This window comes from Beta vulgaris, chromosome 4 (genome assembly GCF_026745355.1).
Source record: "Beta vulgaris subsp. vulgaris cultivar EL10 chromosome 4, EL10.2, whole genome shotgun sequence".
NCBI lineage: Eukaryota > Viridiplantae > Streptophyta > Magnoliopsida > Caryophyllales > Amaranthaceae > Beta > Beta vulgaris.
In genome coordinates this window covers 60,045,962-60,116,412 of record NC_079205.1, presented here as the reverse complement: position 1 = coordinate 60,116,412, position 70,451 = coordinate 60,045,962, and the positions used below count along the sequence as shown (strand labels likewise).

At 35.5% G+C, this 70,451-nt stretch overlaps 7 protein-coding genes across 13 annotated transcripts; 4 read left to right on the top strand and 3 right to left on the bottom strand.

Moving 5' to 3' along the window:
* Positions 1-9,255: 9,255 nt before the first annotated feature.
* LOC104890319 (hypothetical protein) lies at positions 9,256-22,211 on the top strand. 2 transcript variants are annotated; one of them, XM_010675756.4, is made up of 6 exons: positions 9,256-9,773; positions 14,615-14,781; positions 18,969-19,021; positions 19,742-19,767; positions 19,847-20,234; positions 21,272-22,211. In XM_010675756.4, the coding sequence occupies exons 1-6, from the start codon at positions 9,617-9,619 to the stop codon at positions 21,723-21,725; spliced, it is 1,245 nt and encodes a 414-aa protein (XP_010674058.2). In that variant the 5' UTR covers positions 9,256-9,616; the 3' UTR covers positions 21,726-22,211. The 2 variants fall into 2 exon arrangements, with proteins under 2 accessions (XP_010674058.2, XP_048499506.1); XM_048643549.2 differs by lacking the exon at positions 9,256-9,773 and adding an exon at positions 12,547-13,137.
* Positions 22,212-23,524: 1,313 nt separating this feature from the next.
* LOC104890321 (serine/arginine-rich splicing factor SR30) lies at positions 23,525-32,185 on the bottom strand. Of its 4 annotated transcripts, none has more exons than XM_048643547.1 (14): positions 31,976-32,177; positions 31,318-31,379; positions 31,103-31,232; positions 27,590-27,655; positions 27,382-27,456; positions 27,143-27,248; positions 27,020-27,066; positions 26,832-26,895; positions 26,105-26,154; positions 25,961-26,017; positions 25,784-25,878; positions 25,620-25,700; positions 24,098-24,182; positions 23,525-24,006 (listed from the first exon to the last, which is right to left on the bottom strand). In XM_048643547.1, the coding sequence occupies exons 3-14, from the start codon at positions 31,187-31,189 to the stop codon at positions 23,959-23,961; spliced, it is 861 nt and encodes a 286-aa protein (XP_048499504.1). In that variant the 5' UTR covers positions 31,190-31,232; positions 31,318-31,379; positions 31,976-32,177; the 3' UTR covers positions 23,525-23,958. The 4 variants fall into 4 exon arrangements, 3 of the variants coding, with proteins under 3 accessions (XP_048499504.1, XP_010674060.2, XP_010674059.2); XR_007273680.2 differs by lacking the exon at positions 31,318-31,379 and adding an exon at positions 24,408-24,857 and having other exon boundaries at positions 23,951-24,006; XM_010675758.4 differs by lacking the exon at positions 31,318-31,379 and having other exon boundaries at positions 32,092-32,185.
* A 1,979-nt stretch (positions 32,186-34,164) lies between these two features.
* Positions 34,165-38,999, top strand: LOC104890322 (hypothetical protein). The gene is made up of 3 exons (XM_010675760.4): positions 34,165-34,440; positions 34,573-34,663; positions 38,600-38,999. The coding sequence occupies exons 1-3, from the start codon at positions 34,371-34,373 to the stop codon at positions 38,733-38,735; spliced, it is 297 nt and encodes a 98-aa protein (XP_010674062.1). The 5' UTR covers positions 34,165-34,370; the 3' UTR covers positions 38,736-38,999.
* Positions 39,000-39,146: 147 nt separating this feature from the next.
* On the top strand, positions 39,147-42,315 carry LOC104890324 (acetylajmalan esterase). Of its 2 annotated transcripts, XM_048643545.1 has the most exons (6): positions 39,147-39,925; positions 40,723-40,935; positions 41,274-41,422; positions 41,533-41,797; positions 41,905-42,093; positions 42,232-42,315. In XM_048643545.1, exons 1-6 carry the CDS (start codon positions 39,637-39,639, stop codon positions 42,240-42,242), a joined length of 1,116 nt encoding a protein of 371 aa, XP_048499502.1. In that variant the 5' UTR covers positions 39,147-39,636; the 3' UTR covers positions 42,243-42,315. The 2 variants fall into 2 exon arrangements, with proteins under 2 accessions (XP_048499502.1, XP_010674065.3); XM_010675763.4 differs by lacking the exon at positions 42,232-42,315 and having other exon boundaries at positions 41,905-42,221.
* LOC130591308 (3-ketoacyl-CoA synthase 7-like) lies at positions 42,316-44,287 on the top strand. The gene is made up of 2 exons (XM_057394491.1): positions 42,316-43,299; positions 43,675-44,287. The coding sequence occupies exons 1-2, from the start codon at positions 42,473-42,475 to the stop codon at positions 44,237-44,239; spliced, it is 1,392 nt and encodes a 463-aa protein (XP_057250474.1). The 5' UTR covers positions 42,316-42,472; the 3' UTR covers positions 44,240-44,287.
* Positions 44,288-45,846: 1,559 nt separating this feature from the next.
* Positions 45,847-47,492, bottom strand: LOC104890325 (UDP-glycosyltransferase 79B6). The gene has a single exon (XM_010675765.3). The coding sequence runs from the start codon at positions 47,413-47,415 to the stop codon at positions 46,039-46,041; it is 1,377 nt and encodes a 458-aa protein (XP_010674067.1). The 5' UTR covers positions 47,416-47,492; the 3' UTR covers positions 45,847-46,038.
* A 16,799-nt stretch (positions 47,493-64,291) lies between these two features.
* Positions 64,292-67,792, bottom strand: LOC104890326 (hypothetical protein). Of its 2 annotated transcripts, none has more exons than XM_010675766.4 (3): positions 67,554-67,792; positions 66,787-66,969; positions 64,292-64,768 (listed from the first exon to the last, which is right to left on the bottom strand). In XM_010675766.4, the coding sequence occupies exons 1-3, from the start codon at positions 67,666-67,668 to the stop codon at positions 64,659-64,661; spliced, it is 408 nt and encodes a 135-aa protein (XP_010674068.1). In that variant the 5' UTR covers positions 67,669-67,792; the 3' UTR covers positions 64,292-64,658. The 2 variants fall into 2 exon arrangements, with proteins under 2 accessions (XP_010674068.1, XP_010674069.1); XM_010675767.4 differs by having other exon boundaries at positions 64,292-64,775; positions 67,554-67,790.
* Between the last annotated feature and the right edge of the window lie 2,659 nt (positions 67,793-70,451).

The following is a 70,451-nucleotide window of genomic DNA, read 5'->3' as shown; positions in this document are numbered from 1 at the left end:
AATATTGATACATATGGCATCATCTCATTCGTTGTTATACACACCATCCAAGGCATAGTTGGTATAGCATTCGAGACCAACCAACTCCAAGGGCCAATTGCTCCAATAGTAAAACTAAGTAAAGATAGCTTTACTTTTTGCTAGACCAACCAAAACCAACCCCATTGCTCATGCTCTAAGAGGCCACATAGTACTCTTTCTTAAGCACATATTAATTTTCAAATGGTCTCATATTCCCTAATATGCATCCCATGTAGACTATTTTGGGATATTCCAAGGCGTTTTGCCAACTGGATAAAAATATTTTTTGTTTGAGACCTTCTCAAGAAAATCAAAAGGCGTTTAGATGACTCTAAGATGGTTGAGACCCTTTTACATTGCCTTAAAACAACATAAAACCGTATACAACTTGTTTTTATATATATAGTTACTCTAAAATAATTTCATAGCCACCATGTGCTCATTTGCAAACATATAATAGCTTTGACATGACTTCCAATGAATCGAAGATGCATCCATGATATGCCTTCGAAAAGTTACAACGAGTGAGTTATGGCCTTCAGATATTGCTATTTTGGAGCTATTTTTGGAGTGTTTTCGACCCAATTGACGTTTTTTAGTTGAGGGCCTTCTCGAGGATCCTCAGAGGCCTTGAGATAATTTTAGAGTTGTTGAAATTCTCTACATTGCCTTGAGATGGCTTCTTATAATTGGTTTTTATATTCTTTGTTCGGACCCGAAACAACTCTGCAGATCACCATATATATATTCCCGTTTTTAGGTATGGCTATGATTACAATTAGTGTTGTATGACCTTAAGATACGTCCCATGAGATATGTTGTTCGGGACCCAACGGTTCTCGAAAGGTGAATTATAACCTTCAAACTTGATTGTTTTTTAGGACTTTTCTGAAGTTGACGATCTTATTTTTTCGGGATCTCCATGAAACCTTGAGAGAACTCTCAAATGGTAGAAAACCTCTACATTGCCTTAAAATACATTCCACAACTTGTTTTGCATCTCATTCAATATAGAAATAACTCTCACGACAACCATATGACATTTCTAAAACTTAGATATAATAATTAGGCTTAGGATGATTATTGGATGCATGACAGAAGTCAGAACCCTCTACATTGCGATCAAAATGCATCCTCACAACTTGTGTTGTATATCTTCCTCTCCTATGACTCAAAAGATGCATCCATGAGATTTGTGACCCGTGCCTTCAAAAAGGTGAATGCGTGAGTTATGACCTTCAATTTTTTTTCTTTTCTGGAGCAATTTATGAAGTATTTTTTGACCCGTTTTGTTTTTAGACGAGGACCTTCTAGGGGGTCTTGGGAGGCCTTTGGAGATTTTTGAGGTGATTGGGATCATCTTCATTGCCTTAAAATAGCTTCTTTTTTTTATTCGGTAATTAGTTGGTTCAAGCAGGGTCAGACCTCATGAGTTGGGGGGTAAGAAGGGGGATCCCAATCCATAAGAAAACTTCTAGAGACTGGAAACTGAAGATTTATATTTAGAAGCAAGTATTTTCACAAACTACCCAAATCGGGGCTAATGAGATTCGAACACCCGACCAACAAGTTGGCAGGTGGGAGCTCCAACCATTGGGCTCCCACATGATTCTCTTAAAATAGCTTCTTATAGTTGTTTTTATATATTTTCTATTAGAACCCGAAACAACATTGAAGATCACCATATACCCCTTTTTAGGTATGGACACAATTACAAACGGTGTTAAATGACCTTAATATACACCCAATGAGATATGTTTTTTCGGGATCTGGGATTTTCAAAAGTGTGAATTATGATCTTCAAATTTGGCTATTTGAGGACTTTTCACGACTTGACATTTTTCTTTTTGTAGGACTCAATAAGGCATTGAGAGAACTCTAAAATGGTAAGAAACCTCTATATTGCCTTAAGATACATTTTACAACTTGTTTTATATCTCATTCAAACTTAAAATAACTTTGAAGTCAACCATATGCCATTTCTAAAACTTGGAGGTTAAGGTGGTGGAGTAGTGGTATCGCTTCCCACATCATATTGATGAGGTCTAGGGATCAAACCTCATGAGACTCATTTGAGGTTTTCTCTTATCTCCTTAAGTGAGTCCCCTTCATTTTAGCTTAAAAAAAATCTTAAACTTGTATATAATCTTAGATGGTCTCCTATGATCGTAATTCATATGATGCATCTCATGCAATCTGTTGCCAAGAACTCGCGAGCTCTTGAAAGTGCAAATAACAACTAAGGTAAAATGAAGTATTCAAAAGGTAGTCGTACTGTCATAGGACTCACTGGAACAATTTTATGGAGTATCAATTTCGATATCATGAAAATGGCTAGTTATTTTGGATGATAAGTTGGATTTAACACGACCCACATAAGCATATTTTCCATTATGTCCTTTTAATAGTTTTTTTATTGACATCGAAAAATCATACATTAATTAAAAGAGGAAGTACATCCTAATGCTAATACAACCCAAACTAAAACAACCAAATAAATCTAAAGGAGCCTTAGGAGCTCGTACATTCGACCTAATACATAAATAAATAAAAACGTACAAAATCGTGTAGAAAAGGGCACGTCGCTGGTCAGTGCCGATGATGGTTGATGGAAGTGGTAGAAGAAGCGGTTGACGATCACGATCCAGACAACGAACAACCAACGACGAGCATCACATCTCGCCGTGTGAGCAATTCCAATGATCTGTCATCACTTGGGATTCCGAGCTCATAACCATGTGAGGAGTCACGTTCTATTGTGACTCACTACTCTCGATCGAGAGTATTGCAAGGTTCTCCATGATGTAGGAGAAACGTTGATGAGTGGGTGTGCTATAAACCCCCAAATGCAACTGGGGTGCCGCTTGCAGATTTGAAAATTTCAAGGCAAAGCCTATTAAGATCAATGCCAAGCTAAAAGGAGAGCCAAATAAGTTAGCCATCGAACATACCTCCGAATTTTACAACCGAAAAATATACGTCCCAACCATGAAAGTCGATCACCACCTCGTCCTTGCTCACGTTCTGTGTGAGTCATCTTGTCCCTCATCACATATTCCGAAAAACCGACATACTCAACTATTACTGCTTTGAACCACCAATCTTGACCCAACTGATTACCATATGTCGATGGCCACAACTAACCGCCGATAACCACTTTAACAACTCGAAAATAACCCTCTCCTTTTATTTGAAGATTAAACGCGCATTTTAATTAATAAAAAAGGGACATACTGACCTCCAACAAAACTAGTTGGAGAACCCAGAGGGGAGGGGAAAGAGAAGCCTGACACTAACACTAACAAGGGGAAGGGAAAAGGGGAGCCCCACACTAACAGGGGGGAGGGGAAAGAGAAGCTCGAAACAACTACAGGGGAGGGGAAGCCCAAAAAAATATTACACTAACCAGGGGATTTGTCGACCAGACGCGAGGACGAGGAAGGGGACGTGAACCATGGCCGATAACACAAAAAGGCAGCGATGGGAGGGGGGATATTGACTCACGTGACAACTGACGCACAGGGGATGGGGTATGAGGAGACTTGTTGAACAGGGAAGGGGGTGGGCGAACACAGTGGAGGGCGAAGCATAAGGGTGGGGGAGGGGGAAGGAGCGACGCTCCACCGCATAAGGGAGGGGGATAGTTCCGCCGCATAAGGGAGGTGGATATGGACAACTAATTGGCGAACCGCCAATGACGAAAGCAGGGGCAGTGAGAACAGGGTGGGGGAAACGCGGGGAATGGGGACTATATGATCCTAAGACGAAAGCAGCACCGAAACGACGACGGGGGGTTGACTCGCCGGCGATTAGGCTGAAGTATTAGCTGCCGGCGAGCCTAGGGGCCGGGGGAAGCGGCTGAGGCTTAGTTTTTAGGGTTTGAGGGAGAGAGTTATCTAGAGAGAGGATAGAGCTCAACTTTCTTTCAATAGTTAATACTTAGTTCAGTTTTTAAATTTAAGTCATGGCTTTTTAACCATCAAAAAGTTATACTCTATAAATATAAATTTAGATTAAGTTTAATAAGTTAAGTTATGTTTCACTACGTGCTAAGATGTTCAATATACAACATCAGTAGATTTTCATGACTTTCGGTGATTATTCAAGCTCAAAATCATTCTTATAAATCGCAAAAATTAGAAGATAATAAGTTCATTAAGTCGATTTAAGGTGAATATAAGACACATTGTTCCTCTTACAGAAGCAATAATATATAGGGTATATTATTGGTGTCATAAATTAAATCTTGGATGTATTCCTATATTAGTCTCAAATTAAACTTTGTTTTAAACTATTTCGTGTTTGGTGGTGTCCTTTACATATTGGTCCCAACAACTAAGATTAAGCTAGCTAACCTTTAACTTATAAACCCGAGTATGTTAAGGAAAACATCAAACCTAGGGAGTGTTCTTAAACACTTATACACATATCTTTTAGATGCTTGACCAAATCGAAACTCTAATACAAGCGTAATGTGGCATTTCATAAAAGAGTTATAAGGTCCCTTTTAGTAGTTGATGCACCATTTTTGAAAGAAGTTAAAAAAATATCATTGAGGATTGCTTATGGATTAAATTTGGAAAGTAGAGCATGTTTCATTTTTTCGTTCTATTAATTGAACACTTATTATTTCAAAAAAATACTTAGCTTGAAAGCTAACATTTAACAACTAATAGTAGAGGTGGGCATGGGCTAGGTAGCACCCGACCCGACACGAGTCCGCTCGAAGCCCGACCCGACACGAGCCCGACCCTGGTTGTTGTCCGTGAGACTGTCACGGTCAAGAAATTTTATTTGAGACCCGCACCGGCACGATCCCGTCTAGATGGCCCATGGGCTTAACTCTCTTTTCCTTTGTTTTTTAGCCTAAAACTATCAAAAGTCCAAAAAAATTACATAAAACACGGGCCACCCCGCAGGAGGCACGAGCCCCACCCGCGGGCCTGGGCCGGGCCGTGAACAAAATTTGGAAAATTCATGACCGGTCCGCCATTCACGGGCTCGGCCCGTCATTTCCCCAAGACAGCGGACCGAGCACGTGAACAGGCCCGACCCATGCCCAGATCTAACTAATAGTTAGCAACTATATTATCCTTTTTAATTTAATTAATTTACTCACATCATTTTGAGGGAGAAAAGGAAACTGAAAAGATGGAGAGAAAAACTTAAAAATGAGAGAGAGAGAGAGATAACTAAAAAAGTGTAGAGAGAAATCTAAGGTGAATTATTATATTAAAAAGTGGACTGCATGGTGGAAAAGAGGAGAAAATAGATGGGGATGTTGCCAAAATAGAAAATGTAACAATGTGTAGATAAAATAGAAACGGTGTGTAGATTATTGCTAACAACTACTATTACTCTAATCCTACTTACTTGAACAATTTGACCATATACTTGCCATTGCACAAGCTTGGCCATTGATTCTGTAGTTGTTTATTGATAAAAAATGTGAAATGTTAATATGGTGAAAATATACATTAAGTAAAATCTTTGTACATATTATTTACTAGCATTTGTTTTTTATACTAATTAAAAATCACGGAATAATTGAAACATGTGAATAATGCAAAAGTCAAATGGTTGCAACTAATATTAGTAGAAGGTAATAATACTACAACAATTATTTTGCCATTTTAAAATGTCATCTTTATTAAAAAAAAACCTAATGTCTTCTATTGTTTGAGAAAACGGCAAAGTAATTCAAATAATAGCCAATTGCGATGAACTACTTGAGATTCATTAGGCATTGTTACAAAACTAGTAAAATAAAATAATATAAAGTACAAAAAATTGTTCCAATTGATATCTATGCTAGTACAACATTTAAAACTTTCATGATTTTAATAGTACCAAAAAATATAAGTACCAATTTACCTTACAATTTAGAACTCATTAAGGTCGATTCGACCTATTTTTTAAAAAACGTTCGAGTTTCTGCAGAATTTTTAGGCTCGTTTTTTTTTTTCGAGATGGGTTATGGACACCTCAAAACTTAATATCAAGTTTAAAATTTATTCTGACCCGATTAAAACTTGACAAATATGTATATTTTGATCGTAATAGTGAGTTTCAGGCATAAAAATTGATCCAACCTAACCCTACGGACCTTTACCTGATTTCCCAGGCTAAAACGCGACCCGACCTACCATACGATCACCTCTATTGCAACTAGGGGTATGGACTGGTGGATCAAATCTGTATTTTATTTTATTTTTTTTATATTTAGATTTATACATATTTATAATTAGATACATTAAAATTTAATAATTCTAACAACAATAATCTGTGATAAGTGCGTTTCTAACGCACTTTATGACCTTCTTTTGGCTTGTTTTAGCTCCCTTTTCCTCCTTTTCTTCCTTCTTTCTCCTCACTTTTCCCTTCTATTTCATTCACTTGATCATACTTGGTCATAGTGACATTTTGCTAGATTTTCGATATATTTCGATCGAATTTCTAGCACACATATGCTTTCACCATGTTTGTTCGTGTTTCTATTGCAGGTATTGCCCTCTTCGGGGCCGAGAAATGCGAGACATGGCACAAGGGGACGAGCTAGAGGCTGAAAGGTAGCCTGAGGTGCGCTTGGTATGCCCCGCCCACGATGGTGCGCCCGCACAAGCCACTGGTGCGCCCGCACCATCGACCAATTCTGGAGCACAAAACAGACTACATTGGTGCGCCCGCACAAAGCATAAGGTGCGCCCGCACCTATGTCTGGTGCGCCCGCACCAAACCGTGGTGCGCCCGCACATTCTACGAAGTAATTCAGGCTGAGGCGGGAGACTTAGGTGCACCCGCACCTTACATGTGGTGCGCCCGCACCATTTGACGAAGAGATTTCCACCTTGAGGCAGAAGACTCAGGTGCGCCCGCACCTGAGCAAGGTGCGCCCGCACCTGAGCAAGGTGCGCCCGCACCTCCTTTTGGTGCGCCCGCACCTCACGATCCGGAATGAAAAAAATCGATCATTAAACCCTCTTTTCGAGAGGAGTTGGGCTTACGCTTTATCTAGTTTTCACACAGTATTTTAGGGTTTTGTATTAGAGAGAAAAACTGGAGTTTTCATTGGTAATTGAGATTAGAGATCATAGTTTGTGATTCGATTTACATTCAAGGTACTTTTTATTCAATTCAATTCAAAGTTTTAGTTTTTATTTCATTCTCTTGGTGTTTGTTTATGTTCTCATATTATTTAAGATCTTCATTCTCTTAGTTTATGAATTGCGATTTTCATTAGTTTAATATTTCTTAATCATGTTTAGCCTTAGATTAGTCATAGATTTTATGTTTAATTGCTTAAACTCCATGATTAGTGAGTATTTCATATCTAGGGTTAGGGTGAAAGTATGAATTAGGGTTTTAAATATGTTGTTGATGTGATTGTGATGAATGGAGAAGTTTATGCATTGATCTTGGTGTTTTGAGACCTTAGGATAGATATTGATCACATTTATACTTTGGTATTTTGATTTCAAATGTTCTTAAATCGGATTTTGAACTCTTTTATCATCCCCAAGAATCAACTTAATTTCCATACCAAGATATTGGATGGAAATTAAGGGATCCTTCATTAGGGGTTTTCCAAACTTATCGAATCTCTTAATCAATTAACTAAAGACCATTCGAGAGAGGATTTAGTTGATAGATTAACGATTACTCTTGAGGACCATTCGAGAGAGGACTCAAGTATTTTAGAGGAGAACTAAACCTTGCATAATCGTCTTTGTTGCTTCACAATCGCATTAACAATCATCATCCGTTCTTATTCATACTAGTAGCCTTAACTCTAGTGTCTTTTATTTGATATTTAAACTCGTATTAGTTGCTTGTTCTTGTTATTAGTTAGTCTTAATTGATACCAAAATTCTTTCAAACCCCCAAAAACTTCTTCAATTAGGCAGTTTGACTTGTTAGACTTTAACCAATCCCTGTTTCCCTGTGGATCGACCCTTGACTTGCCCTTACTATTCTCTTAGTAATTGCTTGTTAGGACTACAAATATTGTTTGGAAAGCGGTTATTAGTGCCTTAACGACACACTAAAAACCTCTTATCAATCTGAAATTTAATAAAGAGTAGGTTTTTACCATTGAGAAAAGTCGATAGTTGGATGGTACCAGTGAGAATATCCCAATTATTTTTAACCTTTAAACTATTTTTCTTATTAAAAATACAAAAATTCCAGCCCACCGACACGGGCCAAAATTTCCCAGATTTGGACCGAATCGGAAACCAAAAATCTTGATTTTAGGTGAACTAAGGACCAGACCAAAATCTTCAGTACGATATGATCTGATCCAAATTCCGATCCGACCCTATCCTTTACACAACCCTAATTGCAACCTCATCAAATTGTTAGTGGATTCACATAGAACACTATATATAAAATTTAAAAGCAATCAAGCAAAGAATATTAACCAAAATGTTGACATAATACTAAATTAATTGAAACTTGAAGAATTATTAACATAGTGAGTAGTACGAAATATTTAATTATTTGACAGTCCGAAAAAACTTAAGGGTCCCTCAATCACGAAATCCCCCACTTTTCCGATAATCTATGTCTTCTTTATTTTCTTTCTCCTCCATCTTCCCTCCTTCCAACACCACCCACTGCTTCACCACACATTCCCCATTAAAGTCCTAATTCCATAATTTTATTTCTCAATCAAAACCCTCCTTTCTGGTTCTCAATTGGAGTTATGCAACAACAATTCATAATGTTAAGGAATTACAAATTTCGATCCGACTCTATCCTTTGCACACCCCTAATTACAACCTCACCAAATTGTTAGTGGATCCACATATAGCACTATAAAATTAAAAGCAAGCAAGCAAGCAAAGAATATTAACCAAAATATTGACATAACCAAAATGTTGACATAATACTAAATTAATTGAAACTTGAAGAATTATTAACATAATGAGCAATACGAAGTATTTAATTATTTGACGGTCTGAATAACTTAAGGATCCCTCAATCACGAAGTCTCAACGTACGGTCTGATATGATCCGAATTCCAATCCGACCCTATCCTTTGTACACCCCTAAAATTGCAACCTCACCAAATTGTTAGTGGATACATATACCGCACTATACAATTTAAAAGCAAGCAAGCAAGCAAAGAATATTAATCAAAATGTTGACATAACCAAAATGTTGACATATTACTAAATTAATTAGAACTTGAAGAATTAATAACATAATGAGTAGTACGAAGTATTTAATTTATTTGACTGTCCAAAAAACTTAAGGGTCCTCAATCAAGAAGTCCCCCAGTTTTCCGATAATCTATGTCCTCTTTAATTTTTCTCTCTCCTCCATCTTCCCTCCTTCCAACACCACCCCACTGCTTCACCACACATTCCCCATTAAAGCCCTCATTCCCTAATTTTATTTCCCATCAAAACCCTCGTTTCTTTGGTTCTCAATTCAAGTTACGCAACAACAATTCACAACGTTAATGAATTACTGCTGAATATAAGTTCAATTTTCAATTAACTTTTTTGGTGGGTAATCGAATCTTGCTGAAAATCGAATTAGGGGTTTTTTTTCCAATTAAATTTCGTAAAGAACTAACTTAAAAAAAGCTATGGGATTAGATGAATCCGATAATATTGACGATGGTGATGGTGGAGGTAAATCCTTGAGTTTATCCAACGTTTCCTGCTCAATTTGTCTCGAATTTGTCACCGATAATGGTGATAGATCTTGGGCTAAGCTTCAATGCGGTCACGAATTTCATCTGGGTATGTGTTTTTGTGAAGTAATTTGAGATCTGGGTTTTTTAGCTTTGCTTTTTTAGTTGCGTGTTTGATGCGAAATTGTGCTGAATTCCATGATTTTTTTTGTAAAGTATTTGTTTTGATGAATGATGATGCTACTTATTAATGTGAAAAATATTATTAGAGTTGAGCACATTTGTTAGGTTTTAGGAAATTGGTGGTTGGTGATGCATGATATGATCGGAGATTTAACGAAGTTGGATTGTTGAGAGCTGATAAGGATGATCACCCCATCAAAAATTTAGCTGGAAATTGTGCATGGATGGGATTATCTAGAAAAAAGGTAGTTACTGTTGTGACCAAAATATTTGAGCAAGAGAATATTCTGTTGGGTATTGATAACCTGTCTTGATTTAGCTCCCTGGGCTAGTCTGGCCTGCAAAGTCGTGGTTCGTATTAAGGTTATTGTCCTCTCCTCCCCGGCGTAGTAGTTCCACAATTACTATTGTGGTTGTTGCCAGAGGGAACCCCCAATTTCGAAAGGTTGATACCATGACTTCCTAGAGATTGGATTGCAGCAGAATTTTTGGAACCTTTTATAAACACCTTTTTGCGAGAAACAATCTTTTAAATTTTTTTTGGCGTTTTACAACCTTAACCAAAATTTATTTTGCGAGATCAGACCTCAAGGCTATTTTCCGACGTTTATTTTTTATCACAAGCGTTGGTCAAGGCATTGAACACCTTTAGGTGCGAGGATTGCATATAGAAAACGCATTGATCAAAGCCTGGAGACGAGAATCAATGCTGGAAAACAGCCTTGAGATCTGATCTCGCAAAAGAAAAAAATCAATTAAGGTTGTTAAATGCCAAGAGAGTTTTAAAAGTTTGTTTCTCACAAAAAAAATGCTTATAAAAGGTTGTTTCTTACAAATTTTCCTTTTTCTTAAAGATATGTTAGATCTTGTGACTTTTTGGAAATTTACCCTTACTCTTCAACGTGTGTTGATATGGGAGAGCGGCTCCCGCTTGTTCTGTTGCCACAATTTGGATAAGTATGCTCATCAGAATTCAGAATTACCACTTATATTGAGATTAGTAACTTGCCTATTCCATTTCTAGGGCTTGTTAGGTGTACAAGGTAACTTTTTGATTGGAAGTCTTAGAATATGCCATTGAGATTACCCCCTTCTTTTTTTTTGCCAAAACTTGACAGAGGTGGGTTAGGTTGATTTTTCTTCTTATTATGCCCTGTTTAGTTTACTTTTTCTTTTATTTTCAGTATATGTTGATGTAGCCGTGTCAAAAGGTGCCTATAAATTTCTTGTTTATAGGTACTAGATTTGATGGCATTTGCATCTCAAAGGCTGAAATGTGTGAGGAAATGGGTTGTTTTTAGTCTTTTAGTATGTCTCTTCTAAATCTAGGTACTAAACCCACTTTAAGGTTTCTACATACTTTGTTTAGGCTGCTAATGCCTGTCTTTATTTGCTTGTACATCTTGCAGTGTGCACTGTACTGCATTTATTGCTCATCATGACATTGCTAGATTTTTTTTCATGTCTGTAGAGTATAGAGTACATGCTATAGCATTTTAGCTTTTACAATCAACCCTAAGTGTCCTTTTCCTCTCGGCGTTTCAGCCCAGGGCTTAACTTATCTACATCGTCGAGCATCATAATTAGAAAACAAGAGTGCAGCTGGCCTAAAGATTAATCAAGATTTTTGTGTGTGAACTTATCAAAACCTTCTTCGAGAATAGATGCAGAGAAATCTTTGCATGCACCGCTTCATGTGCCTAAATTTGAGTGTATACATGTCTTTAGCATATTACCATATCATATAACCAATAACGTACCTCGGCATGAACTTATTCAACGAGTATCTCCTTTTTTAATTGTAAACCTGGATTGTGCAGTTGACACTTGATTGCGAAATGCCAATATTCTATTTATGAAAACCTTTTTGGAAGCGTCACTGACTCACTAACCACTTCTCACTACACCCTTTCAACTTAATTGCTGTTTTCCTCACCTTGCTTCTTAAGATCCACTTAATTTGTCTAGAGGGATCTCCTTTTTATTTCTTTCTTGATAGGTATTACTAGTTATGTCACCTTTTATCACTTTATCTAAACCCAAGTTACCTCTTAAGTTTTGTCACAACTATTCAGCTTCATATATATTAATAAAATGAGAAGGGAGAGGAGGATTCATGTCATGTGCTTTCATTTTAAAACTAAGTATGCAGCTTTTCTGAATAGGATGTGCAACTTTTATGAACTAAGTAACACATGCTTTTTTCTAAAACTGAGCCTGCACATTTTTATTCACGGGGTTTTGTTTTTATTTTCTTGTTTATTAAATATACATTGAATCCAAAAGAATCAATTGCACATGTAGTTAGAAAATAATGTATATTCCTTTGAAACGGTTAGTTCCTCTGCTTTTCTTTTGACATTCAAGTAATTCATAAATAAACTTGTTATCCAATGGAGAGAAGGTTTAGCAAGCCAACATACATTCAAGCAACATTTAGCGGAGACACATGCCTTTTGTGCTTTGATTTTATAACAAGGAATCACAGATTTCATTTAGGTTAATATTTAATCCATACAAATAAAGGTTGATGGAATGAACTACTAAGTACTAATTACTCATTTCTTCATTAATATGATTTTACCATGCTATGCTACTAGCATGATGAGTTGATGACAGCTAGACCTTCCGATGAGAAATGCAGGATTCAGCGCCATGATCTACACCATATGTTGACTTCATTGTTTGGAACTCCGCATGAGGTCACCGAGGCAATTTGGGGTTTAGTGCCATGGTCCTACTATCAGTCAACCTCATTGCTTTGTAGATGTGCCTAAAGAAGGCGAAGGTGACAAGTTAGAACTTTGGAGAGAGATCCTAGTGTCGAAGTATTTCAAGTTCAATACAACTATGACGAAGTATTTGAAACATAAATTTGTAGGAAGCAAGGGTGGCTTTAATGGAATAGGTTTTTCAGGAGTTTTATGCAATAAGAAAAACCCAACCAAACTCAAGGGAATTTCCATCAATGGTATTTAGGTCAGCAATGCAGAACGAGACAAAGTGTTGACACTTGGCAATTAAGAAATCTCAAGCTAAGAAAAGATGAGGATGTTCTATTAGTTTGCAGCCAGTTAGAAGAGATAAAATAAGGAACTTAGTGATAAGAGATAGGGTTGGTTGTAAGTATTGATGGGAAGATGTGGGGAATAAGACCTGCGATGTTTGGGGTTAGGATTTATTATGAGGAAGCATCATGTTGCTCCTGTTAGGAGATATGAATGGATTGTCCTAAGGGGCTGTATGAGAAGAGGAGGTAGACTGAAGAAGAGTTGAGATGAGGATATGAGGTAGTGAAAGATCTCCTTCTTTCTCCTTTACCCTTTTGATTAGATATTTTGTACGAGTATCTGAGCTTTTTTCTGAGCTTTTTTCTCCTCCTTCAATTTCATTACCTGTTTAGTGTTTTATTTTTTTATGACCGCCAGCACTACTATTATTACTTATTAGTAGTTTTTATTGGTATTTTCTGCATTTGTCGGCCAATTATGATATTTTATTATTTTATCTATATCTTCAATTTTTAATTTTTTTCCCCTTTTCTTTCATTTATCTATGATACTTTATGAATTTTAACTTAACACTCTTACTACGCACTCCCAAAAATAGAAGGTATGGGTCCCTCATAAAAAGTTATGGTAATGGTTTATGAGTTATGACTATTTAGAACTTAGAAGTAAGGTTATGCAGCTCTAGAATTCTCTAGGCTAACTTTGGTAGGATTAAGATTGGATAGTTGACTTGAGTTTGCTTGTCTTCATGTTAATGGTTCTACTCGGTAGATTAGATATCATCCTCATGGATAGGTAAGATAGGATTGGTGAAAGAGTGTATCATAAAAAATGTGCAGTGGATGAAGTAGACTCAGAATTAAGCCTCCCCATCTTGGACCTGCTAATTGGGCTCTGTTCTCTTTGATGAATGCTTCAGTGAAGCCAGGTGTCTCTCCTCTTTAGTGTCTGAAAAGGAAATGTATTGGTAATACTTATCCTACGCATCTACCAGATGGATTATATAGGATTTTGATGAAAACATACAACATACATCTGGTGAGAAAGCTTTTCAAACGGAGATGAGAAACTGATAAAATCTTGCCATGGGTAATTGTTTATGCTCCGTTCCGGCAAGGAGCCAGATTCCTCTGTTGTGCATTATCTTGTGAGAACTGAGATTGATTTATGTCTGAATTTGGATTATCACTGCCTTCTATGATGGTATATTGTACCCTTCATGTCGCTGATGCTTGGTTGAAGATGATCAGTTAGTGGAGAGTTGGATAGCAATGTTTTTTGTTGATATTTTGTTGTCTTAGAAAGAAACCAAGTGGCTTTTTTCCAGAAGTAGATTAGATTACGAAGCTCACTTGCATGGCAAGCTTAGAGCAGCATCTTCACATGGCTGCAAATTGGGGCTCAGCTCAGCCATGTTAATTAGATGCATTATATGACTTCCTCTCAATAATATTATTTTTTGTATTGAGATGAGCTTTTGGTGTCTATTAGAGCTGTTTGATCAAGGAATTGCTGTGGAAGATTGCAGAGCACCTAAATTTCTTTTCTATGCCTTCTTTAGGGGTAATATTTGAAGAAGTAACACTTATTATATTTCTTCAATTTTGAGTTGATGTTGGAGCTTTTTAGTGCCAGAAATGTGGAAAAGTAGATTTTGCATGAATTACTTCATTCATTGCTGTATCCTTTGTTCTATTCGCTTTTCTGATGCCTGATAATATTTGTTCCTCTACTTATAAGTCATGGTGCTCTACAGATTGCATTGGTTCTGCTTTCAATATCAAGGGAGCAATGCAATGCCCGAACTGTCGGAAGATTGAGAAAGGCCAATGGCTTTATGCCACTGGTTGTCGTTCATTTACGGATATTATGGATGAGTGGAACCACGATGAGGATCTTTATGACCTAAGCTACTCTGAGATGGTAATATATACTTCTATGGGCTCTGTTTGGCAATACTAGCTGAAAATAAATTGAAACTGATAAGATAAAACTGAAACTAATAAGGTGCTAGAACTGGTAATGTAGCTGATTGGTTTAGGCTATGTTTGGCAACACTGGCTGAAATGGAGCTGAAACTGATAAGGTGGGTGAAATTGACTAGGTAGCAGATGAAACTGTTAAGGTGCTGAAACTGATAAGTTAGCTGATTGCATAACCTGTTTGGTAAAATTATTTATGACTTTAGCTGAAATATCCTTTTAAACTTAAAAAGAAAAAAAAGAAAATATTTTTTTAAGTTTAAAATGATAAAAAAAAAATAATAAAAAAAATTCAGCACCTGATCTCAGACGCTATATTTTACTCCAACTCAATTACAGTCAAATTTTGGACTTAAATTTTATTTAAGTTTCTCCACCATACACCACTAATCATATAAGGTGACTTAAAATTGTAGCACCTTATCATTTAAATCATTTGAAATGCTTCCCCAAATAGAGCCTTAATTGTTTGGCAAAAGTAGTTGCTTAAGGCTCTGTTTGGGGAAGCATTTCAGATGACTTAAACGATAAGGTGCTACAATTTTAAGTCACCTTATATGATTAGGTGTTTGGTGGAGGAATTTAAATAAAATTTAAGTCTAAAATTTGACTGAAATTGAGTTGGAGTAAAATATAGCGTCTGAGATCAGGTCCTGAATTTTTTTTATTTTCTTTTTATCTTTTTAAGCCTAAAAAGATATTTTCTTTTTATCTTTTTAAGTTTAAAAAGATATTTCAGCTACAGTCATAAATAATTTTACCAACCAGATTATGCAATCAGCTAGCTTATTAGTTTCAGCACCTTAACAATTTCAGCTACTACCTAATCTGTTTCAGCCACCTTATCAGTTTTAGCTCCATTTCAGCCAGTGTTGCCAAACATAGCCTAAATTGATAATTATTTTGGCAAATTTAGTTGCTATCAAAATTTTAGAAGATTTCAGACTTTTAGTCACCTGATTTGGAAAAGGTAAAACTATTAACTTATTGTTTAAGTCATTTTAATCACTTGAAATTTTATTTTAGGTACTCCCCGAATACTACTAATCATTTTAGCACCTAAAACATGTTAGCAACTCATCATTTAGGGTAGCTAAAATGCTTCCCCGAACAAAGCCATTTTAATCAATCAAAGACTTTTTAACAAAGTCATAATCATGGTTTGAAGTTTCTGTTTATTTGTTTTTACGAGCTACTCAATTATGTTCCTGTATCTTATTCCAACTTGAGTTGAGTTTGGTTCATTTATCCTGAACACCACTCTGGTATGTTCATACTTCATACACATCAATACTAGCTAAGTTATTTGGCTTTCTCATGTGCATGGAAAACATATCTTTATGGCTGGTGCCTGGCTGATTGTATCTGTAATTTGGTGAACCAGATCTTGCCAATGCATTAGAATTAATTCTTAAAAAAGTTCCGTGATTATCCTTCAGTCTTGGCTCTAATGTCTAATCACTTCTTCCTCCTCCTTCCAAAATTGGAAGAAATAGTAGAGAGCAGGGAGGAACCAGACTATAACCAACTGAGTCTACATTTCACTAGGTCTACTCTGGAGTGTTTTTGATCTATGAGCGACTGTATTATGATTTTCTTCTGGTATATTTTCTTGAGAGTTTCGTAGTTTTCAATGCAATATATTCATTTCACTTGGTTGAAGTAGTATATATTGCATAATTGGTGATTGTTTATTGCTTGAGAACTCTTATTGTCTTTGCTTCTATGAAGCTGGCCTGCTTTCCTTGTTGTGCGTCACTTGATGTCCCTCTTCTAACTACAATTTGCTAGGAATTTTAAATCTTAGCAATGGAAATTGATAAGATATTCACACGTAATTATCAGCTTAATAGTTGTATTGAATTCATCAATGCAATCTCTCAAATACAACCTCTAACATTGAAGATAATGCAATCTTTCAAATACAACCCCTTACATTCGAGAGGTTAAGTATTTTGTAGCCTGCTTTTCTGATTGATAGTGTCGATATACATCAGCCTTTATTTATTACATTAATCTATTTGTCTCTCTCTGTTAACTTGCCCCTACTAGCTCATCAACTATTTTTTTGTAAATGTCAAAATATTGTTCCAGCTCAGAGTCTCTTAACTAACTGGTGTGTTAAGTTACTTCTTTACCCTTCCTATGCTGCTGCTTCTTCTTCCTAGCATACGTGTGTAAGAGTGGGGGTGTAGGTGCGGTCTTAGCAGTATGCTTGTGTGCACATAGATTTGTCAACTGTGGTACTGTGGCAAAATTAGTTCAGATGTTTCAGAAATGAATGCTTTGAGAAGTTTCGTTTTTGCATGTCTGTGTTAAAGGGGAATACTTTGACAATTTGGTTATATATATACAGCACTTAAATTGTGGTTTCATGAAAATTTTTCTTATCGACATTTATATGATAAGTAATGAGTTAGAATATAAGATATATCCAAGCATGCATATATTTGTAGGATTATGGGAGAACCACAAGAGCCAACATGAGGTGTAGGAATATTCCATACGAATGAGTGATCACCAAAATTTTTGTGTGTCCTCAATGGCATAGTTGAAAATTTACAGATCTTTTTTAAATTAGAGCAGAGTGAGTTTAGAGGTGGATTGTGCACTCTCACCATCTAGATTCCCCTCTATATCCCTCTTATATTGAGTATGAGTTTTGGCCTTGTGCTTCATCTCCATTTCATTTCATCAGTAGTAATCATATATAGCCTGGATTCTCAGCCACTTACTGTCTTCTCTTTAATTTCCTCCAGTTACTAATTTACTTCTTACCTTATGTCTCTTCATAAAAACAATGAGTAGATATAAGTAACGTAACCACCTTGAATTTTTTGCCTTGTTCAAAGTTTCTGCAATGATACACCAACTGTCTCCTCCTCCTCCCTCCCCCGGTCTTTCAGTAGATGGTGACACTTTTCTCTCGGCTTCGGTGGCCATCACGAAGATGGGTGTAAAATAGCTTAATCAAAGGCCATGGATATCAAGCAGGATGGTGAAGTGGGGAGGCAGTAAAGGCCCCATGTAAATAGAGAGAGGAACGTAGTAGATCTGGGTATGGACAGGGTAGCCCAGTGGGCTTAAGATATTGGGTCAAGTTAAAAGTTGAAAGGGTTCTTGGACTCTTCAAGGAACTCTTAATGGAATCTGTAAAACCCTAACAATGGGTTATCCAGACATGCATCGAAAGGGACTAGGAAACTGCACTTTTTTACACGTGAATTGTGATTGCATAAATGTTCATATGCTGACGCACCAGCTCAGTTGTGAAGTTTGATCCGTCAATCACCAGAAAATGTTGGATGCTCTCTTTGCTGATAAATATCAATCTTGTATTCAATCTTAGCAAAATTCAGTACAGACTTCATACTTCAGTCAAGTACAGGAACTGTTATTAAGTACTTGCTTTACGTCTTCCTCTATATCTTATCTTGATAGAGGAACAGGATAAGAGGTGCTTCATTGGTTTTTGGAAGGATTATTTATGGCTAATTCTTCCCCCCTCTCCTTCAAAATCTGAAAAAAGGTACAACAGGTCTGCAATTTTGGTGCTGAACTATTGTGCCTCCTTACTGAAGGTCCCATAGTGGGAGTGACGAGTGAGGCATTTTGGGACAGAATGCTCTTTGTTGGATCTTTGAAAGCTGCTGAATGTTGTGGGCGTATATAGTTATATACATTCTTATTTGTTCTTTGCTGTCACATACTTCATAGTTTCTGTGAATTTAGGCCAATGTATTTGGGTGTGGAAATTGAGTCTTTTTTAGTCCACCTCAGGGGTGTTAAAGTTCTATATACAATTGCTTCTTTGCTTGTCGTGAATAACTTGCATTTCTCTTTATGTTCCTTAAAGTGCCATTATTATAAGCCGGGGGATGTTGAGGATGCATGTTTGTGTGTGTGTCTTCATGAGCTTTTATGGAATTATGACGTTCTTCGTTGCACCCTTGAAGAAGGTTTTCTGTATTCCTTCTGTTTCTTCTGCAAAATTTTAGTTTCAACTGGTGATCTCTCCATAATATACTGAAACAATTTATCTGTGGCTATTTTGATATTGAAACTTGAATATCTGATTAATCTGCTATCTGAAATACTCACTATGATTTTTATTTTATTCTTTTGCAGTTTGGAGTTCAATGGTGTCCATTGCCTGCGTTTTCACGGATTCCCTCTTATGAGTAAGCATAGTTTCACATATTAGGTTTTGCTTTTATTTGATGTGTCCTAGATTTCTGAATTGTAAAGGTCATGTGGTTTATTTTTATTTTTTCTTCTTAATTTGTCTCTGTGTTCAAACTTCTTCCCCAACCTTGCTTGCAATTATACAAATATGTAGGTAGTGCTACTTATCAAGCTTGAGTCGTGCTTGCTAAATAGCAGCTATAGCTTATGATTAGTGACCAGTTTTGCAGGTTGGTTTACTAGCATACCCCTTGCCCTTTCGGGAAAAGAGGGCTCACCTCTTGGAACAATCACCTTCTACCTATGAACTGGACTAGTTCTGGTTGGTTTTCAGGTGTTCAGGTTGGGTTGCTTAGCTGTGACAGGAATTCGCATATGAAGACGTCAATTTTCGTATTATCACCCAAAAGATGATTCGAATCGTAGTTTTGCTGTGTACAATACCCAGATTCTCTATTCTATTTCAAACTACTAGTGCCGTGTCCATGTTATACTCAGTTTTCCTATGAATCTTGGACACTTCATAGTGAAACAGACAATTGCCTAACAGTTGCTAGTGTGTTTAAATCCCCTATGAACTTTACATGTATCTTTCCTTTTGACCAGGGATCTTTTCTTTGTATCTTTCTTGATAATGGCTCTTGATTGAGCTTTTCAATTTTTCTATTGCTAATCTCTGATTACTTCCTGACAAGTGATTTTTCCTATCATTGCAGGGAAGGGGAATTCCCATCTACTGCATGTAAGTTCTGTTATTATTGGTCATATGGTTGTACAATATATCTGTTGGCTCATGGTATATATTTCTTGTGCTTTTGCAGATCATGATTTTTTGGGTCAACAGGCTGTCTTTGCTGAACATACGGCGGTTTCATCTTCTACACATCAATGCCCCTATGTGGCATATTATGGACCAGTTCATTCCTCATCGTCAAATTCTGTTGGAAGTGTGTCTGATGGCTCTAATTTTAGCAACCGCTGGGGTGGTCCATCCGGACCCAGTGAAATCCCATCTTCCTACACCTTTGCTGCCATGGACCCCCATTATCACGGTTGGGAGCATCATTCCGTGAGCTTCTCCGCTAATGGAAATCGATTGGGTGGTTCTGATCAACCTCCGGTTCCATATTTGACCCCAAGATCCTCTAGAGTCAATTCTGATTTACCAAGATTAGGGTCATTTGTCCATCCTTTTGTCATTAGTCACAGGTATGTGTTCATAGCCATGCCAATGCTCTTACTATCTGTCTTTTTTGCTTTAGGTTTATATCTTCAAGCCGTCCATTCTCACTCTTAGGGCCTTGATGGGGTTGGTCCTGCGGGTAAAGAATATACACCTTTTGTCCTACATTAGTTTGAAGCTCGAACACCTATCAGAGCACATAGTTATAGAACTTATAGGAGATAAGCGTGGATTATCAGTTTATCACTTAAAATTCAATGGAAAAATCAATATTGGAGATAGCGTGGCTGTGTGGGACCTAAAAAGTAGAAGTGGTGGTCCAAAGAAGTTAGAGAAAATAGTGGACCTTTTCCAAATTGGAAGAGTTCAAAAAAATTTACAGTGGCTCCTGAATATAGCCAACTTGCTAGTGATGTGGAAAAAATAGGATTTTGGAAGAGCTGCTCTGAGATATAGGTAGAACTTCCTATTGAAAGGTTATTATAGGGTCGGTTGCGCACAGGCTTGTGCAGGTTCAATAACTGGGCATTAGGATCTGCAGTTCAAGTTGTGTTCTGGCATTATAGAGTTAGTTCCTACTTGAAATTTGTTTTATCCTTGATTGTTTTGTGTTTAAAGAAGGTTAATATTTTATATGGAGTTTCCTCCCTGTGCACTCTCTTTCCCTATTTCTGTATTGCGCAATGGACATGTTCTCTCCGCCCTCTTTCAGGGGTCAATATCAGTTACAGTATGAGGTGGCCATTGTGTCTTGAGAACTTTTCAGGCAATATGGTACAATTTTTTTGATTCCTTGTGTATTTAATATGTGTATATCGCATCACCTCTCCCCTTTTGTTGGTTAAACACTATTGCTGTTGAATTATAGCCTTGGTGGATGGAGGTCCATGTTACAGGAATTGCCATAACTGATGGAGTTTGATTGTATTCTGTAACTGATGGATAGTTTATTTTCATCGTGAATATGTGATCATGATCATCTTAGACTGCCAATTCTGTGTTTCATCTACATCTGTCTTCTTTTCATTTAATGCCATCTACTGTATAATCTTTATTATCACAGTTCTGGCGGTAGGGTTGGAAGTTCAGTCACCTCGTCAATGATTCCACCTTATCCAGGTAGTGCTGCTCGTGCTCGTGATCGCGTACAAGCTCTTCAGGCATACTTCCAGCCTCCCAGCACTTCTCCACCTATGCGTGCACCCATCATGTCCAATTCAAGAAGATCTGGTGGTCATCGGGGCTTACCACAAGGGCCCCCACAGCCCTCATCATCTGATCAAACAGCCGGTGGCTTCTATGTGTTTCCATCAAATACTTCCACTCGGAGCTTTCCTGAGGCAGAGAATCCAATATCTAATAGATACCATGGGTGGGAAAGAGACCATTTGGGTTCTTTCCCATTAAGTCAGGGTGATAGAGATTCCAGCTGGCTTTCCCATCAAGTTATTGGCGGGTCCAGCGGTTCCCGCCAACGGCATGGATCTGAAAGGATGCTATCACAAAACCGGTCATGAACACAACCCTTTGTCTATCTTTTTTTTTTCGTATTTTGGGTGAAAGCGGAAAAAAACATATTGCCAAATATTACAACTGCGGAAACCAAAGAAGTATGTAATGTGTGAAACGATGCACAATGGTTTTTAATTGGTGTTTCGCTAGGACAAGCGAGACTCTTAGATGCTATTGAGTCATGAGTGGGTCCCGAAATGGTCGTATCTGGCAGTGGCTTCATTGCCTTTGAGCATAAGAAAATTAAGACATCGAATTTTGGATGGGCTACGGTTTGTGGTGAAGTGTCTTATGCCTTGGAAGTGAATTGGAGTTTTTTTGCTAGAATGGCAAAGGGTTTGTAAGAATGGGGGAATTGGATTATGTTGCCTTAACTTTATCGGTTTATCCCCGTGTATTTGTGCTGTTTTGCACACCGTGTATTTGTGCTATTTTGCACCCCGTATATTTGTGCTATTTTGTATGAAAATATGTAAAAGAAGTTTTGAACATATTCCTGCCATGTCGCGTTCTTTCTTGGTTACTAACTGCTAAGACGAGACCGTTTTATCTGTTTGTAGTAACTAAGACATTTTGGGAGAATTGACAACATAAATTAAAGTTTCTAATAAAGACCCTTTCAAATTTCCAGGGAATGTAGTTCATTAGCAAGCTAACATAGTCAAACGACGCGAGTTCGAACCCTTGGACTGTTCGTCAGCCCTGATTTATGCACAAAGTCTTGAATATTAAGAAAATTTGGAGCAATGTCCCATAATGCACGAAGGTTGAAGAAGTCAGATACATATCTGGTGACTTTTCAAAGTGGAACAAATGTAATCCCCTCCAAAAAAAAAACAAAAGTGGAACAAATGCAACGTAGATGGACAATCTTTTATCATGATTCATGAAGTACGATTCGACGTAGTTGTCAACGTAGCTAATCAACATAGATTGACTTACTAGATGAAGTATGAAGATGAAATAGACCCACTCACATAGTTTTACCATTAAGGTTTGGTAATGGAATAATAGAACTACTAATAATGTCAAGAGATCTAAATTGAATACACCCCAAGAATAAATCTAAATAAAGTCATGTTTTCCAAAACTATGTATTTGGCACTTGGATCTAAGTTTTAATCATGTGTGATATTTATTCTCTCAACCCGAAAAAAGGTATTACATATTTGACCAATAGATAGAGATATACACCTCTTAAACCAAAATGTCATCATGTATAATATGTTGGTGATTCAGAAGGATGATCTACACCTCTCTTAAACCAAAATGTCATCGTGAAAAACACTTGCAAACGTACTAATAATAAAATACCATCTAGAATTGAAGTATTAAAATTAAACTGTTTTTTTAATCAAAACTATGTTTCTGGCGCCTATATCTAAATTTTAATGGTATGTCATGTGTAATCTCTCTACTCGAGAGAGGAATATTACAATTTTAACCAATAGGTAAAGATGCATATGATATGTCGGTTATTCACAAGGATGATCTACAACTCACTCAAACACCAACACATCGTCATGAAAAATACAAAGATAAAATGCCATTAAGAAATATATTATCATTCAGTACCACTTCTAAAATGACAAAAGGTGCTAAGAGCAACAAAACAAAAATCATGTGCACAATCTTAATTTTTTAAAGCTTAACCACAATTGAGAATAAGATTGTGTGATAACTAGTGAGTAGAACAAAAATATTTGCTGGGACGATTGGTTTGACGATCAGGCGTAAAAGCAAGACTTTTGAAGAAACATAACTAGAAACAGGCATGAATTCTCTTACAAACGAGCCATTAAGATATGAAAAGATAGATTGTACATTGGTCTAGAGGAGCATTAAAACTAGCCACAATCCATAAACAAGAATAATAGAGTAGTGAGTCAATCCACTTTCAAGCCCTTATTAGACGGCTAAAGCTGAATCCAAACTATTCAATTTCTAATTACGAGACTAGAACCCTACAACAGTAACAATCTAGATATCAAATTACAGAGCCCATTGCTGAAAGATTCGTGACTTTGGGCTCGGGAGTGAACTTCCGTCACCCGTCCCTTGACAAGCAAATTAATAAAATCCAACAACATCAAGGAGAATGGCCCAGCCTTAAAAATGCAAATCAGTCTATAATCAACTTGATACAAATCTAACTCCCAAGACTTGCTACAACATAACTCCGACATAACATTGGTCCAGACCAAAAGACCAAGTTGTTGCGACCATAATCTCCATCACTCAGTAGCGCTCCTCGGAGTTGACAGAGCGACTCCTATCAGATCTTGCCTGCAATACAAAGCACATTGCTTGTTTAGTTTTAACAGCAAATACAAAAGTTGTGTAGCTGTGTGAGAAACAAGTATGGAAAAAGACATACAACTGGTGAGCGTGATTGACTGGCGCTCCTGCTCACACTGCGACGGATCACACGACGGACTGGTGATCGGGAACTTGATGGAGATCTAGGGAGCAAACAAAGAATCACTTCAAAGTCAGTCTACACAGATTATTTAGATGCTTTAGCACAAAATCATGATTTTTTGACATCATTTAACAGGATGGTTTTGGACCTTGGTTAGCCTTTGCTCAATAAGAACCAAAAAAAAGGACATCAGAGGGGAGAGTAGGGAGAGAGAAAGAGAGAGAGGGAGAGCCACTTTGGACAGAGCAACAAATTCCAACCTTACCATCAAATCAGCTCGGTGTGGAATATCATGTTCACCAATGCGAGAAGCAAGAAGGCCCAAAACCAAGTTTCGCACTTAAAATGCACAGAACATTGTGTCTACCAATATCCTTTACCACAAGGCCTACTGAATCTCGTTCATATGCAATTTGCTATTAAGTGCTCTGTCTTCCATAACACCAGAGCACTTGATAACTGAAAATCCAGCTCTTCCTTACTGAATCACCAGTTCCGCCATCTCATACCCCAGAACCTCCACCAAAAGTTATACCTTTAAAACTAATCCAGACATGTCTCAAATAGTAAACACATCCAAAAAAAACTTGACGTCAGCCTGGGTCATGTTATATGAACTTAATTGGTCCACCCTGGATGGAAATGAGCATGGTTTGACGTGCCAAAAGATCCAAGCCCCTATGTCCAATCCCCAGACTGCCGCAAAGAGCTGGATCTAAGAAACAAAGAAGACAAGCTTCATAAACATGTTAAAACAATTGGGCAACATTGCATGTGTTTCAAATTCAACCGTGTCTCAATTAACCATCAAGAGGCATGGTTGATTTCTGAAATCCAGAGTCTCAATACTTACCCTATATGATCATTTTCAAGTGTTCCATCTTTAGTTTCACGTTAACTTATCTTTAAAAACACACATAGTTAGACAGGCCTCTAAACTAGATAACCTAAAATATAAGGCATATTAACGGACTAATCCACTCTTCTATACTCCACTCTGGCAGCACTTAATGCGTAAGCAAACACCTACCAAGCAGCTACCTTAAAGAAAAAGGGCACATATGTACAGATTTAACAGTGAAGGAAGCCAAAGATATACACAAATATACAACATGAAAAAGAATTCATAAAAACACAACTGCTGATATTTGACAGCCTTCCTCTTCCCCTATGGTGTCAAAAACATAGGTATCCTTCAATCAGGGATAATTAGTAGCAATATAATCTTGCCGGTCACATGAATCTGGCTCGTCACAAGAAGTAGAACATATAGCCTAAGTTAATCAACAAACTAGAAGCAAAATTTTGGTGTAACTAAGTAGTGTCTTGAAATTACCATACATGACACAATATTATTCAATCTTCTCAGCCACATATAGTGCCAGTCATCATACTTCCCTAAGGTTCAGTTCAAACATGAACCAAAGAAAGCATTACATTGAACTCAAGGAGATGATCAACAGGAACAATAGCATACCTAGAACGAGAGAGAGATCTTGAGGGAGACCTTGTAAGAGATCTAGAATAAGAACGGCGTGAATTTCTTCGCGGAGATATGCTGCATCAGAGGAAACAAATTCAACATGTGTTCACTATCATGACACCTAACAACAATTTTCACCTTAGGACATATAGCAGCACCTGTAACTGCGACTTCGGCTGTAACTACGGCCACGGCTGTAACTTCTGCTTCTCGACCTATCATCTGGACTCGGACTCCTCGAATATTCCTTGACCTGCAGGTACAAATATCATTGTCAGCAAATGCAAAGGAAACAATACAGCAAAATTTGAGAATCGCTTTTTTTAGAGATATACTCTAATAAAAGCACGAGAGAAAGCATTGCGAAATTCAGAATCATCCAGCTTCCTTATCTGCATCAAAGGGAATGGCCGATTAATCCACAAGAAAAGATACATAGAGATTAACATATCAACAACATACAGAATCAAACAACTTACAGCTCGTTTCATATCTTCATAATTGGCATAGTCAACAACCCCAGACATGCCTGCAAAAAGAAACCAGATCAGCTAAACAGGTGCAATTGCACAAATAGAAGCATGCAGTGCTCAAAATATTCCAACTGTTCCAAACATGTCTAAACCACATAAGTTGCCACGACAGTAAAGCTCACAATACTTGATATGATGATAAATATGAGAACAAACAGGGTCCAACCATGTAATTTAGCTAATTTTTGCATATAAAGTCTGTGCTCACCCGACATCTGCCATATGCTAGCTGCGGACGTTTGCGTATTTTCCAGTAGGTAAAAAGATGAGAATACCTCACCAATCTAGAAAGTGAGCACAATAATGTGCTCTAGAAAAGACTAGAATAATGCACAAAACAGGAGGGCGGAGGGGGGGTAAAGCTTCATATAGAATAAATCAAAGTTTAAAACTTCATAATTATCGTCATATATTAGGATCAGAACTCAATTTGCTACCTAAAATTACAAGAAGTCAATATTTCTCCAATTTTGACAGCAATATCATCCATTGCTACCCTCCCATAACTCTGCTAAGAGGATAATACAATGTCTACAAAGCCCCACTTCAACAAAGAAAAATACTGCCTCAAGCATTCACATCGGCAGACCACATGGAGCAACTTATGACTGCCATAGATGCAAGAGCACTAGGAAAACAGAAACTCCAAGAATCATCAGATGCACCAACTTACCACCATAACGACGATCCTTAAATACATCTGAAAAACAAACTTCACCAGCTCGTCGCATGTGATCCTAAAAAGATACAATATAAAGAAGTATATCAGCCAAGCATGAGTAGCAAACAGGAAAATACAAAGGAAACGGGAACAATGAACATAAGATTCATGCACGAGTTGCAAAACGGCATAATACTGACCTTCAGGTCTTGCCATGAAGCAGATGATGGCAGTCCGGTGACCATAACTGCGGAAAAACGACATAAGAATTTCTTCGCGCTATGAAATCACTAAAATCAAGTTGCTCAAGAACCAAGACTAACCCCTGTAATCAGTGTGTTTGGGTGCACCACCTCTATAACTGCTGCCACTATAGCTGCTGTGGCGATCAGATGATGAGTATGCTCGGCCACCATGAGCGAATTCGACCTAAAAATATCACGCCAAAGTAAATTATGCACAAGATGCAAGATCAACAGCAGGCGACAGCAACAGAAGCTCAAACGGATTGCAGCTGCTGCAAATAGACAGGCAGCAGAAATAAGGTCCCAAGAATACCTACCCGCAATCTATGCCCATCAAAGTCATACCCATTACGACCATGCACGGCATCTTCAGCATCTCTTTCATCTTCAAACTGTAAATATTTGGTTGCAATAAACCATAAAAACAAAAGAATTAAGAGAAAGGAGCTCTATGTTCCAAACTATAAATATTTGGTTGAAATCCCACCCTTGCACAGTTCTTCCACTTCATACAATTGCCCTTACCTCAACAAATGCATAACCTGGCGGCCTTGGTGGAACCTTCAAATCAATGTCAACGATTGGTCCATACTGCATGAGATAAGAGCACAAATATTTAGTGATTAATCTGATATAACTTGTTTACTTAGCTACAAGGAAGAGCCAAACTAGACCCTAGTTCCTGAAATAGTCAGCCAATAACAAATTCGTTCCAGTACAAAGAACACTGACTTGAAACAGGACATAGACTCCTCCACCAAGTCAAATTTGCATCTATTTTTCAGTTGCAGAAAACAGATCCATTCCCCCCGCCCAGCTCTCCCAAAAGAAAACCGTACATACAGTCACTACATATGTCCCCTATGTACTAGATTTCTAAAATGAAAAGCAAGTCCCAACTCTCATTTTGAACTGGCCCAAATAGGAATAGCATTACCATCCTGCTTGACTCTGTGACTCAAAGCATTGTGAAACATAATATATAACTTCTCACATTATAACAACTTTTTTCCTCTTGGAGTTGCATCTTACAAGTTACAAGATATACACGTCCAAAGTCCAATCCACAATTTTGAAATGTCTTACACAGTAAATGCATGATGAATTTGCAAGATCTATCCTCCACCTATTGTTTCCCTATCTTCCAAAAGGATAAGGAAATCAACTATCATCATCATCATAGGTTTGGATGCCAATAGCCCAGATGTTTCTCATCCCTTATCGCTTAGCATTTCCACATAGGCCTGGCAAAAGTCGACCCAACCTGACAACCCGACAACCCGACCCGAACCCGACCTGAAATTAGCGGGTTTGGGTTGAGATTTTCAACCCGATTAGTTAAATGGGTCGACCTGAACCCGACCTGAAAGTTAAATGGGTCAGGTTCAGGTTGAATTTTCTGACCTGAAAATGACGCACCTGACCTGATTTGTAAATGGGTCAAAATCAGGTCGGGTCAACCCATTATAACCTGACCCGAATAATTGAACTTAAAAACAAAAAATTGTTTTGAACTGTTGATATTTTTCCAGCCAAAGACTTTGGGCCCAAAAAACAAAATGACGCTAAACTTTCAATCACTCCTCTCCTCACAATCTTTCACTCTAACCCTAAAATTTCTAAAATTCTAACGCCTCACTCTCTCTCTCTCTCAGTCCTAACTCCTAACCCTAAAATTTCTAACGCCTCTCTCACTTTCAGTCACTCCTCTTCTTCTTCGTTGCCGGCGCTTGCTAGTTGCTACTTTGTCTCCTTCGCCTCTCGGTAGTTGCTGATCCGTCTTCTTCGCCCCTCGCTGCTCGCTGCTCCGTCTTCTTCGTTCGTTGCTGCTCGAATCACTCACATCAGGTATTTCTTTTTTTTGAAAGAACACATCAGGTATTTCTTTGCTCTAATTTTGTTCAATTTTTTTAGTTTTTCTTTATTTATGTGCTCGAATTTTGTTCTTATTTTTCTATTTTCTTCATTCTCCTTCATAAATCAGAATTTTTGCTGCTCTTCTTCAACATCAGGTATTCTTCTTTTCTCAATTTTATTTTCTTATTTTGTCCTTTATTTTCTTTCGTTTTTTTTCCTGCTATTTTTCTTCTGTTTTTCTGCTATTTTTTTCTGTCATGCTATTTTATTTCTTTTTGTTTTGGTATTTTATTTCGTTTTGTTATGCTATTTTCTTTTGTTTTTTCTGCAATTTTATTTCGTTTTTTTCTGTTTTTTATTTTCTATTTTTCTATGTTAGACATTTATTTTCTTATTTTGTCCTTTATTTTCTTATTTTCTCATTTATTTTATTATGCCTGTTTCATTTGTTTTTGGGTATAGTTTTTTTTTGTGTTTATATAGTTATAAGATTTTCTGGTTTATTGTGCCTGATTTTTTATGTGATTTGAGTCCTTGATTCATCATGCATGTGATTTGAGTACTCTTCGATTCTGATTTCTTAATCAATATTACTTGAAATATTAATACTGTATTTTTTTTGTTTTGTGCTTGTAGATCCGATGACTTGGAAGTAAACCAAGAGATTGATGCAACTGAAACAAGACTTTTTCGAAATGATGAAGCAGTTGTTTGGGATTAAATTGTTTGGGATTATTTGTATTCTTTTAGACAATTTTGTTTGGGATTAAATTGTTGTTTTGCTTGAGAATTTTAAGATGCACTTGTTTGAAAAGTCAGGTTAAATGAACAAAATCAGGTTGACCATCTCTGAATATAACAACCTGATTTACACCCAAAATAAAAGTTTCAGGTCAAATAAGGTCATATTCGGGTTGACCCGAACCCGAAAGTATCAGGTTCAGGTTGTGTTTTTCAACCTAAAAGCTTAAATGGGTCAGGTTCGGGTTGGGGGGTGGCTGACCCGAAATCAGCTAACCCGAACACGAACCTGACCCGACCTGATGTGTTTGACAGCCCTATTTCCACATATAGGTGTACTTCACTTCCTACTCTAAGCTCCTCTGCCTTCAAGCTCCATACCTCTACAGTAGACACCTGAGTTTAGAAGCGAGACTAGCATATTTTCAGAGTTCATAATTCGCATAAAATCATCCATGATCATCTAGATAACACGGAGGCGTAAATCTCAAGCAATCAACTTCTGTTCAGGGAACGTTGAAAACATATTCAAAATCTGAAATCTTCAAACATTCATTCCACAGAAAATACATCAGGGGTTCGTGATATCTTTACACAAACTGATAAACTCTATTTCTCTGGATTCACCCCTGCAATTTTCTTTTCAAAGAGCCATTTCCCCCTTTAAACTCTCATACTTCCCAGAGGATACAACCCACAATTAACAGGGATTAACGAGAAAGTTACACAAATTGGTATAGTCTATATCTTTTGATTCACCCCTGCAATTTTCTCTTCGAAAAAGAAGGCCATTTACCCTCTAAACATTCACAACATGAGTTCTCGAATACAACCCACAATCCGTACCTAAAAGTTAAAATATAGTCACGGAGCCAGAAGCTCAGCTCCATTGGAGAAAATAATATGCAAAAGCACACATGAAACATTGATTTTTAAATGAGCTTGCACGGAATGACACTTTGTAGCACACTAGCACCATATTCATAAAATTCAAAATACTTAAATAGTAAAAGCTTAAGCAGAACAAAGCTTAATCATTCACCATTGGGGAAAAATAATACACTGATTGACACTTTCAAGGTCAAGAGGCTTGCAAATAGCAGAGTCTATGATCTCTTATAATAGAAGCTCAAATAAACTAGTTACCAATATAGCACGGGATCAGCAAAAATAACATGTATGCAGCATTAATCCACCCTGATCTAGTAAGTCACAAGGATTGTCTCAATAACAACCTTAGGTTAATTAGTCTCAAGATTGTCAGAGATCAAAGTTCATTCCAAGAATCTCTATGAAAACCTTCAATGATATGAATAAAAAGTAGAACATCTCTCCATACAAATTATCTCACCCGAGAAAGATACTAAAAGACAAGATATTGCTCAGTTCATGTCCAACAACTACAAGGAGCAACATATATAATCAGCTATTAAAACCAACCTTGTAGAAGATATCCTCCACTTCCCTCTCACGAATATCACCAGGAAGGTTACCGACATAGATAGTACGGTAAATTCGTCTCGTCATTTTATTCAACCCTCCACAAAGTTTCTTCAAGCCTTGACAAAATCTACACATCAAAATCTAGTCAATATTAGGACTTTCCAAATATAAGAACACATTGAAAAAAAGACACAATATTGTATAATTCTAACCAATTATGTCCAAAAGGTATAAAAGACGATTATCCCCCATTCAGACGGATCAATTTGAGCATCTAAAAAAATTCACAAACAAAATTACATGATGGAAGAAAGTTTCTTCTAATAATTAGAAAAAAAAAAAAAAAAAAAACCCCCATTTCTTTTCTTTCTTGTTTACTTTTCATGTTCCAAATCAAAAACCTAATTACTCAAAATCCTAATTGACATTTTCATTCTCATTCTCATTCCTAGCTCAGTGAAATCCACCCCCCCAAATAATTAAAGGAAAGTTATTTTCTTCTTTTGTTGTTCGTGTTAATATCTGACATCATATGATTCTTCAACTAACACTAAATGGGAATAACAGAAATTAAACATAAAAAAAAAAAAAGCAATAACGAAAAAATCAAAAATAAAAAGATGAAATCTTCGACGAAAACAGAGGCAACAAATAATTCAACCATAATATAAATAAAAAAGAAAGATCGGTCGACAACAAATTAAATTGAAAGATAATACAAACTCAATACATAATAAGTAATCATCCAAAACCTAATTTTCTAGACACAAAAGAGGAAAACAAAAATCGGAATATTCCAAAATTTGACAATTGAACGCGCGAAAAAGCAAGAAATAAAAATTCATCAGAAGATGGGAATTGAGAAATTACCGAGCTTAAATGGTGATTCGAGGAAATTGTTAATGGAAGGAAACTAGGGTTTAAAATTATGGTTTCTGTAGACGAAAAAAAGAGGAAATAACAGAAAAAACGAGAAGAGGGGGTACCGTCGAATTTTAGAAGTCTCTGGAAAGCAATGAAGAGATTGGAGAGGATAGAGAGAGAGTAATATTAGTAATAGTAATATTATGAGACAAAGGTTGGGACTAGGTTCGGTGTTCCACTAACCTACGGTTTTATTGTGTACCCTGCCTTTTTGCCCTACCTTTTTTGGTGTTTTGCTAAATTATGCCCTAAATTTTCCTAGTTACGCCCTAAATACGGTATTTTCATACCGTATTTATATACCTGCATTTCTTTCCTCTCTTTCCCTTTCACTCACTCACTTTCTCTCTCCTCTCCACCACAACTGCCACCAATTTCTCTCTCCTCTCCACCACAACTGCCACCACACCACCACCACCATATTCTTCTCCAATTTCACACTTCTGACTCTTATGTCTTCTAACAACAATATGCCGGCACCACCACCTCCGACCTACCCCCGACACCCCACCACTGTAGTATCCCGGCCACCACTGTCGTACCCCCGACACACCACCACCATCCCCTTCTTCTCTCCTCTTTTTTCTTTATTTTCTAAATTTTTTTTTTTAAAAAAAGGGGAGGCATCCACCATGGACGCCTCCCTTTTTTTTAAAAAAAAAATCAGAAAAAAAGGGGAGGCGTCCACCATGGACGCCCCACCACTGGTGGAGGCGTCCATGGCAGGCGCCTCACTATGCGGTGGAGCGCCTGCCATGAACGCCTCCACCAGTGGTGGGGCGTCCATGGTGGACGCCTCCCTTTTTTTTAAAAAAAAATTCAAATTACTGTTAATGAAGAAACAAAGAAGAGGAGGGTGGGTTACGGCGGTTGTGCTGCGGCGGCAGTGTGTCGGTGGTGTGGCGCAGTACTGGTGCGACGGCGACTGGTGCGACGGCGACTGGTGCGGCGGTGGTGGTGCACCGGTGCCCAATTGTAATGTGGGAGAAGAGGGGAGACAAGTGAATGTACATGGTGGAAAATCTGAAAATGAAAAAATACGTATATTATACGTATTTAGGGCGTAACTAGGATATTGTAGGGCGTCGTTTAGCAAATGAGTTTTTTTTTTTTAAGGTTAAGATAAGCATTCTATTGAAAACACATGGAAGTATACCAAACTATAATGTATCTATATAAATATATTACATTTTTTTACATAATTTATCAACCAATTATGTGATCATTACAGTATTTAAGAAAAATCATAATCAAGTCGAAAGTCTTGGTAGATTCGTCTTAATATAAGAATTTCAAATATTGAACTTTTGAAATTTTCACTTATATAGAATTAGAGATATTGACGTTTAAATAAGTGTCTCAACAAACGTGAAAAAAAAAAGAAACGGAGCAATAAAATACCGAGAAAGTAGAGCTGATCATTGTGGTCCGGTCCGACCCGATATTTTTGCAGGTTTTGGGCGAATGATTTTGGCCCGCGGTTGGGCCCGACCTAATTTTTGCTTCGGACAGGCTTTGGGCAAGTAAAAAATGATCCGAAAAACCCGCTCATTTTGGTCCGGCCCGGTCTGACCAATGGACAAATTTTTTAGGCGCGACCCGGCCCGGCCCATGATCCCCTCTAAGAGAAAGTAATATCTCATTTGAGAGGCTTATATATGTATTAGTTTTTTAAAACATAAACTTCTATGTTTTAAAATGTATTAGTCACCGTAAATCCCCATCGTTTCAAAACAACAGAAGGAAGTTTAGAGCCTCTCATTGAAACCCTGACCTATATTAATGTTCTCGTGCGGCTTTTATCGGTTGCCATACTGGTGGTAAGCCTGAAACTTTGTTGTGAAAGTGAAAACCAATTTTTTCTGATTTCCTGTTTTTGGTTTTTAGTTTTCAAAAAAACTGAAAACTAAAACCAAAAAACGATAACGAATATGCCCCAATTTAATCGCTGATCGTTGTCAGCTACTCATAGATAGCTAGCAGCTACCTATAATAACTATAGAATCGTTAACCGCTACTAGAACCGCTAATTTTGTCAAACATGCCTTTAAGTGAACGGGCCCTAATTTATAATACGACGTACTTAGACCACAGGAATACAATTCGTGTTATTTGTTACGCCGCTGGTTTGAAATTAAGCAGTATTCTCTTTTCAGGCAGTTTCTGTCGAATTCGAACTTCTAAACTTTCGTTTGCCTGCAACTTCCTCTCTCCTTTCCACCGCCTACCCTTCCTACCTCTATAATACCACAATTTATTCCTCCCAAAATATCATCTTTTTCTCGTTTTCATCCCAATTTTTTTTCTCTCTCTCAAAAATTAATCTTTCTAATCCATAACAATGGCGGAATCCAAAACCACCATGGAATCACTCAGGGGATGGGTCGTTCAAAACAAACTTCGCGCTGTTGGTAATTTTTTCATCCTACCATCACTTTTTCTTTTACAATTTACGCTAATAAAAATCTTTTCTTTTATATGTTTTTTGAATTTTGATTGCAAAATCGATTATTTTTGTTGATTGATGCAAAAATTTGGAACAGGGTGTTTATGGTTGAGTGGAATTACTGGATCTATCGCTTACAATTGGTCTCGTCCTCAAATGAAAACCAGCGTTAAACTTATTCACGCTAGGTTAGATTTTTTTTTATATCTTAATTTTCGTAAAATTTCCAATTTTCCTGTTTTTTTTTTTGTGTGTGTGTGTGTGTGTTTATATATGTTTTTTCTTCGTCGAATTTGGGGCAAGTAATGTTTAATATGATAATTGCCGGAATATTGTCCCCACCTCCTTAAAAGCAAAACCTTTTTTAGTTATTTGGTTTTTAGATTAAGTGTTGGGTTGAATTGTGGTTTTTGGACCGTGTATTAAGTTTCATGTCTATGGTATTTGAGTTAATATATGAATGTCTGGCAAATTGTTGGATGTGATTGAGGTGGATAGGATTGAAGTTGCAAGTAACTTTTTGTGATATCGGTCCGAGGATATTTAGATTGTAGATTATACTCCCTCCGTCTTTTTTTATTTGCTACATTTTGCCATTTAGGGGTGTTTCAATTTATTTGCTACATTTGCAAATATTTCCATATATAGTACATAAGTCCCACACTTTATTTACAAATTTGCCATCACTCCCTTCTTGATTTTGTAAATGTTTCCATATATAATACATAGGTCCCACAATTTACCTATTTGCTTTTTTGTTAATTCCATTTATGTCAATGGTCCTCACTCCCTCCTTGGTCTTTGTGAAAAAGTGCTTGTAGCAAATAAAAAAAGACGGAGGGAGTATAGAATTAGCTGCAGAGCTTTGGGAATTCTGTGTTTTAGTGAATATACCATTGCATAAATTGTTTCTCATGGATTGAGTTGGAAAGGTTATGTCATGGATTGTGGCTTTTGGACCCGTATATTTAGTTTCATGTCTAGGGTATTCGAGTTTATATATGAATGTCAGGCAAATTGTTGGATGCGGTTGAGGTGGATATGATTTGAAACTTGGAACTTTTCGTCCGTGGATATTTATGTTGTAGAATGTGTAGAATTAGTTGCTGAGCTTTGGAAATTCTGTGTTTTGGTGAATTTTACCATTGCATAAATTGTTTCTCATGGATTCATGGATTGAGTTGGAAAGGTTATGTCCAGGGGCGGATGCACATAGTAACAAGGGGTAGCACGTGCTACCCCTGTTTTTTTTTTAAAAAATCGATTTTTTTAATTTAAAAAACAAAACGAGGAGGAGCGCGTGCAAAAGCAAGCAAACAAACCCTAACTGAACTTCTTTCCTTTTCTCTCTCCTCAATCCTCATGGCCTCCTTTCTCTCTCTCTCCGTTTTACTCTCTCCCGAATATTGTCGGCGGCTGGTAATTGGCTTGTCGTTGAAACGCTTAATGGCTGCTCACTTGTAGATCTGCCTTACTGTTAACTTGTGGTGGTGCTCTGGCTTGTGGTTCATTTTCATATTCATCTTCTACCTTCACTCAGAAGTCACAAGTTAGCTTGCTCTCTTCTCCCTTAACCCCATTGTGAAATTGAATCTTTAATATGGTTCATTGTTCATAAGTTGATTAGATTTTGGTTTTAAAGCTAGAAATTTTATTGGTATTTGATTGTATCTTGGTTAATACGACATTTGGGTTTTCCCATTTTTGACTGATCAATGAATCATAGTCTTCATCATTTTTTTTTTAATCTATGGTTAATCTTTTGTTTTAAGTGGTGAAAGAAGTTTTCTATAATTTCAAGAAACAATAAAAAAAAATGTAGCACCATCATTATATAAAACGTACAAGTTACAACACAAATCAATGGTAGACTAAGAGAAGAAAACACCAAAATAAGCATTTCAAGGAGGAGATGGCATGAGTTTTTTTTTATAAGTTTTTTTTTTTATATATATAAGGAGGAAATGGCATGAGTGAGTGAGAAGAAGCATTACTCTTTTCAAAAATTAATCTTCCTTGCAGCTAAGCAATAGACATAATCAGTGACATTGCAACAATTTTCCTCGTTCTTTTACTCCAAGTTTGGTCAATTACATGGGATTTTTGACGAACAAAACTAATAGATCAGATATGAATAGTTTAATTAGAAAATGCTACTATGGTAGGATACCCATATTTCTGAATTACTTAGAAAATGGAGAGAGAGACAAAGAGGGAGATGAATAGTGAAAACCCAAATCTTCCTCCAACTCAATCAAGCTAACAAAAATTTTCCCTGCCAACTAATATTTATAAATCAGTTTCAAATTTTGAGAAATCGCTTGAGTAATTGTGAAAATCTTTTATCAAGTAATTCGAAGTTGTATATGGATATTGTGATATAAATTTTTTTTTAAAAATGTAATACTATCACCAATTTGCGCTACCCCTAGTTCGAATTCCTGGATCCGCCCCTGGTTATGTCATTACCAAAAATTATGATCGAGTTGGGAAGAGGATTTTGTTTATGTTAATTTCCTTTCGTTTCCCTTGTTGGCCTATGGAGTATTGGAGGTTGAAGAGGTTGAAATATTGTGAAGGTTTAGTTCCTCTCTATGAGAAAGAGAGATGGTTACGGCAGACATGTATATTTTGATCCTTCTCTTTGTGTTGGTTCACTTTTTACTAGGAAAGGTGGGAATTGACACATGTAGCCATCGGGTATCTATTTAGTTTAGCATGTATGTATAAGCATGTCGTGCTGTCCTTGGGTTTGCGTATGTGGAGGCTATCATTTTTGGTGGAGTGTTCTGGAATGTAGGTAGTTATCGCTGAATTATTCATAGCATTGCTGGAGTTTATGATCTCTGTAGTCTTTGTGAAAAAATTAACGCTACTAGCCCCAACTATGGCGGTTCTTTTTCAAAGGTCCCAACTTCCATTTACCTCAAAGTGGTCCTAACTCTGTGAGGTCTCTTCCCAAAACGATCCTCCAACTTAATGAACATGTTAAATTGGTTAATTATGACACATTAGAATTTTCTATTGATTTCAATTTATTATAAAATATTGTAAGTGGATGAATGTCATGTGTTATTTAGTAGGTTAATTAAGCTAAAGGACCGTTTTGAGAAGAAACCCTTAAAAGTTTGGATGATTCTAAGATAATCAAAAGTTGAGACGGTTCAAAGTGAATTGGCCATAATTGGGACCACTAGGGTCAATTTTCCTAATAATTATCCTATTAGTTCTTAGTTGCTCATGAAGTTGTGAAAATTCAGGAATTAATAAAGCCATGAAAGAGTTTGCAAGGAGTTGGCTTTCTAAGCATGGATAATGCTGTTAATGTGAGATTTCATCCTTTATCATTGGCTGAGTCAATTGTTTATACATATACTACTGGCTTTGATAACTGAGCTAGAAATTTCAATTACTTGTCGTTTGAGAATGCAAGGTACATAAGATGCATTAAGCTCCTAGTGCTTTGACATTCTTTACTGAACTTGCTAGGTTTTTAGGCATAATATTGCTACTGGCTTTGATAATTGAGCTAGGAATTTCAATTACTTGTCATTTGAGAATGCAAGGTACATAGGATGCGTTAAGCTCCTATTGCTTTGACATTCTTTACTGAACTTGCTAGGTTTTTTAGGCATAATATTGCTGATTAGATAAATATTCTTATTGCGCGAATGGGAATCGCCAGAAACATTAAATGTGTTCGGGACCCCTGTCCCAGGCTGAAACAAACCCGCAGCAGTAAGCACATCAAGAGGGATGATATCAGGAACTTGTTTTATGGGAGTTAAAACAGAAAGATTGACGTTAGTTTGATGGTTTAGTAGTAACTTTTAATATTAGGAGAGTTCCGAGCCTTATGCTAAGCCCACTCTCTTGGAGACATCTGGATACTACTACGGATTATACTGTTAGGAAATGTCTTTTTCTGCCTAGGAAATAGTAGATTTCTGCAGGTTCTTGTTTCGGCTCTTGTCAGTTAAATATAGATGTAGAATTAATTCTCATGGGTAATTTTGTTTCTTGTTTTCTATAATCAAAATAAATTTTGTTTCACCTTCAAGATATCATTTGTCATTAGTTGTATATGTTCATAGTTGCTTACTTTGCTTGTGCTTCTATTGCAGGTTGCATGCTCAGGCCCTTACACTGGCTGCCTTAGTCGGAGCTGCATCAGTTGAATATTTTGACCGCAAATATTCAGAAGCTAAGAAAGATCAATATCCAGAGTTGGTTCCCTTAGATAGCTCGCACAAGAATTAAGTGAAGTTGATCTTATGTGATCTTTAACCAAATTAGAATATCTTCCAATATATGCATACTGATTTTCTGCTCTTTGTGCAGTTGTACGATATCTTTTGTTATTATTTTCTTTTCCCCAAGTTGTTACTCTTGCAGAGTAAAAAAAAATATGGAAGTTAGGTAGCCAGGCTTTGTAAAATGCCATTGTTAATAATCCAATTTTGGTGAAAGCTGAAATTTGCTTGCCTTCTCCGGATTCTTGTGAATGAATATCTCTTTGTGCTATGTTTTCCCGTCGAAATTGATCTATATAAGTAAAGCAGCTAATCAAAGAATAAACAGGGAACAAGCGTGATGAATCGGTGTGAATCCAATCAAGCGGATCGTGGATCCATATCAAGTGAATCTACCAAAATTTTCCATGTTGTTAGCTTCTGAAGATTACAAATTCCTCATATTTCTGTACTCTGTCCCTGGAAATTAACCCAACATTCACCCTTCAGGATTGCACTTTAATTCAAAGGAAAAAAAGGGTGGAGCTACATTCAATTTTATCATGTGGTCTGAACTGTTAAAACTGCTTGCCTGTGCATGAGTTCTCTGTGGTTTTTTGACAGCATATTCCTTTCTAGAGTTAACTTTTACTAACTAAAAAGATCAGAACTAGATCTGACATTAGAGGCAACAAGGATCTCTAATTGGATGAATTAAAGTAAATAATCATTATTAAAGATTAACTTAGGCGTAATTTCCACTAAAAGTGTGGTTACACAAAAGTATGATATCCTGTGAGAATAATCATAAGCCCCTTTTTAACCCACTATAATCTTCTCATATAAGTGTCACTACACATTCTTTGCATCAATTCACATTCTTCTCTGTCCTTTGATTCTCTTCTTACTAATAACTTCTGCTCAAGCAAATGGTGAATTCTAAAGCATTTGATACGATGCTTTTCTTATATTTGAGCTTCGTTTTCCTTCTTCCATGCGATGTTTTAGGCTTTGGATATGTCCCTGTATCCAATTCCAATCCAAGAAGTTGCAACATTACTTCGATTTATCAGCTCGGGGACTCCCTGTCTGACACCGGGAACTTAATTATTGAGAGTCCTAACGGGGTTGCCTTTGCTCGGCTTCCTTATGGTGAATCCTTCTTTAAGCACCCCACTGGTAGATGCTCCGACGGGCTTCTAATGATCGATTTCATGGGTAAATTATCTAACTTATCTTTCATTGTTTTCTGGGTTTCACTTGTAGAGACTAGAGTAGTATAAATCCTAATTCAATCTTATATGGTAAATGGAATTCGTAATTCGAATATTTGGGAAGATTACAATCACATGTGAAAGAAAGATAATCTGCTGGCACTGTAATCTTTTGAGTTAATATCAGAAAGTAGGACACATTATGGGATAACGACGATTAGTACACAGAAATATTACATACTGAGTGTGTACTTACGTTAACAGAATATCTTATGTTTGGGTTTTCACTTTTCACTACTAGTATTAGTTTTGTAGGATATTGTTCCTGAAAAGAAAGATTATGCTGCTCATGTTATTAATTATGTAACCATGCAACATTTTTTATCATGCTAAGATCATGTAACTTGTAAGAAGAAGAAATTATTTTTTTCTGGGTATTATCAGAGTTGTTTAGTATTCGAGTTATCACATGTGAATAATTCTCACTTAGGTTCTCCTTTTACAAATACCTTTCCATGAAGTCTCAATAATGTTCATTTTTAATTAGTTTGAAACCATACAATAACATGGAGTCATGTGAATTCAATTCTTTTCCTGGAAAATTTAGGCTTTTAACATTCTAATGATACTTTTAATATACGCACAATGGAATCTAGTGTCATACACCATGTTCTATAATATATAAGAATTCTGAATACTGCAGTTACATGTGCTTAAAATTCAGAAATACTGTGTCCTTTAATCAAAATTAGCTTACGGAATCTGTCCTTTTGGTTTTAATTTATTAATGATTATGATCAGCAAAGGCGTTAAACATTCCGCTCCTAACTCCATACTTAAACAGAGATGCACTTTTCAACCATGGAGTAAATTTCGCGGTTGCTGGTGCCACAGCATTGCCAGTAGAGTTTCTTGCAGACAAAAATATAGTTAATCCTCTTACTAACAGTTCTCTAAGTGTACAGCTTGATTGGATGTGGTCACATTTTAACTCCATTTGCTATGATGGCCAAGGTATGTATAATCATATGTGCTCCAAAGTCATCTTTATTTTCGCTAGTGTACTTACTGTTAAGGCCCAGTTCTCTTCAACTTGCAAAAACCAGTTTCTGATATTGGAGTGGTGGTTCACGCTCCCCACCTCGGAATCATGTGTTCTAGGGTTCTAATCTTATGAACCACCCATTTAAGGGTGGCCCTCTAAGTGGCACCATTTCATCTTACCAGCCAAAAATGTATTATAACAAAGACCAGCTTCTATAAAATTTAGTGTAACTCATAAAGATTAGTTGAAGAGAAGAGGGCTTAATCATGTCATATTCTGATCAAATTGTATCGCGTCTACTGGAAAGATTGCGCAGCAAAGCTCAAGTGTGCATTATTTATAGTTGGGGCTATAGGAAGCCACGATTATTACTATGCTTTTTCTCAAGGGAAAAGAATGGAGGATGTCAATAACATGGTTATCGATGTTGTCAAAGCAATAATCGAAGGCATTATAGTAAGTTCTCCTAAAACCCAACTGTAATCTAGCTTTTTGTTCTATTCTTGATATGATTTGTGTTTTTCAAAAGGTTAATTATGTTTAATTTTTTTGTAAATAATGTGAAGAGGGTCATCCAAATTGGTGGTACCAAAATAATTGTCCCAGGGAGCTTCCCTCTAGGCCAATTTCCTGCTTATCTTACAGCAAGGCAAGCCAACAATTCTACGACCTTAAGAAAACGAAGTTTGCTGAACAACTTGTCACTCTATCACAATGATGAGCTTAAGAAGAGGCTACAAATGTTAAAGCGAGATTACAAGAATATTACCATCATTTATGTAGATTATCACAATGCATTTAACCGGCTTATGGAGAATGCTCCTCGTTTTGGTAAGTGTTGGCTTGTTGCACTGCTATCTTTGTATCAAAAGAGCTCGTGCACTCTCTTCTTACCGCGAAACAAGTAAAATTAGTCCCTGTTTTTCCTTCTTTTTCAGGGTTCAATGGTGCATCTGATCTTCGCAAACCATGCTGTGGAGTCGGAGGGCGATTTAGTTTTAATCCAAGTAGAATGTGTGGGGCTGCAGGAGTTCCAGTTTGTACTAATCCTGATGGCTACGTAATGTGGGATGGATTTAATCTGACTCAAAAAGCATATAGGATCTTGGCGCGGTGGCTCTTTCGAAGTATAGTTTCTCTTTTATCTAAGTCATCCTGATACACTTGATCATTAGTTCAACATCCTATATTTGATTGTTCAATCATTTTTGCTAACATTTTTAGCCGTAATTTCATAATTCTTATGCCATTAAAATTTTCTTCAGGCGTACAGTAACTGTACATAAATCATCCATTTCAGTTGCACATACGCATGATATTGATCAATTTCTTGACTACAAAATGTAAGTTGCATGAGGGCTTAAATTCATCCGTTAGTTATGCTTAAACAAAGGCATGCATGCATATTGCCTATACAAGTTCTTCCTACAAGTATAAATCGCTAGTTCTGAAGTTATCCCACTAAAGAATAAATTATAACTCACAAACTATCAAAAATAACAAAAAATGGAGGCACTTATACAATTTGATCAAGACTACTCCAAATACTACACCTGCATCATGGAAGCCCTTAATTCACTTTCCTACTTCCAGATCACCATTTCCCTTCTCTTGATCTTCGCCGTTATTTACATTACTAGAAGGCAATCCCATGTTTACCTCGTTGATTTTTCGTGTTTTCAAGCTCCGGCATTCCACCGTATTTCGGTGGGTGCTTTTATTGAACACTCAGCGCTACGAGAGGAACAGTTCAATACAACAGAAGTAAACGAGTTTGAAAAGAAAGTAATCGTAAGATCAGGAATGGGGAATGAGACTTATTGTGCTGAAGGTTCGGATTTTATTCCTTCTGATAATTCTTTGAAGCAAGCAATGATAGAAGTAAAACTTGTGCTCTTCACAGTTGTTGAAACACTCCTTAAGAAACACAAGATTAACCCAAAAAGCATTGATATTCTTGTAACTAATTGCAGCATTAATTGCCCAACACCTTCATTATCTTCTTTGGTTATAAATAAATTTGGATTTAGAAGCAATATAAGGAGCTTTCATCTCTCAGGAATGGGGTGTAGTGCTGGAATCCTTGCTATTAGCTTGGCTAAAGACTTGCTTAAAGTTCATAAAAACTCCTTGGCTTTAGTGCTCAGCACTGAGACTATTAGCTCTAATGTTTATCTAGGCAAGCAAAAGTCTATGCTCCTTGCTAACTGCTTGTTTCGAATTGGGGGTGCCGGCATTTTGCTCTCCAATCGGAAATGTGATAGAAAAGTAGCCAAGTATGAGCTCCAACACATTGTCCGAACCCATCTTGGTGCCAAGGACGATGCTTATACGTATGTATCTTTAAGAGAACTCTGTTTTTACGCATATATATATAATATATGATGGTAAGGAGAATGATCATACTAGACTGACAACACTTGTAGGTCAACCAAGTCTAACTTAGCAGGTTAGATTTGATAGTGGGGGAAAAATGACTACAAGGTCATGAGAAACATCCTTACCACTAGGTCAAGTACTATCGCGTTACTAGATTGTTACACAATACAATACATCTCATTCACGCCAAAACAATCTTTCATGCTTGCTTTCTGATTCAAATGGACATCTTATTCTTTATTCGATTTTGTACATTATTAGCCATGTTGTTTCTTTGTTATATTTGTTAATTATTCTCATGAAGTTTGTTAACTTTGTACTTGTTATAGGTGCGTATTTCAGAAAGCTGATGAGGATGGCAAGGTAGGGGTACGTCTCTCTAGAACAGTAGTCCATGTAGCAGGGGAAGTGTTGAAAACCAACTTGACCACCCTAGGACCTCTAGTGTTACCCTACTCAGAGCAAATACAATTTGCCCTTCATTTTGTGTGGACAAAGTTTTGGCCACGGACTAAGAAGCAAGCTCCCTATGTCCCTAACTTTAAGAAGGCGTTCGACCATTTTTGCATCCACGCAGGAGGGAAGGCGGTGGTCGACGCGATCAAAGAAAGGTTAAGTTTGAGTGAATGGGATGTTGAGGCATCTAAGATGACATTATATAGGTATGGTAACACTTCATCTTCCTCAACATGGTACTCTTTATGTTACCTTGAAGCTAAAGGGAGAGTTAAAAAGGGTGATAAAGTTTTCCAAATATGTTTTGGGAGTGGATTTAAGTGTAATAGTGCTGTTTGGAAGCGTATATCTAAGGTAGTAAGCAAGGAAGTCTGTAATGCATGGTCTGATAGAATAAATAGGTACCCTATTGATGTACCTGAAATTATTGAGCACTAAATTACTTTGAATTTTATTGAAGCAGGGTACATTCTTTCTATAGCTAAATGCACCTCCATATATATGTAGTATATATAGGCATTTACCTTAGGAATAATGCATGCATGATTGTAAGAATTTGATCATGGAAATTTAAATGAATGAACTTTTGGACCTGCTCCAAATCTATACTAATATATTAAAAGGCGTTCCTAAGAACGTATATGTGCCACGTGTCATCCTCCCTCATCCAATAACATTATATTCACGTCTTTCTCATATAGTAAAAAAAAAAGAAGAATTTGTTGCGTAAAGATTCGAACCCATAACCTCAAGTATGAAAGTAAGAAATCCAACCATTACTCCACCATACCATTATTGATTTTGTAATCAAAATTAATGATGACATATGAATGGAAAACGTTGAAATACATATAATGAATAAGATGACTTTTTTAAATGAGTATGAGAATACTTATTTAACTACTAATAAATTGTAGCAAAGAGAAAATTCGGGGCATCAGTATTGTCCATATTGTTTGTAATATTCCACAACAAAGAACAGTTTGAATTCATATTTCATATTACTCATGTGTGTATACGTATAGCTACGTTTCTTCTAATCAAAGCACAAATTTCTTCCAAGAGAAAGACATGGTCTGATTGGTACTACCTCGGTTCCATATTTATTGTTAAATTTTCCTTCCGGATGTTTTAAGATGGTTGTCAAGTTTTCAGTAATAAACAATAGAATCATTATTTAATGTTTCATTAAACTTAATTCTATTGGTTCTTTATTTAAAACAGCACAAGAAATGATGTTCTTTTATTTATTTTCATTTCCTAAACATGACAACTGATATGGGACTCAAACGATAGTAAGTTAGTGAAGTATATTACAAATAATACTATGACGAAAGCTAATAACAAGTGATTTGTCGTTACATCCAATGAGCTTGCACACGCAATTCTCTAACCTTTAAAAAGAGCTTGCACATGCAATTCTTCGGCCTTTAAAAAGAGGTAGACCACAAGATATATACTAGCTCGTACGGTTCTATCCTAATTCCTCGCATCAATCAACAAGAGGCTATATGGTAGCATATTACGTTTATGGGCCAACAAATTTTCATTTGCTTTGATACCATAACAAATGATAGCAAGTCTGTAAACAAATTGAATACCTTCATTGGAGTTTAGTGAGATTTCACTCGAAAACTAATATAGTAGAATCACGACTCATCATATACTCGTACTCTTTTTCAATATGGAATAGCTAATATCAAGTCTCGTGTAAGACACTTTTTTTTTTAATCTTAACATAGATCCTTCTAACTAATATACACAACATACACTCCCCTCATAACCAATAATACTGTGAAACTTTGGTTGGTGAAATGGAAAATTTGGTGGGAAAGTTTTTTTTGTTTTATTCACTCACACAAAAAACTGATTACAAGCATGACATTTTATAAGACTTGAAAAACTTAGCTAGGAATTTAGAATGACACTCACTAATGACCTCATGAACATCAACTAAATAACCCCTTATTAAACACCTTAAATTTTGTAACTGACAAGAGACCAAACATCATAGTTAATGGGCCAAGAATTTGAATTAATTCTCAACAATTAAAAGCTATACATTGATATAAATTTAATAATATTTTACGAATCTGTTTTTTCATATATAATAAAGATAATTTATGATTACTTTATAATATTTGACCTTAAAAATACAAGCACTACTGTAGAAATTATAAAACATAAAGAAGTAAACATTTATTTTCTAATCAACAACACATACATGAGTTTGTGAATTATCCCATGAGCAACTCCAAATCCTTAACAAAACTATCAATATAACCCCTCATAAATCCTTGGCTAACCATAATTTGTCTCCAATTAGCATGGTTATTTCTAACCAAACACCCTACTTCACTATCTTCACCCATCACTGATTTAATAGCCTTACACAAGCTTTCCTTAGACACCCACCCATTCTCCGTTCTCTCCACCTCCACACCCACCACAAGCTCGCCGCTCATCAACCTTGTGTTTAAAATCTGATCACCCAACTGCGGCACCATCACTATCTGACTCTCGGCCATCAAACTTTCCCACATTGAACCGAACCCACAATGGTTCACAAAGCACCCAACTGAGGGGTGCGCCAGTATTAGTGGTTGTTGTACCCAACCACCATGAACCACCCCTCTTTCTCCTACTCTCTCCTTGAACCCCTCGGGTAGCGCTTCCTCGACGGAGCCGCATCCCTGGGGTGGCTTTAATGCCACTAGGAAAGGTACCATTGTCATTTCAAACCCAAGTAGTAGCTCCTGAAACTGATCTTTCTCAAGAATGAACTGGCTCCCAAAGGCGCAAAACACAACAGAGTTCGGCTCGAATCGGCTCAACCACTCGGCCCATCGGGCTTCCAAGGGGTTGTTGTTGTTGGTCTCTGGGAGAACCGGGCCTGTGAGGAGCACGGGCTTGTTGTATTGGGATGAAATGTAATTGCAAAAGTTATCTTCGATCTCACGGCAGGTCCTAATTGCAATGGCATCACAGGACTTCAATGCTGTTGACATTCGGTCGTAGAAGGTGAGCCCGCTGCCAAATTCTAACCCTAAGAAGAGCAAACTACGGGCCTCCGGACCATGGAAGACGACGTTCGAGGACGGGTAGCCTGGCGGAGGCTTAGCTACATCCTCCTCGGTAAAGGGTTGGTACCGGCCCACGTTAAGGGCTGGGACCAAGGCGATCGCTAAGGAAGCAGCACACACCACATTGTAACAAACGGACTTAATTTGTAGCTTAGAAGCGATCTCAGGAACCCAATACGCCATGTCATAAAAGAGAACATGAGGCTTAGGCTGTAGGGTTATGATAAAAGACTCGACCTCAGGACGGGTGAGATCAAGGGCGGTGGCGAGGTGGTTGTTAAGGTGCAAGGGGATTTCGGAGGCGGTTTCGATGCCGGGTGGAAGAGGGTGGACGTGAGGGATTGTGATGGGGTGGAGAGTGATGAGGGAAGGGTAAAGTAGTAAGTGTTCAAGTTGGTGTTTGGCTTTTTTTGGGATCAAGAAGGTGATCTTGTGGCCATATTCAGCTAGTTTGTTAGAGAGGTGGAGAAATGGGGTCATATGTCCTATGGCAAACCATGGAAACATTACTATATGCAGTTGTTTACCCATTTTTTTGGCAAATATTGCAGATTAGTTTCCCCTAACAATATTTATAGAGATGAGATTGTGAGAGCTTTAGGGAGGTAGCTTTCCCTCCTCCACTCAATCACTTGTTTTATGGAAGGATATTGTCACGCTTTTTGTGTAATCATATATGGTAAAAAATATTCATGTACTCCTCAACTTAGTAAACTTCTTATTTGCTATTCTCAATTTCAATCTTATTAATTTATATCATACATTTTCATCATTACTCCAACTCTATCTTTTTATTTGTATGTATTTATTGTGCACGTTTGTCAATACACGTCTTTGACGTTAAAATTTTTTCATTATATATTAGTAAAAATTACAACAATTGAATTTTAATAAATTCCTCATTGAAACGAATCAAATAACGCCTCGTATGATTATATTTTTTTTTCTTATATATCGAAAAAAATTCATAAGATTTTCTCAAATTATGAGTTCCAAGATTTTAAATGAGAAAGATATATAGTTACAAAAAAGTAACCATATAATATAATAAAAGGCATATAGTTATGCGTAACAATATGTCTATCTAAAGTAACACCCTTTTCTAATTTTTAAAATTACATATTTAATTATTACCTTCATGACCCTTTTTACAGCTATAATTAGTGTAGACACATCCGTTTCACACTATAAGGCACGTACGATGTTCGAGGTCGAACTTTGACCGTTAATTACTCTCAATTTATGTTGATAGAAAATTTTAAAAAATAATATTATTATAGTATTTTTCAAAACGAATCCAATGGTATAATTTTTATTTATCATATTTGCGAGAAATTTATGGTCAAAGTAAATTTTTGTGAAGCGTAAATGCCTTATATTTTAAAACAGAGAGAGTAATTTTAAGGAAAGACGAGAGAAATAACGTGCGGTAAAATAAGGAAAAATAAATTGTATGCCTTTCTTCAAGAAAAGAAAAAAGAAAAAGTGAGATAAAGCGAGGTAGACTAGGATATAATGGTAATAAAGTATGCCATAAGGGTGTGAATATTCCTCGGACTCACCCCCAAACTTCAGACTGTGCCACATCACCTTTTCACTACTTTTTAATTCTACAGACTCACTTCAAACTCATTCCAATTTTATACTATATCCCTCAGATTATCTCTAGACTCACTTCACTTTATTTTATGTATTCTAATTATTTTTTTGTTTTCAATACCATTATATTATGAAAATGTAATAAATTAAAATTATTACCAATAAATAATTAGTTAAAGGAAAAAAAAAATTATGGATTTGGGAGAGTATAAAAAAATTAGAAACAACACACATAGTATTTATAGAAGAAATAATATATTACCATTGGATTGGAGCTTAAACAAAACAAAACAAAAAAACTGCAGGTTTACGTTGCACAATGGGGAAGGGAAACCAAAAAATGTTGTTAAGTACTTGGTGGGTCCCACGCATGAGTCTTAAGATGAGTTTGGGAAATTAAAACTCATCCCAAGACTCCTTCACCCTTTGTCTACACCCTAACAGCAAAAGTAATTATGTGATTATAAATATTTGGAGGTGCAAAGTGTACTTCCTTCGTTTTTTTGTTAAGGCAATTCTTCTTTTTATGTAAGAAACTAGTTATTAGGTCCGGGCTATGCCCGGGGTAAGAAAAAAAAACGGTTTTTTCACCATATACACCTGACAAATTTTTTTTTGCACCGTATACCCTTTCAACTTTCCAAATTCATCATATACCCCTCACATTTCGAAAAATACATCAACTTACCCTTTTGACTAACGGTGTTAGACTTCCGTTAGTCATTAACCTCTAATCTCCCCTTAAATCCTAATTAACTAACCTAAATTAAACCCTAACCCTAACCTCTACTGCCACATCACCCCACCCTTACCCCCACTACCACATCACCCCCTCACCTTACCCCCACTGCCACATCACCCCCTCACCTTACCCCATTGCCACATCACCCCCTCACCACCACCCCTTCCCCACTCCCCTGCAACCCCGCCCCCCCTCCACCCTCCCCGCATCCCCTCCCCTTTCCCCGTCGTCGCGCATCCCCCCTTCCATTTCCCCGTCGTCGCGCATCCCCCCTTCCCTTTCCCCGTCGTCGCGCATCCCCCTCTCCCCTTTCCCCGTCGTTGCGCAGCCCCCCTCCCCCCTTCGCGCAGCATCGCAAAACCCGCAGCATCCTAATCCGGCTGGGTTGGGGTGGGAATGCCGGCTGAAATCGGGATAAGGGGAGGGGGATATGCGCTGCGGGTGGCGGAAGGGGGAAGGGGGAAGGGAAGGGGTGGGTGGGCTGTGGGCTGAGGCTGTGTGACAATCCGGTTAGGTGGTCAGTGGGTTAGGTGGTGGGTGCGAAAATCCGATCAGGTTGTCAGTGGGTCAGGTGGTGGGTGCGAAAATCCGGTCAGGTGGTGGTGGGTCAGGTGGTGGTTCTGATTAGGGTTAGGGTGGATTAGGGGGTGGGTGGGCTGTGGGCTGGGGATAGGAATGGGGTAGTGGGCTGGGGGTGGGTAGGTGCTAATGGGCTTTTAGGGTTAGGATTTTTGATTAGTTAGGTTTAGGTAGAGGTGATCATTTTGGCCCGGCCCGCTTTTGGGCCGGGTTTTGGGCAGAATTTTTCGGCCCGCGGGCCGGGCCGGGCCCGGCCCGGTCATTTTTTTTTTGTTTTTGGGCGGGTTTTGGGAAAGCTAAAAACGACTTTTTAGTCTATTTTTTTGGCCCGGCCCTTTTTGGCCCGCAAAAGCCCGGCCCAAAATAGCGGGCTTTGGACACAAAAATTCGGCCCGAATTTAGGCCCGGCCAATGGGCAAATTTTTTTGGCCGCGGCCCGGCCCGAACCCGGCCCGGCCCATGATCACCTCTAGGTTTAGGTTAGTTAATTATGATTTAAGGGGAGATTAGGGGTTAATGACTAACGGAAGTCTAACACCGTTAGTCAAAAGGGTAAGTTGATGTATTTTTCGAAATGTGAGGGGTATATGATGAATTTGGAAAGTTGAAAGTGTATACGGTGCAAAAAAAAATTTGTCAGGGGTATATGGTGAAAAAACCGAAAAAAAATCATTTATTAATAGAATACATTATGATAATAACACTAAATCTCTTTCGCTCATTCTTATAATAAGATTGCTTCGTTTCCTATTAGGTGACATGGTTTTCACAATCTCTTTTGATTTTTTTATCTTCTACCAATAGATGAAACTAGCTACCCATCTAACAAAACCCTTAGAGAAGCAACAATAAGATGAGGAAAACAATAAGAAACAAGAAAGTACATATATAACTTAAGAGGATCGATGACGTTTGTGTGAGCATTGGCATTGCATGATGGTGATTTAAATGATCCTGTAAGTGTAAGCAATAGGGACTACTATCATTGTCATTGTCATTTGTCACTCTTTTCTTTCTTTCCTTCCTTTTGCTTACAATCAAATGAATAAATCTAACACAAGTTACAAAAAACTCAATAGAATTGTCTGTCCCTCTATAAGTCACGCACCCCAGCCTAGTAAGCCTAGCTTTTCTCGTCTCTAGTTGTTTTAGATATCTGTGCATTGCGTGTTCAAACACATTCTTGTCCTTGGAGATTTATTCTCTTCTTCTTTCCCCTTTTACTTCAACTTTTTCCCTCTGTTCCTGTTTTATTTGTTTTGCAGACTCATCTTTACACCATTGCTTGTCTTTTAAGGTTTCCTTTCTTTTTACTTTTATTTTTTAGTGTATCATCTTTTTTTCTTCTTACAATTACACTAATATGGGTAGTTTTTAGGATGTTACCAACTCTAAAGGATAACATTTTTTCAGTGTCACTTTGTGTGTTAATTAATCAAATTCTATTGACTGATTGTAGTAATCTTATGGGTGATATTTTTGTAATGGAGATTTTCAGTGAGTACTCAATCTTTCTTCATGAGTTTTTTTAGTTAATTTGATAAAAAAATTAAGGTAAGTATTGTGTTGTGTGTACCATGCATTAAAGTCTCGTTCTTTTAAATTGCGTGAAACTGAACTGAATTGAACATATAGTAGTATAAGAGCATTCCTAATGGTGATGGGTTTGATCACCAAATTTCCCTACTTACCCATGTTTTGATCATTTCAGGAACAAATGTATCACCTCCACCCCACTCATGAACAAAAAAACCATCAAACTCCAGTATATCTCTCCTACTTTTCACTACTCTACCTCAACTTTCTCTCTCCTATTTCTCTTTCCTACTTCAATTAATAATATAATTTATATATTAAAAATAAAAATGAATCATCTTATGATTACTTAAAATTATAATAATTAAGTATCAAAAATTAATTATCATTATTGGGTTATTAGTATAAAATATAGAGAAAAATGATGTATAAATATTTTTAGAGAAAGAAAAGTGAAGAGGAGAAGTATTTTTTTTTGTTCTGAAATATATCAATATGGGTATCATTTTATAGAGGAGAAAAAAAATATGAATTTTGGTTTATTTTTTTTGAAATAGGAATTTTCTGGGAAATTCCGTGGAAATTTCCACGAAATTTCCCAAAAAAACACAGCAGTAGCCATGTGGCAGCTTGCCACTGGCTGACTGTGTGTGACAATGCTCCTTTTGTCTTCAATTTACACGGTTCACATGGTGATGAGTTTTTTCATATGGTGAGCAATGACATGATTTGTCATTTGGTGATAGGTTTTGTATCACCAATGGGATGCATGTTTTTTTTGTTCAACCCAAAATTTCTGATTTTGGTGATGGATTATATCACCATTGGGAGTGCTCTAAGAGAGTAACTGAACTGAGCTGAACATAAGAGAGTCAGGCCCGTTCTTTTGGACTGAGAGAAATTGAACTCAACTGAACTAAATCGAACTGAATGAAAACTGTGAGAGGAAACTAACTGAAATTAACTAACTTAAACGGAAAATAAGTTCAAAAGAATATATAGGGCTTAACTGAATTGAAAATAAGTCCAAAAAGTACGTCAAAGCCTAAGTTCTACTAAATTTAGATAGGATTATGGTCTTGTAAAATGCAAGGCCCTCTTTGAGTGACGCAATAAGTGTAGGTCAACCCAATTTATAGAAGTGAATTTATTATTATCATGTTATGTTTATTTTGTTGGGATCGTATCTATATATCTATTGTCTATAAATCAATTTTACATAATATTTAAAATTATATAAAAGATGATATTAATAGTCAAATGAGTTTATCGAAAAGTCCTTAAAATGCAAATAGGAAAATCTTCGAAGAATAATAATATTAAGGAGAGTAGCTAGCAAACATAAATAACATCTTCCTACATTTGTTTTCCTAGCCTAACCCCTCATTTGCAATTGATAATAAATTTATAAAAATTACCTTCTTTTATTAACAAATTGCCTTATAAATCTTTCCTGATTGGTACCACTACCAAAAGGTTGTTAAAAATGTCGTAAATCTATATATATTCTAATATTCAAGGTAAAAAATTATCATGCTACTACATGCAATGTATCCTCTTATTTGAATTATAAATGAATTAACCAACTAATCTACAATATTAGATTGGTCTTTGTTTGAGAAAAATTATTTAAAGGCAAGATAATATTATCTCTGTTGTTAAAAAAAATAAAAAATATATGATTTAGAGTACATATTACTCCTAAATGTGTATATTAACACCGTAGATTCTCGATATATAGGTGCATTCAACTTAAAAATGAGCAACTTCATTGTTTAATTGTTCATCTATATTTCTATATGTATATATATATGGGGAAAAATTATTTAATAAAGACAAGATAAAATCTCTATTTTCAAAAATATTAAAATGTATATATAAGCTAAAGTATATATTAAATGCGTATATTAATACTTTGGATCCTTGATAGATATATGCATTTTAACCTGCCTCCAAATGAGCAACTTCATTGTTCTTTTATTAAACAAAACTTTATGTATATATGCACTAAGACGTGTGTGGAACTATTGAAGGTTTTCATTTGTTATTTGAATGAATATGCTGATATGGCGCCATGTAATTCATTAAATTTAATTTATCAAAAAAATTATATCCAATGATCTAGGATTCCTTTCACAAAATGAGTTATTCGAAATTCTATTTTGATCGATTTCCACGCACTCACAAGAGAATTTTTTTTTTTTGAAGGGACACTCACAAGAGAATTTCAAACAGGAAGAAAAAACGAAATGGAGGGACTACTTGTATATTTTTCAAAAGATCAAGGATGAATGGGCATAAATGACCTCGACTTTCTCCCACCTTTTCAAATTAATTCCAACTTTAACATATATATTTTGAAATAATCCCAAGTTTGCAAGATGGAGCATGCTCAAAATTATCCTAATTGTTAATTTTCCTATATACTACTCCCTCCGTCCCATAATATAGTGCTTGTTTCTTTTTTCACGGTCTCCAAAACGTAACTTTGACCTTTAATATCTTCAATTCCTTATTGATAAAAAAATATAAAAAGTTGATATTATGAAACTACACATTGAGACGAATCTAACAAGATCCTACATGAATATGTTTTTTTATATATACAAATGAGAATATTCGGTCAAAGATTTTAAAGTTTGACCACTAAAAATGAAATAGGCACTATATTATGGAACGGAGGGAGTAATACATATACACCCAAGATGGATTAACAAAGGCAAAAAATATTAAAAGTTTTAATTATTTTTATCAGTCTCCTCCCAAAATTGAATTAATCTTCAATAATTATAAAAAGAAATGAGATGATGGATCAAAGTTTTTAAAAAAATTATATAATATTTCCAGAAAAATTTATTAGGAGCTATTGTTTTCGAAAAGTGAAACTTCTATGCATTTGGTAATTGTCCAGTTGTCCACAAATTTACCTAAGTACTTCCTCTATTTAAAAATAGTTGCACCATTTCAGATTTTCACGTTTGTCAATGCATTATTTCAAACATTAATATCTCTAATTATCAATAAGTAAAAAATATAAAAAATTAATATTAAAATAATATACATTAAGACAAATCTAACAAGATCTCATCTGATTATGTTTTTTCTAAAATATGAATCAACAAAGACAATCAAAATGGAAGATGTGAATAATAAACACTACTCCCTCCGTCCCAATTTATTTGCTAGATTTGCTTTATCACAAAGACCAAGGAGGGAGTGGGGACCATTGCCATAACAAGAATTAACAAAAAAACAAATAGGTAAATTGTGGGACCTATGTACTATATATGGAAATATTTACAACAACAAGGAGGGAGTGATGACAAATTTGTAAATAAAATGTGGGACCTATGTACTATATATGGAAATATTTGCAAATGTAGCAAATAAATTGGGACACACCTAATGGCAAAATGTAGCAAATAAATTGGGACGGAGGAAGTATATAAAAAGTACAACTATTTCTAAGCGGAGAAAGTATTACTTTGATAAACATCTATAATTCGAGTAAGTATAAAGAAACTTTCATCTTATATAATTGGAGTAAGTATAAAGAAACTTTCATCTTAGAAAAATACTGAATATAAATTTCCATTTATGGTAATAATTGAATGAATCACCTAATGAACAGTGAAACAGTAAAAACAAATTAAACAGATCAGAAGGTCTGAGTCTGACTGAACTGAGAAGTCCCCCGCTATCTTAGCGCAAGTAGCTTGACTGCCAAATCAAACACTCGTCAACCTTACGTAAATAGTTCACTTTCAGACACTTTTGGGTTACTTCTACATACTACAGTAACTCAGTAACTCTACTTCTGTAAAATGCAGAGATTTTAATCCTTTTACTTTCTTTTGCTTTTCAGATTTTCCCCCGTACTTCACGATGTTATCTACTATACTTCTGCTACTTCACTGCCACTCTCATCATTCCCATCTATTTTTCTCTTTCTATGTTTTCTCAATTTTTTTTAACCCTTATTGCTTTCTTTGGTAGTGTTGTGGAAATCTTTTTCCTCCCTGTACCCAAACTGGACGCTAGTGGGTAGCTCAGTTTGACACTTTATTTCCTCGTTCTTTTAGATTGCGAGAAATTGAATTGAACTGAAAATAAGCCTAAATGAACGAGACGATCCATTATATCAATCTTTTTCTTTCTAGTTGACTTCAGTTTGAATAAGGTGTAACATAAGTATGGAGAAGATGATATAAGAAATGAATTTACATAAATAATGAAGCAAGTGAGTAGTCTAATCTACTCTATAAAGCTAATAAATTGCATGAGTTAAGTTGAATATATGACCATGGTCGTATGTGCGTACCTTTAATTTGCATGTATTAATTAACATCTTTGTGCGTGTTAGCAAACTGATCTTAGTATTATTGAATATAGATGTACATTGATCACTGTGAAAAATAATCAAACATGCACAACGAATAAAAATGAAATGCATTTAGTAGCTGAGTATGTTCTTTTTCACCTAGAAATCACTATTATTTTTATTTAACTTAGCTTAGTTTAGCCTAACTTAACATATACTTCTATATTGAATATCTAAATAAGCAGAATTGGGTGCACTAGTGGGTAAAACAATCATTTATTAGTTTGGGATTTCCAATGAAACTTGATATTTTATGTAGTTATTCTGTTATTGTAAGGGTGTTTTGCATTATTTTGCTTATCTAATTAAAAGTTCAGAAGAATAACTTCTGTGGGATTAGTAATTCGTCAAGGGATAAAAATTGAATTTTCATGTAAATAATTGTCTTGCTAATTAATGTCTTTCTTAATTCTTAGCTATTATTGTGAACTGGTTCTATTGTACTTATTTGCAAACCAATTTTGGAATCACCTGATTTTTACGAAAAAGGGAGAAAACCCTCAATTGATAAAATGCAATTACAATTCCTGAAAGTCTAAATACTATTCATTGGATAAAGTTCCTCTAAAAAAAGGAGATAGAATGGGAGGACAAAGTGCAATAATACAAGTCAATTATGCGTGGAGATAATTCTGCAAAAATCATCTTCATAATAAAAGAATTACTCTATAGGTGTCTTTCTCACATCACGAACGTTTAGTTACTTTTGGACCGGCTAAAACTAAATTGAAAATAAATCTAAAAGAACAAGGCGTACTATAAAGTCACTTAAGGTAAAGTTGTTATTTTACTATCCTAGAGAATACTTTAGTAAATCAAGGATCGAAAAAGAAAAAGGTAAAAGAAAAGCTTAAAAATGTGTATTGTTAAAAACTTGTTGAGAGAAAATGTAGCATATATAAAAATAAGAAGAAGAAAAAAGAAGCAGAACATATGTTTAAAGATGTAAAAACTTGTGTTATTGTTTGGAGAAAATGTATGTGTAATTATTAGCTAGCATATATGAAAAACAAAAGTTTAAAGAGAGTAAAATTACCAAATTAACCTCATTAAAGCAGTAGTTTCCATGAGTTTGTGAACTCTACCATGCATTATCTTGAAGAACATATATGATATATTCATGCAGAAGAAGAGTGAAAGGATTCATGTTGGAGAAGGGGAGCACGTGCAAAACTCATGAATTATGTTTAGAAAACAGCAAAGAGATTGCACGTGCCCTGCTTCTCCAGCACGAGCCATTCACTCGTTTGATAACTGAAACTGAACTTTGTATATGACAATGCAAGTTTAGAAGTTACGAACCTCCTTTATATAGGGAGGAAGAAAGAGAGAGTTAAAATTGTATGGATGGAGTCTTGGAATGACCAATCTTTTAAGGGCGCGTGCTAATGTTGCTGTCCTATGCTATGCATCATCATTCCCTTCAAATTAACATAATCACACACTATCCAATCTAGTTAGGTTATCAAGGTAGGTAGCATTGGTACTACTTGGTAGATGGTTGTCTAAGACTTATGTCCCGATCTTTTTGTCTTAATAAACTTAAGTGAGTTAAATTGAATAAATTATTATGAAATTAAACTAATTGAAATGAACTAGTAGTATATAAATTGATATTGTCATGGCATAATAATTGAGAGCTTATGCTTATGGAATATGGGCTGATATTATAGCTGATTATTTTGACCCGGTCCGGTTTTGGGGCAGAATTTTTGGGTCTGCGGTCGGCCGGTGATTTTTTTTTGCTTTGGGCAAACCAAAAATAACTTTTTTAGGCTATTTTTTTTTTGGCTCGTGAAACCCGTTCATTTTGGCCCGAAAAAGCGGGTTTTGGGCACAAAATTTTGGCCCGGCCCGATCAATGGACAACTTTTTAAGGCCTGGTCCGGCCCATGATTATCTCTAGCTGATATCAGGTTTAAACCAATAAACTATAATTTATGCCTATAAACTGATTGGAAAAATATCTTTAAATTGATGATGATGTTTATAAACTGATGATATGAAAAGTTAAATGCTAATAAAAAATATTACGTAAATTGATATAAAAATACGGATAAATTGATAAATATATAGCTTAGCTTAAATTGACAAGAAAAAAAACACATAGAATATTATAGATATAAACTTTCTGATGTTAAATTAGATTGAAATCAAGTGAACCCCAATACTAGAGAAAGCAATTTTTATTTTATTTTATGGCATTATCATAAATAGACTGACAAGAAGTGTTGAAGCTAGGTCTATTAATGCAAAGTTAAGGGGATTATATATTGTTTTGGGTTTTTTAACTTTTTTTACTAGCTTGCATGACAAAGGGATATGATATTTGATAGTATTTGAGTGTGTAGTGATCGAGTTGCACATTTGCGTGCTAAACACTCATATATCGACTTTAAATGCAAGAGATTTGCTGGAGACTATTACTTCTAGTCTACTACTGGTAGTGAGTGTCAATTCAAATGTCCCAATTTTATCCAATTTGTATGTCTTGCTTGCTCTTTGCATCACTCACCGCTAGATTTGACTTCATTTTGATATTTATAAAATTGTATTGGTACCTCTATGTTGTAGTTGTAATTGTAATGTACGTACGTACACATTTCTTATTCTCAGCGGTTCTACCTTACTCACTTTTTTTTTTATCATTGTTAATCATCGTCGAAAGACAATTTTTAATGTAATTACACTTCAATTTTGTGGTTATTTTATGGTAACAAGTGGAGTATCAACATGTTTTCGAGATTCAAAACTTGTTTGGATTGGAGTAGATCGAACAAAGTAAATGAAAATGATTATTTGTAGTTTATATAGAGGATCGGATCAAGATAATCTTATATTTTGATGAGAAAATGACTACTTGAGTAGTTCATATTGAGGATCGAACCAAAGTAATCTTATATTATGATCAAAGTCAAATATTGTTAATAACAAGTTTTAGATGAGACTTGTTAAGTATAAGCCCAACTTTTATATGGGAGTGGACTCAAATGTGGTAGGTTTCGAATTTGGTTACATTGGTGAAGCAACATAGAAGCGAGAAGAAAACAACAAAATTGGACCAACACGTTAGGTAGTGGAAAGGTAAGTAGTACTTCTGTTTTTTTATCTTTCTCATTTGGAATCTTGACACTATTCATACTTAGAGAGAATCTTTTCAAAAAAATTCAATTTATAAGAAAAAATATAGTCATGTGGGGTCTTGTTAGATTCGTCTCAGTTAGTTCATTATTAATATTCAATCGTTATAATTTTTACTAATATATAATGAAAGATATTTAAGTTCAAAGAAGTGCGTTGGGAGACGCATACAGAAAAGTGAGAATGATAAAAAAAAAAAAAGAGGAAGTATGTAACAATTTTTTGGAAGGTAGATGTAGTATAGTTTTAGATTAGGGATGGTGCAAAGCGTTGCAAGTATATAGCATTTTGTAATACCAGTTGCTTGGTGGAGGTGGTGGGGGAACTCACCTTGTGACTTTAAAGTCACAAATTCGAACCTAATTACATACTTGTGCTTGAGAGTAGGGATTCCTTTATACCCCCTATCTCAAGCGTTAACCTGTGTAGCTAGGTTGGCTAACCTGTTAGAGGTGCTGGTCCAATATGGTCTTTCTTCTTACCAAAAGGTTCCCTGTATTTCCTTAAGAATATTAAAACAAAATTGTACAGAGACTTTCTTCTTTCGGCAATACTTTAACTTTTATGTTTGTCAATTGACGAACAAATTTGATCTTCAATCATCTATTTATAAATATTATTTTTAAAAATCAATTTGACAGTTATAAAGATATATTTTGAGTAGGGTGTTAACGAACCAAAGCGAGACCAAATATGTCCAAGCTCCGCTCGAGAATGGTTGAGGTTGAGCTCGCTCAAGCTTGAAGCTCGTTGAGCTCAAAGATTCATGCTCGGCTTGAGAACTCGAAATTTAAAACAATAAAAAAAAATTCTAACTAATAAAAAAAAATTCTAACTTAACCCATATTCACCAGGCTTTGATATAGGTACAATCTAATGAAATCTTGTCAAACTCTTGATAAAAATGGATGATAGGTTAATCATCATTAAATATACAAGGCCCAACATCCATAATTCCATACACTGCACCCTACTATATACAAGCCTTTATAATACATCAGTTCCCTTATTACTCTTACTTCCTCTCCGATGTGTGATTTTTAAAATCCCAACAGAAGATTACGCTATTGACGCTACAACAAGAGTTAAGAGGAGCGGAGTTGCTGCATGCTCGTTTACAGTTATATTTGCAAATGTAATGTTCTCTTGCTTCCTCTCCAATGCAGGATTTATAAAATCCGAACAAAATAATTCTGTACAGCAAGAGGAGGTGCATTTGTTGCATGTTCTATTATACTACTATTTGCAAATGTTGGTGGCCTTGCTGCCAAGTATTGCTCGTTTCTCCAAGATTTGTGTATATACATACTTGTAAGTTATTGAATTATAGTAGAAGAATGAATTCTATATTTACAAATGGAGGACTTCATATATGGTCCAACATTATAAAATAACACAAATCAAACAAGAAGTAGAGTTAAAGACGTAAATGGTAATAAGATTATATAGAGAAAACAAGGTTAGTGTTTACTTTCTTTATCAATATGGGACATTACTATTTTACATAAAAACTATATAAAACATTTTCGAGCTTATCCACGAACTTTCGACCCGAACATAAAAAGGTGCAAGCTCGGCTCGTCAAGGTCTCGAGCCATATCCCGAACTCGAGTCGAGTCCTCTCGAGCCGAGTTTTGACCAAGCCGAGCTCTTATAGTTTGCGAGCTATCTTGACTCATTAACACCCCTAATTTTGAGATATATCTAACATCCTTCTCACATGTAATATTTCATATTTTCTTAGTAAATCCACTAGTTAGTGGTAATGTAAAAATAGTCATATAACTATATAAAATGGTTATTTAAGAAAAAATTAAGTGTTTATAAGTTTTTTATTTAGAAAAAATATAAAGTGGTTCAAGTTTTAAAATTATATAAATATATAACTCAAAAGTCAAAATAATGGAGCTAAAATAAGGTGGTATGATTTATAACTTTGCGTACTACCCTAGAAGCGTGCACCCACCAAAAAATAGTCATGGACATTTTCATGTATGCAATTACTTCTTCAATGACAAAATTTTGACTAATGGATAAAAAGTGATTAATGTATGGCGATGCATAGAAGTAAAAATATTTTGGAGGGGAAACATGAACGATGTATAGCATTTGATCTTTGAAAAGGGGTCCGGTAGGTTGCGTGTGGAAGCAAAGATTTTGATTAATTTGGAGATGAGAGGAAGTAACTGAGCAAGAGGTGTATGTATGATCATTGTTGTCGAGGAAGTTTGTGCTTCTTTTAGGCAAGGCAAGCTGAGTCCCTAGGTAGATTTGATTCCTCATTTTGGTACAAGTCACAACTCACAAGTGTTGTTTGGCTTTTCTTTTCTTTGTTTTCTTTTATCCCCTTTGTTGTTTTCTTGGCACTCTTAGGAAAATCTTTCTTATGTAAGACTGTAATTTTAGTTCAATGGTAAATACTAAAGAGGGTCTGAATTTACGACTTGTTAGTTTAATATTAATAGGATAGACAGCTCGAAGTTGGGAGGGAGGGAAGGAGGGGGGAACAAGATCCCCACACTCGATTATCCTCACTTGACAAGGTAAGATATGAGCCTCATACCTTTAGAATGTTAGGTAAGAGAAGCTAATTGAGCCAAGTCTTTATGATAATTACCTAATTCAATGCTACATAAACTTATTAGTGATCATCATCTGATCATCATGTTGAATTACACACGCGCTGTGACTTGTAGGTTCGAATTACTACTTTTTTGTACAATTTATACTTCTTTGGCTGACATAAAATTCTATGAGAAATAGAAAATTATAAGAATTAGAAGAAATATAGTTGTTTAGCTCAAAAAAGTATTACAAAGGGAAGAAAGTTATTTACATAGCTGAATACCCCAAGCCTATATTTAGTAGAATAATGAGTAATTAAGGAGGCATTTTCCTTCCCAAAAAAAAATATATGAAATATTTCTACCCTCTTAATTCTTGAGCCTCGTGATAATAGCAAGTTAATGTTAAACAAGACTTGGAAATTAGGAATAAATTAGATACATATAAAAAATATCATTTATAACATTTGTCATATTTTATTCAACATTTTTCATTCTAATATCTATCATAATTGTGTGATTAAAAAAATTAAGTTAACCTTTTTATTGTTTTCTTTTTTTTTCCTTAACTTTTCCTTATTTACTTGGTTTCCACCGGTATAAACATTTTATCCAAGCAAAAATTTAATACATATTATCAACTCTTTTATCAATGGTTTATTGAGAATTTTTTTTGTAATCGATCCTAGGACCTCCAAGAATCCGGAGGAAAGCTCTAAGCCTCTAACCATTAGGCTATCCTTCACCCTCATACTTCAGTATACATGTATGTATTGAATGAAGAAAAATAACATAAAAGGTATCTCCTTACACAAATACACATTTCTACTAGAGGCCCATACGATTATTTTTGGTGAGCCATCTTATGAACAAACAAGTTGGAGCACTTAGGGCCCACTAGACAATTACACATTTAAAGGGAAGGCCCAAACGATCATTTATGGTGAGTCATCTAATCACATACAAAAAGTTGGAGCAATATGTCCTCAGCAAGAATCTATATTGACACTCTTTTACCCTCCTTTCATTTGGCTAATTTGATTATAAGAATTGTTATTTGTTAACAAACTTCTCTCTCAACCCTCAAGTCTCTTTGATGGAGTACATAACAATCTAAATGCTACACTCTTGTCCCTTGTAATTGATTCTTCATCTTCTTTCTTCTACTATTTGTCATCACCGGCCAGTTTATTCAACGCTGAATGATACCTTCATATCTCTATTATATAAGCCAAGGGGAAGCTATGGTGTCCCCCAATACAATGTCTTTTTTATCCTTAGCTAAATATATATACTTAATTGGATATTTATATTTTGTATAATTATATCCTTTCCTAATTTAAAGATGGGTCAAAATTTTCAATAATAAACTAAATAAGCATTAATAAAGTAACTTGACATAATGAGAAAAATGGCTACTCAATAAATAAAAAATACAAATTTAATTTGACTATAAAACTTTACATCTAAATGTTTATCTCAATTTCTAAAAACTTAATAGATTACAGTAGTTTGTATAACAATAATTACAAATCACACTTCTACAACTATATTTTGATGAAATTTATTAAGAATAAACCCAAACACATCGCGTGCATAGAAAACTAGTTGTAATTATGGCAGGCCTTGGTTGTCATTTTACAAGAGATATCAAACAGCTATATTCAAAATGCTGAATTTAGGAGCGGTCTTGGAATAATCTACTCTATTGACACGCTACCTAGCAAACAGTATAAAGAGCTTATTTGAGAAGGCAATCCATTAATTTTGTCAATCCTCTCTCCATCAAAGAATGCCAACAACTTATGGGAAACTTCTTAAGTTATCTTTAAGGTTTGACCTAATTTTATAGTAACTCCTCTTATTTGAGAAATTCCCTAAGGATCAATTTTCCCAAAAAGACATTGATCACAAAGATCATGTTGTGAGAAAATTCAGTCTTGTGACACAAATTGAATCGTCTACTTAATCTAAATTGAACTACAAAGAGGAAAATATGGTTAAAATTTTTGTAAATTATGACAAACCATATAAGACTCAAGTATATAACACTTGCCATTTTCTCCCTTATAATATTATTGTAGACTATACAAAAATCAAACCTACTGAAGATGCCTAACTAATTAGTAATTTTACCATGGAATTCAATTAGGAGGAAAAAGAAAAGAAAAGGGAACTCAAATGCTTTTATGTGGTTATAAATACGCACAAGAAATATATCAAAATAAATATTTTGATTAGTCTTTTATTAGTAAACCATGTTCTAAAGTACTCCCTTCGTTTCATTTTAATCTACACACTTACACTTTTTACGCATGTCAATGTAAAACTTAGAGGACATAAATCTTTAATTTTGTATTTGTAAAAATTATAAAAAGTACATATTAATAAAATATATGTTATAATGAATCTAACAAGATCTCACATGACTATATTTTCATCCGCGTATAAATCACAAATGATGGTCAAAGTGAAATTTGTGAATAGTGTAAAATATCAAAGTGTGTAGATCAAAATGAAATGGAGAGTAGCATCCTTCACAAACGAAATATCCTATTAAAGAAACCTTTGCGGTCTATGAGGCTAACAAAGTAGCAAATTAGATCGTAAATGTTGATCATTTAGTAAATTTATCTTTCATAATTGAACATTGTAGTATTAAACTAATTCAGCTTTACACTCTATCCTTGTTATCTATCCTTGTTATCGACGTATTTGCAAGTTGCAACCCCTCATGCGGAAAATCTCCCAATACTTTTCATCTTACATTTTAAAAAAAAGTTCTAAATCTTCATGTAGAAGTATTTCCTACGTGAAGCCTGATTTTCTTTCCAAATCACACATGTTAAGATCAAACAAGAACTGTACAAGAACAAACTATGTTCGTTTTTCATTCATAACTCACAAGTCACAAGAAGTACAAAACTTCAAAAACAGTGGAACACTGTAAAGCAAAGAAACATTATGGTAACATTGACACCAGCATCAACACTCTATCACAAACTACCAAAACGCTACGGGCCTATGCCGTATGTTACAAGGTAGCAAACCTTACATATCACATGAAAACCCACAAGAAACTCAAGAGCAGAAGAGCCCATACACTTAATACATAGTATGATACATGAACAAGGGCAAAGGCCAAAGGCTGACATTAGTGAAGTGTGAAACGCCATCACTTAAGCTCTCTGAGTATGGGAGATTAGTCGAGCCTTAGCTCGTTATTACCGCCTTAGATATCAGACATCCTAAGGAGGAGAAGAGCTTCCGGCTCTGCCCTCATTCGCTGCCTTCTCATTCGCATCTGACATAGATCTCCTTCGAAAGCTGAATGCTCCTGATCTGCTTCCTAACAAGCAATTTATATAACCATTTATTAAGCTAAGTTTGTAGATCTTTGCAATTAACCAACATGAATCAGATCCACTAAGAAAAAGGGGTACATTGCTAGAATTAGTAGTATAACTAGAAAAGAGTTTCACATTGCTAGCTATAGCTTATTAGTAACTGACTTTCACGTATTTTGACATTCAACACTATGTCCATTTCTTTACAACTTATAAGTAGTTAATTAACCAGATCCATATGTTTGTTTTCAATTAATAGTCATCGATTCATCTTATACTAATAAATTCCACACTCAGAAGTCTTATCTACAACTCGTGTTCCTTATTATGTGACAAAAAACAAAAAAGGAGATGCATTTTTATCTTCTAAAGAAACTCAAAGATGTAAACCTCTCATATCTACAACTCGTGTTCCTTATTATGTTTGACAAAAAACCAAAAGAGATATATTTTTATCTTTTAAGGAAACTCAAAGATGTAGACCTCTCAAATCATCTAAGTCATAATCAGTTATATTTTTTAGAGTACTTTAAGTTTCGAGCTCGAAAAATTGTGTTTTATAGCCTAAATGTACTTCCGAGCATGTCTCATTTCATTCTAATTTCCTAAATCTACTTCCAAGCATGTTTCATTCTATTTTCAGGTCGAATTAGGAAAGATATCTTCATAATGAGATGAATGACACTATTAGCTAACACAATCATATAAGTTCATATTAGTGAAAATCAATGAGATTGAAAGTACATTTCAGTAAGTAATGAATAATGATCAATGATCATGTCTACATCAAAGTTAGGTCTTTAGGATGACCAAACATTTAATAAGTAATTAATTGGACATTATTATTAACGTTGTTGTGACTAATGCCGTATGAGAAGGGGTCTTAGAAAAGTAAATGATGAAAGTTACATCCTACCTAACTCACTTTGGACTATCTACCCATATAAAACACTTCTTATCAATCCGATTAATAAGCAGTGCAATATTTTTTTGTAAGAGAAAAGGGCCAAAAATGATTCTTCTAAACTTATCATTACTTATAAAGCCTTGTTCGATATCACTGTAAGTTTTCAATTTTTGGTTTTATAAATATAAAAGTCATATGCTATAAGAAGATAATAAACTTAAAATTAGTCATACTTATATCAAACATGGTAATTTTGAAAAGTAAAAAACTATGTTTTTAACTTTGCATATTTTGTTTTTTGTTTTTAGAAAAATTGAAGACTAGAAACAGAAAACGACAACGGACGAGTCCTAAATTTATTATACTTTATTTAAATTTATTTTTTTCATAAGAACTGAAAATAAGGTGAAGAAATTAGACCTATGATCTCTATTAGACTTTATGATTTTAGTGTCCACCTAATCTTTTTACTGTTATAAAATTTAACATTCATGGACTATGAATATCACAAACAGGTGAATTTACTTCCTCCATTTTATAATATTCACTACACTTTTTATTGTAAGAATTTTTACATTACTTGCTACACTTTCTTTTTGGAAATAAACTCTCCCTATCTCTCTCCTCTCATATGGGTCTATTTTCTCATTACTCTCTACCTCTTTCTTCTCCAAAAATTACCTAAAAATCCGTAAATTGAAAAGTAAAATGAGTAATATAAAACAGAAGTAGTTAATTTATACTCCATTAACCCTAACACCATCTAATAAAAAAAACAAACAAATTATCTTAAAGAAAAAGATCGGCATTTTTAAATTAAAACTGTGAGAAAAAACTAACCGAACTGTACTTAACTAGAAAAACAAACGACGGCTAGTCAAAATAATTAAATTATAGTGAGTGACTGAGTGAGCAGTTGAGCAACAGTACGAGCACTATCCACTACCGAAATGTCAAAACTACCCTTACAGAATTTTCCAGATCCCAAACTCACTCCTCCAACTTTACTGGAAAACAAACAAAAACCATGCACATCATACACAACACAAGGACATTCAAGTAAAATCACATACAAAAATAGGAGAGAGAAAACCAAAAAAACTCACCGGAAAACGGCGACGCCGGTGGCGTAGTACCCGCAGGTGATGCCGGTGCAGATCCAGCTCCCTGATTATAACCCGGTGGCTTCACTATCATTATTTTTCTCGTCACTCTCATTTCCTCCTGATTATCCGCTCCTGATATTCCATCTCCACCGTATGATCTTCCATTATTTCCTCCCTCCATTTCTGCCATGCCACACCAACAATATATTATTAATACTTAGACCCCGTTCTTTTAAACTGAGAAAATTAACTGAACTGAAATTAACTGAATTTTTTGTTCGTAGTACATGAGGAAAGTTAGGACACTTTTCTCTCAAGCGAGACCCTTAACAAAGTAAGAAGACCAACTTTATTTTACAAGGGTTTTGTTGAAATATCCCGTCAACCGAAGCAACACTTTTTTTTTTTAGAAGATCTGCTACACGATTAGCTTTTCAAAAATTAACCGAATCGAATTGAATTAAAATTGACGAAATTGAACAGAATTGAATTAAATTAAAAATAAGTTCAAAAATAGGGATATTCAACTAATCAAATTCATTTTCTTATCTGACAGTTTGACTCCATTCTTTCTAATTAAACTGAACTGAAATAAGTTAAACTGAACTAAAACTGTTAGCCTAAAAAAATCAAAGTCTTAATTAGACTAGCTCCGAGATTAATTAATGAATTAATAGAACACAAATTAATTTAATTTTGTTTTGTTAACAATGATGCATGTTGATGGTTGGAGGAGAGAGAAAAGTTTGATAAAATGCCGAAAGTACCCTTAGAAGGTGAAGGGCGAACGTTGAAAGTATTGAATTTCCGGAGACGTCCAAGGCCGTAATCGGGCTGAGGCCCAGCAACAGTATCATCCCACAACTTCTCCAACAGGCCCATGATCGGCGTTTTTTTTTTACAAAAAAAAGAAACGTTAGATTAGTAATCAACGAAACGAAAGTACGAAACGTAGAGTGATGCTTATTAGACGGTGGTAAAGATCGGGATTCAAGAGAGAAAGAGAAATGGAAGGAGTTGTATTTAAGGACAAAGAGAGAAAATCGTGGCCGTTGATTTAAATGATGACGTCATGCGTGTGTTTGGATCCTCGTCAAGTTTAAGTAATATCAATCATTGAATAAAAAATCAATGGATTATATATATTTTTAAAAAAACTCTATTATTTTTTTATATCAAAATTCACCCTTTTATATTTCTCTTTCATAATATGAGCTTTTAATTTTAAAATGTACGGCTCAAATACAACTCTACTGGTTCTAGAGGATCCGAACTCAGGTCGTGGAGAGAAAATTAATAAGATAAGGTTTGTAAACGTGGCAATGTAGAGAGGGATTGGTGGGGTTGTCACGTGAGTTAGGGACAATTTGTTTGAGTTGGAAAAGACTGAATTGTCCCTTGATTTGTACATGGTTGATGGTAATAAGGGTTTGATTTGTGGATAATTACGAGGGTTTGCCACTGTTTTGGTTTTAGATTTTTCTGTTTAGTGCCGCCTTTGTATGGGAGTAGTAGAGTAGTCGCTTTTGTTACGTTGAAGTTTTCAATGGGTGTTGGAGAAGAATTGAAGATGGTACATTTTTATGGAAATTTCGAGAAGTCATTATTTTTACGCTCTTGGTTTCGTTTTTATTCAACACTTGCGATTGCGTCCGTATTATTAGGCTTTTTTTGGGATAATTCAGTTAAATTCGTTTTATTTTAGTTTAGCTCGATGCAATTTGATGCAATTTTAAAAAATCTGGTTTTACGAATACTTAGGACATGTTCGGCAACAATAGTTGTGGTGGTAGTTTTTAACCGTGAGAGTAGTTGGTTGTTGTTAGTGGTTGGTGTGTAGCTGTTAGTTGTTAGCTGTCCAAATAGCGGTATGAAATATTGATGTTCGATAAAAAAAAGTTGTCGAAATAGTTGTTTAACAAAAAACTAGTTAAAAACTCAAACAACACTTTTAACCTAACAATTTATACACCACTAAATGCTACCCCAAAAACTACAAATTATAGCTTTTGGACAAACACTACTTGTACCTTGCCAAAGAATATTTTTTTCTAATTAGTATTTTGATCGAATCAAGATACTAAAAACTACTTAAAAAAACTTGTGTCAAACCACGCCCTTAGTTTATTGCTTAAAATTTGAGTTGCATTATCATCTCACTTGCTTTTCGTTTTTCATTTTTCATGGGAATAATGAGTGAAAAATTATTAAATGTACTCCACAAATCCGATCCTTGGGTTGAAAAACAAAGAAAACGAATCTATTTTCAATGAGCAAATTATGGTAGCACGATTTTTTGTAAGCAAATCAAAGGATAAATGTGAAAAAAAAGAGAATAATATACTTCATTCGTCCTTTTTAGTTGCAACTTCCAACAAATACTTCTTTTTTTGTAAGTGTATTAAAATAATCAAATGTTACAACTAAAAAAATAAAGATAGTATAAAAATACTCAATAACGAATACAAACACTATATTACGGGACATATGGAGTATTATTCTTTCTAAAACTATATGCCCATAAGAAACAAGCAACCCTTTGAGGGACGAAGGAACTAACGAAATACAACATTTTGCATATACTTCCTTCGTTTTAATTATTTGCATCATTTTTCATTTTTGAAAATTTTGTATTACTTACATCGTTTCTAATTTTGGTAATATATTCTTTATTTCTTACACATGGAGTTTCTTTTTTTATAGCTTTCATCTCTCCTCACCTTGACCCTTGTGCAAAAAGAAATTATGTACGTAATAAAAAATGTCTTGAAACATACTCTAATAAGATCATCATTGATTCATTGTTGATCTACACGTAATGAAAAATATAAAGATGTGAGATCGTGAATTTCAACATATATAATCAAAACATCAAATTCTTATAAATTTATTTGTTGATGATAAAAAAAAATATATATATATTTACAAGTGTGAAAGTTAAATTGCGTAGATTAAAAGAAACAAAAACAAACGCAAATTGATATTGGTTAGCTGATTAGGTTAGCGATTAATGTGTAAGGCAACTTCATGGACAAACCAATATCAAGAACATCATTATACAATCCACTTGATTGTTGTTTTTGTCCCCTTCTTCGTTATATTATAAGCTACCAATAATTCACTCCTAAAAAATAAATAATCAAATCAGCACTTCTGTCCATGTCTACTGTCGTGTGAAGGGGGGCCGGATAAGCGGAATTAGGAAAAAGATGAAAGAATACAAAGAGAGATTATGAAATGTTAAAACCGACTTGAAAAGGAAGTTGCATATTATACGTGTCCCATATAATATCTCAATCACAACAAAAATATTTTAGATTCTCTAAAACTTAGTTGTTGCCTCCGAAATGTCTACATTGATAACCATGTTACTATTTAAAATCAACTCTAATATAAAATCAATAAAAAAAAAATCATCGTTTTTTAATATAAAAAAACAGTTAATTTTAACGTTTGTCAACGCACAACTTTGACCATCAATATGTCTAAGTATATATTTGTAAAAATTATAAAAAGTTGATATCATAAAAGTATTCATTGAAACAAATATAACATTTTATATGATCCTTTATGTTTGTATACATTACCTAAAAAAACACGATCAAAGTGATATGTACAAATGATGCAAAAGTCAAAATGTTGCATTCATAAAGAAACAGAGAAAG

Coding starts and splice junctions, on each gene's coding strand:
- LOC104890319 (XM_010675756.4), top strand. CDS start 9,617: ATGGGATTAGATGAATCCGATAATATTGACGATGGTGATGGTGGAGGT. Junction 19,022..19,741: donor TCACGGATTCCCTCTTATGA/GTAAGCATAGTT, acceptor CTATCATTGCAG/GGAAGGGGAATTCCCATCTA. Junction 19,768..19,846: donor GGAATTCCCATCTACTGCAT/GTAAGTTCTGTT, acceptor GTGCTTTTGCAG/ATCATGATTTTTTGGGTCAA.
- LOC104890321 (XM_010675758.4), bottom strand. CDS start 31,189: ATGACGAGACGAATTTACCGTACTATCTATGTCGGTAACCTTCCTGGT. Junction 27,656..31,102: donor TGGAGGATATCTTCTACAAG/GTTGGTTTTAAT, acceptor TATCTCATGCAG/TATGGACCAATCGTTGACAT. Junction 26,018..26,104: donor ATGAAGATATGAAACGAGCT/GTAAGTTGTTTG, acceptor CCTTTGATGCAG/ATAAGGAAGCTGGATGATTC.
- LOC104890322 (XM_010675760.4), top strand. CDS start 34,371: ATGGCGGAATCCAAAACCACCATGGAATCACTCAGGGGATGGGTCGTT. Junction 34,441..34,572: donor AAACAAACTTCGCGCTGTTG/GTAATTTTTTCA, acceptor AATTTGGAACAG/GGTGTTTATGGTTGAGTGGA. Junction 34,664..38,599: donor GTTAAACTTATTCACGCTAG/GTTAGATTTTTT, acceptor CTTCTATTGCAG/GTTGCATGCTCAGGCCCTTA.
- LOC104890324 (XM_010675763.4), top strand. CDS start 39,637: ATGGTGAATTCTAAAGCATTTGATACGATGCTTTTCTTATATTTGAGC. Junction 41,423..41,532: donor CAATAATCGAAGGCATTATA/GTAAGTTCTCCT, acceptor AATAATGTGAAG/AGGGTCATCCAAATTGGTGG. Junction 41,798..41,904: donor GGAGAATGCTCCTCGTTTTG/GTAAGTGTTGGC, acceptor CTTCTTTTTCAG/GGTTCAATGGTGCATCTGAT.
- LOC130591308 (XM_057394491.1), top strand. CDS start 42,473: ATGGAGGCACTTATACAATTTGATCAAGACTACTCCAAATACTACACC. Junction 43,300..43,674: donor GCCAAGGACGATGCTTATAC/GTATGTATCTTT, acceptor TACTTGTTATAG/GTGCGTATTTCAGAAAGCTG.
- LOC104890325 (XM_010675765.3), bottom strand. CDS start 47,415: ATGGGTAAACAACTGCATATAGTAATGTTTCCATGGTTTGCCATAGGA.
- LOC104890326 (XM_010675766.4), bottom strand. CDS start 67,668: ATGGGCCTGTTGGAGAAGTTGTGGGATGATACTGTTGCTGGGCCTCAG. Junction 66,970..67,553: donor TCGCCCTTCACCTTCTAAGG/GTACTTTCGGCA, acceptor GTGGCATGGCAG/AAATGGAGGGAGGAAATAAT. Junction 64,769..66,786: donor ACCGGCGTCGCCGTTTTCCG/GTGAGTTTTTTT, acceptor GTTAGGAAGCAG/ATCAGGAGCATTCAGCTTTC.